This window comes from Leopardus geoffroyi, chromosome B4, assembly GCF_018350155.1.
Source record: "Leopardus geoffroyi isolate Oge1 chromosome B4, O.geoffroyi_Oge1_pat1.0, whole genome shotgun sequence".
Classification (NCBI taxonomy): Eukaryota; Metazoa; Chordata; class Mammalia; order Carnivora; family Felidae; genus Leopardus; species Leopardus geoffroyi.
The window spans coordinates 82,762,135-82,833,679 of record NC_059341.1 but is presented as its reverse complement, the minus strand read 5'-3'; the positions used below and the strand labels follow the sequence as shown (position 1 = coordinate 82,833,679).

Sequence of the window (71,545 nt, the reverse complement as noted above, 5' to 3'; positions counted from 1 at the left end):
AATAATCTACTACTGGGTATTTATCCAAAGAAAACAAAAACTCTAGTTCAAAAAGATATATGCACCCCTATGTTTATTCCACAATTATTTACAATAGCCAGGATGTAGAAGCAACTCAAGTGTCCATCCATAGATGAATAGATAAAGAAGATGTGGAATATACTTACAATGGAATATTACTCAGCCATAAAAAATGGGACCTTGCCATTTGCAACAACGTGGATGGACATAGGGTATAAATGCTAAATGAAATAAGTCAGTCAGAGAAAGACAAATACCATATGATTTCACTCATATGTGGAATTTAAGAAACAAAACAGGAGTGCCTGGCTGCCTCAATTAGTAGAGCATGTGACTCTTGATCTCAGGGTTGTGAATTTGAGCCTCTCGTTGGGTGTAGAGATCACTTAAAAATAAAATCTTGGGGCGCCCAGGTGGCTCAGTTGGTTAAGCATTCTGCTCTTGATCTCAGCTTGGGTCTTGATCTCAGCGTCGTGATTTCAAGCTACGTGTTGGGCTCCATGCTGGGTGTGAAGCCTACTTAAAAAAAAATATAGGGGCTCCTGGGTAGCTCAATCAGTTAAGTGTCAACTTTTGATTTTGGCTCAGGTCATGATCTCATGGTGGAATTGAGCTCCAAGTTGGGCTCTGTGCTGACAGCACAGAGCCTGCTTGGGATTCTCTCTCTCTCTCTCTCTCTCTCTCTTTCTGCCACTTCTCCACTTTCTCTCTCTCCCTCTCTCTCTCAAAATAAATAAACTTAAAAAAATCTTAAAAAATAATAAAAAAAGAAACAAATGAACAAAAGAAAAAAGAGGCAAACAAAAAAGCAGACTCTTAAATGTAGACAAAGGACTGATGATTGCCAGGGGGTAGATAGGTGGGGGGCAATGGGTGAAATAGATAAAGGAGATTAAGAGTACTCTTTCAAAGAATGAAATATGGCCTTTTGTAGCAACGTGGATGGAACTGGAGAGTGTGATGCTAGGTGAAATAAGCCATACAGAGAAAGACAGATACCATATGGTTTCACTCTTATGTGGATCTTGAGAAACTTAACAGAAACCCATGGGGGAGGGGAAGGAAAAAAAAAAAAAAGAGGTTAGAGTGGGAGAGAGCCAAAGCATAAGAGACTGTTAAAAACTGAGAACAAACTGAGGGTTGATGGGGGGTGGGAGGGAGGGGAGGGTGGGTGATGGGTATTGAGGAGGGCACCTTTTGGGATGAGCACTGGGTGTTGTATGGAAACCAATTTGACAGTAAATTTCATATATTGAAAAAAAAAAGCTGAAAAAAAAAAGAGTACTCTTTCCATGATGAACACTGAGTAGTGTATAGACTTGTTGAATCACTATATTGTACACCTGAAACTAATATAACATTGTATGTTAATCATACTGGAAATAAAAGAAAAAAATAAAAATGAAAAAGAAAAGGAGATATGATTTACAATTGTCCAGTAAAAGGACAATGAAAATGGAGCAAAAGTGGGGAACAGAGAGAAGATTTGTGTAAGAGGTGTTATTAAGGTAGCATTTTATTTTTCATTTATGAAATTTTGGTAAAATATCATAACATAAAAGTTACCATTTAAGTCAATTTTAAGTGTATAGTTCAGTGGCATTAATTTCATTCCCATTATTGTGCAGCCATTGCCACCATCCATCTCCAGAACTTTTTGACCTTTACAACTGAAACTCCATACCTATTAATAACTTCACATGAGCCCTTGGCAATCCCCAAACACTTATAATTCTGGTTTTTTTCTTTTCAAAATTAAAATTTTTTTTAATGTTTATTTATTTTTGAGAGAGAGAGAGAGAGAACGAGCAGGGGAGGGGCAGAGAAAGAGGGAGACACAGAATCTGAAGCAGGCTCCAGGCTCCAAGCTGTCAGCACAGAGCCAGACGCAGGGCTTGAAGTCATGAACTGTGAGATCACGACCTGAGCCAAAGTTGGACGCTTAACCGACTGAGCCACCCAGGTGCTTCTTTTCAAAATTTTATTTAAAATCTGGTAGGTTAACATACAGTGTAATATTGGTTTCAGGAGTAGAAAATTCAATGATTCATCACTTACATACAACACCCAGTGCTCATCATAACAAATGCCCTCCTTAATACCTATCACCCATCTAGCCCATCTTCCACCTCCCTCCCTCCATCAGCCCTCAGTTTGTTCTCTATAATTAAGAGTCTCTTATGGTTTGTTTCCCTCTTTTTTGTTTCCTTCTCCCATATGTTCTTCTATTTTGTTTCTTAAATTCCACATGAGTGAAATCATATGGTATTTGTCTTTCTCTGACTTATTTAGCTTGGCATAATACTCTCTAGCTCCATCCATGTCATTGCAAATGGCAAGATTTCATTCTTTTTTAAAAATATTTATTTATTTTTGAGAGAGAGAGAGAGAGAGCACATGAGCAGGGGAGGCACAGGGTGGGGAAGAGAGAGAGAGAGGGAGAGAGAGAGAATCCCAAGCAGGCTCTGCACTGTCAGTGAAGAGTCTGACACAGGGCTGGGTTCCACAAACCATGAGATCATGACCTGAGCCAAAATCAAGAGTTGGATGCTCAACAGACTGAGCCACTCAGGCATCCCAAGATTTCAGTCTTTTTTAAAAAAATGTTTGTTTATTTGTTTATTTATATATTCATTCACTTTTGGGAGAGACACAGAGCAGGAGTGGGGGAGAGGCAGAGAGAGAGTGAGACACAGAATCCGAAATAGACTCCAGGCTCTGAGCTGTCAGCACAGAGCCTGACACAGGGCTCAAACTCATGAGCCATGAGATCATGATCTGAGCCAAAGTTGAATGCTTAACTGATTGAGGTACCCAGGTGCCCCAGATTTCATTCTTTGTGATGGTTGAGTAATATCCCATTGTATATATATGCCACATCTTCTTTATCCATTCTTCAGTTCATGGGCATTTGGGCTCTTTCTGTAGTTTGGTTATTGTCAATAATGGTGCTATAAACATCGGGGTGCATGTAGCCTTTCTAATCTGTATTTTTGTGTCCTTTGGGTAGTAGTAGTGCAATTGCTGTGTCATAGGGTAATTCTATTTTTAACTTTTTGAGGAACCTCCATACTGTTTTCCAGAGTGGCTTCATCAGTTTGGATTCCCACCAACAGTGCTAGAGGGTTTCCTTTTCTCTGCATCCTTGCCAACACCTGTTGTTTCTTGTGTTGTTAATTTTAGCTATTCAGACAGATGTGAGGTAGTATCTCATCATGGTTTTTGATTTGTATTTCTCTGATGATGAGTGATGTTGAGCCTCTTTTCATGTGTGTTAGCCATTTGTATGTCTTCTTTGGAGAAATGTCTGTTAATGTCTTCTGCCCACTTCTTAACTGGATATTTGTTTTTTGGATGTTGGGTTTGATAAATTCTTTATAGATTTGGATATTAACCCTTTATCAGATACATCATTTGGCAATATCTTCTCCCATTTTCTAGGCTGCCTTTTAGTTTTATGGATTGTTTCCTTCACTGTGCAGAAACTTTTTATCTTGATGAAGTCCCAATAATTAATTTTTGCTTTTGCTTCCCTTGCCTTTGAGACATGTTTGGAAAGAAGTTGCTCTGGCTGAGGTCAAAGAGGTTGCTGCCTATGTTCTCCTCTAGGATTTTGATCATTTCCTGTCTCACATTTAGGTCTTTCATCCATTTTGAATTTATTTTTGTGTGTGGTGTAAGAAAGTGGTCCAGTTTCATTTTTTCTACATGTTGCTATCCAGTTTTCCCAGCACCATTTGTTGAAGAGACTATCTTTTTTTCCATTGGATATTTTTTCCTGCTTTGTTGAAGATGAATTGACCATATAGCTGTGGGTCCTTTTTTGGATTTTCTATTCTGCTCCATTGGTTTATGTGTCTGTTTTTGTGCCAGTACCATGATTACAGCTTGATGATTACAGCTTTGTAATATAGCTTGAAGTCTGGAATCATGATGCCTCCAGCTTTGCTTTTCTTTTTCAGGATTGCTTTGGCTATTTGGGGTCTTTTATGATTCCATACACATTTTAGGAGTGTTTATTCTAGCTCTGTGAAGAATGCTGGTGGTATTTTGATAGGGATTGCATTAAATGTGTAGACTGATTTGGGTAGTATGGATATTTTGACAATATTTGTTCTTCCAATCGATGAGCTTGGAATGTTTTTTCATTTCTTTGTGTCCTCTTCGATTTCTTTCATAAGTGTTCTATAGTTTTCAGCATACAGATCTTTCACCTCTGTCGTTAGGTTTATTCCTAGGTTTCTTATGGTTTTTTGTGCAATTGTAAATGGGATCGATGTTTATAATTTTTTACAGATTACTCTGAGACTTCTGACTCTGGTCGCTGGATGCAATTTACCAGCATAAGATTTTTTTTTTTTTTTTTTTAAAGATGGTGAATTTGGTGTGTGACTTGGAAGTGATATGTCCAGTGAGCCATTAACTATATGGATGTGGAATTTTGAAGAGCATTTTGGGCTAGAGATAAATATTTGAGACCCATTAGCATAGAGATTTGGTTTGGTCCAGAATTCCAATCCACCAACTCTTCCTCTCCTTTCTGATTTGGTTGAAATTTCTCCAAGGAAGCACCTGGGAACCATTCTTCATCCTCCTGTTCTCTCACCCCATCCCCATTCAATTCATCACTAACTTTTTTTTCCATTTTTTAAAAAAAATTTTCAGAGACAACACGAGGCAGGGAGGGGCAGAGAGAGGGGGACAGAGAATCCAAAGCAGGCTCTGTGCTGACAGCAGCAAGCTGGATGTAGTGCTCCAGCCCATGAACCAAGAGATCATGACCTAAGCCAAAGTCAGACGCTCAACCAACAGAGCCACCCATGCACCTGAATTCATCACTAAATCTTGCCATGTATTTCCAAATGCCTTCTAAACATATCTTGAATCTGTCTCCTCTTATCTCAACCACCAGTACTTTAAGTTCAGGCCCATATCATCTGGTTTCTAGACCATGAAAACAGCTTCTTAATGGGTCCCCCTGTTTCTAGTTTTGTCACCTTCAAATCCATTCTCCAATCACGGAACATGATTTACCTGAAAGACAAACATGACCATGCCATGCCCTTCTTTAAAAATCTGAATTGTTTCCTCATTGTCACTCATAGGATAAAGTCTACACTCCTTAATATGGTAGAGAGGCTCTCTGTGATCTACCCCTGATCAACACCTCAGCCTCTTCTCTGAAGCCTTCTCCTTTGGTAATGTGTTTCGATAACCTCAAGTGTGTGCAGCTCCTCTGCTTTCCAGGTGTTTCATATTGGAGTCTCTGCCAGATGGGTCCCCTATACCTCACTTGGTTTACTCCCTCTCTTGGTTAGATTCAACTCAGGCTCTTCTTTGCCCAGAATGCTTTCCTGATGACTCCCCAATTCTGATAATGTCATAGACCTCTTTTCCCTCACACTATATACAGATACTATTGTTGTTCTTACCATATTGTGCCCAAAATACCTGCTTATGTTTCTGTCTCCTTTATCTTTTTATTAAGAAATTTTTAATGTTTATTTATTTTTGAGAGAGAGAGGGGGAGAAAGAGAGAGAGAGAGAATGAGCAGGGGAGGGGCAGAGAGAAAGGGAGACACAGAATCCAAAGCAGTCTCCAGCCTTTGTGTCAGCACAGAGCCCAAAGTGGAGTTTGAACTCACGAACTGTGAGATCATGACCTGAGCTGAAGCTGGATGCTTAACTGACTGAACCGTCCAGGTGCCCCTGTATCTGTCTCCTTCAACGGCCTGTTGGCTTACCTAGCACAGAGATTATGTCTTATATATTCCTATAGCCCCTCAATATTGTTTGCAGAATGAATGAATGCTATAAAGGAATCTGACATATGAGTAGTAAACAAAACACACATATAGGAAAAATTTTAAAAAGTTTTTGTTTAGGGGTGTTTGGGTGGCTCAGTCAGTTAAGCGTCCGACTTCAGCTCAGGTCATAATCTCACAGTTTGTGGGTTTGAGCTCCGTGTTGGGCTCTGTGCTGACAGCTCAGAGCCTGGAGCCTGCTTCGGATTCTGCGTCTCCCTGTCTCTCTGCCTTTCCTCTGCTTGCTTTCTCTCTCTCGCTCTCAAAATAAATAAACATTAAAAAGTTAAAAAAAATTTTTAAGAAGTTTTTATTTAAATTCCCGTTAGTTAACATAAAGTATATTAGTTTCAGGTGTACAATATAGTGATTCAACACTTCCATACATCACCTGGTGCTTATCACAACACATAGGAAACTTTTAAGGGAAATTCAAAGCAGTATTGCATGTGATTGGTGCAAATATGCATGGGACAGACTCCAAATTCTGTGGGGTAGAGCAAACTGTGAAAAATTTTTCCTCTTCCCTTGGTGACATTAGGGCTGTTGTTAATGTGAAATATATATATATTTTTTTATTTTGCAATTAGTAATTAGTATTCTAGAAACTTGCTACTCAAAGTGTATTCCCTGGACTAACAATACTGGTTTCACCTGAGCATTTGTCAGAACTGCTGTCTCGGGCCTCACACCAGACATGCAGAATTGAAATCTGCATTTCATTTATTTATTTATTTAATTAAAAAATATTTTTTAATGTTTATTTTTGAGAGAGAGACAGAGTGTGAGCGGGGGAGGGATAGAGAGATAAGGAGACACAGAATTCGAAGCAGGCTCCAGGCTCTGTGCTGTCAGCACAGAGCCTGACAGAGGGTTCAAACTCACAAACTGTGAGACCATGACCTGAGTTGAAATTGGACGCCCAACCGACTGAGCCACGCTGGTGCCCCTGAAATCTGCATTTTCACAAGATCCCCAGGTCACTCCTATGTGCATTCAAGTTTGAGAAACACTGTCTTAAGAAACTACTTTAAGGGCTCCTGGGTGGCTCAGTCGGTTAAGTGTCCGACTTTGGCTTAGGTCATGATCTCATGATTCGCGGGTTTGAGCTACATGTGGGGCTCTGTGCTGACAGCTCACAGCCTGGAGCCTGCTTCCGTCTCTCTCTCTGCCCCTCCCCCACCTTCGAGTGTGCGCGCGCGCGCACGCGCGCTCTCTCTCTCTCTCTCAGAAATAAACATTAAAAAAAAACCCAAAAACAAACTATTAGTTGAAGAGGGGGATGAAGCTTGTGAGCTCAGGTCCTTAGTCCCTCTCACTCTTCCAGGAAGCAGTGCTGTTTAAGGCTTGGCTGGCTGGACATTCCAGAGCTTGACCTCAGGAAGGAGTGGTGGCAAAGGACTCAATCTAGCAGCTGTTCCAAGTCAAGTTTAGAGACTGAGCACCTTTCAGGTCAGGTTAAACAGGAACTGGGGCCTGAGACTGGGCTTGGCTAAATAGGCTCAAATGGAGTCCAGCTAGGATTAGGCAGGGAAGGGTGGCAGGAGGTGGACCTGGATGGAACTGAGAGGGGAGACAATCAGGGGCCTGGGCAGTGAGCATAGGTCAGGGCCAGAGGATCAGATGAGTCAATTCCTGGATGTGGGGCAGGGACTGGGGCTGGGTGTTCAGCTTCAGGAATGGGGCAAGGTGCAGGGTTGGAGTAAGGGTCAGAATGTTGAATGTAAACAACATTCTGTGTAATCCATAGCAATAATTTACCTTTTGAAGTGGTGGCTGTGCTAAAATGTCCTGCTTTATACTGCAGTTGGCAGACTTACACCTTAGGTCTCCTGTGGTCATAAGGACAACTCACAGGGAGCACAAGCTGGAGTGGCAGAAGAACTGGTGCCTTCCCAGCACCCCAGTGTGCTCTTCTTGTCATATGTATTTGTTGTGTGGCTCCTGCATGCACTGTCTTATGTTCAAATGTGCTATTCCAGTATTTCACAGCAAAAATAATGGAAGCCATCAGATATGTGTTAGAATGCAAACTGTGATATGTGTTAAGAAGTATCGATACCCGCCCTTTTCTTCTGTCAGGGAAGAGAATTTTGGATCAGAATTTGGAGCTTGCACCTGGCCTGGGAGGGCCTTGTGACCTATTAGAGATACTGCAGGCTCGGGAAGAAGGCAAGTACTCCTTAGCACAGTCCTGTTGGGGTTATTATTTTGCAAGGGATAGAGTCAAGATCTTAACATCACAGTAATATTTGTTGTCTTGATATGAAACTCGATTTTATTGATTTGGGAGAAAAATTAATCCTCACTGGGATGATATATGCTTGCTTTTTAGGTAACCTGTGAGGAAATTGGCTACAGCACACAATGTCTACTTCATTCATGAAATCAGAGACAATTTCTCCCCACTTTGGATCTGGTAAAATCCTGACAGTGGAAAGTTTCTTTTTTTTTTTTTTTTAATATGAAATTTATTGTCAGATTGGTTTCCATACAACACCCAGTGCTCATCCCAACAGGTGCCCTCCTCAATACCCATCACCCACTTTCCCCTCCCTCCCACCCCCCCATCAACCCTCAGTTTATTCTTAGTTTTTAAGAGTCTCTTATGGTTTGGCTCCCTCCCTCTCTAACCTTTTTTTCCCCTTCCCCTCCCCTATGGTCTTCTGTTAAGTTTCTCAGGATCCACATAAGAGTGAAAACATATGGTATTGGACAGCGGAAAGTTTCTATTAGCAGTTGGCTAACATCTGAAGTTGGAATATGGGTAGAGAGAGAGGAAGGGTCCACAGGAAATCCTTTTCTTCTGAAGATCTAGGTCCATAAGGACTCTTGCTTGTGTGATACAAGGGAATGGTTTCTTTAGATAAAACAACTCTTCTAGTCTTCTTCTGGACTGCTCTGTAGTAGTTCCCTATTACAGAGTAGTGTAGCTCTCCATGAAAACATAGGGAATGATTTTTTTTTTTCCCCTGGGGAAGAGGCAGGAAGGAGGACATGAGCAGGGGCTGAAATGTAGCCATGAGTTGGGGAGGATAAACTTCTTTTCACCTCCTTGTGTTTGTGAGGAGGGGCTACCACTTTGATCTACTGATCCTGTAGGTGGCTCTCCTTTCAAGAGAGAACCTGAAGTTGATTTATCTGAATTCTCACTCCCTTCCTCCCATCGGGAAGCAAAGAACTCCCCAGTAGCACAGAAAGGAGGGGTCTTATTACTAGGAAAGCTATAGGGTCTAGGCCTTGTATCCATGCAGGGCCTCAAGTATAGATTTTGCCTTATTGCCAAATAAGGTCCTATTGTCTATGTATTGATTTGTTGTATTAGAACTTTTGGTTGGTTAAAAATAAATATCTAAAATATATCAATATTTTAGTAACTCTGATCTGGCATTTCTTTGTTTTTCAATATACCCACTGCCTGGAAAATGAAGAGGACTAGTCTTCTCTCTGTCTCTGAGTGGCCTTGCCTGCCACAGGCTGGTGATAGAATGTGAAGTCAGTTATGACAGTTGTAGAAAGCTACTTGTGGTTTTGTATGTTCTGAAACACTGTGAAAATTGTATTTCCTCCTTTCAAGACAGTCACTAAGAACAATGGAAAACCATGAAATGGACCAACTTACTGATATCACAGAAGCTTGTGACTCACTCCAGTCACTGTGGCTCCAGTCCTGCCCGGCTCCTGAGGCAGTCTCTGTCAGGGTTGGCCTTGGTTTCCCAGCATGGCTATCATACCCCTGCAACCCTAAAACTGTGGTCCTGGGGAAACAGAGGGCTCATCCTGAGGGTTTACAGCTCTGGGATCTGGCAAAAGGCAGACTTGAAGTCCTTGAAATCTTTTTTGGTTGGGTTGTTTCTTCAGGACCCACTCCCTGCTGAGACCCCAGGGAACTATTAAGGGAGTGTGATTAAAACCTTGAGAGCTGGAGGAAGCACTTCTGGAATGGTGGAGTAAAGACCTCTGAAAACATGTTTTTCGATAACAGCAATAAGAACACTGACAAAAATCATAAAATCAAGTTTTCCAGAACTCTAGAAATTAATCAAAGTCTTGCAACCTGAGGAGCATTCTTCCCAAGAATAATGGCAGAATTTTGTTAAGAACAGTGAGTTTTGTGGTGTTTTAACTTGCCCTATTTTTATCCTCTTTCCCCAGCTCCGTGTAGCCTTGAAACCAGTGGCCTTGGAACCACAGTAACTGCAAAATCCAGAATCCTAGCAGCTACTGGAAGGGGTAGAATGGGCTTGAGCTCCTGAAAAGAGCTGTTTTCCAGAGAATTGTCACTATTTGACCTATGTGAAAGATCCCTGGAAAAGCCCCATTCATGGCATTTGTCTTTATTTGGTTGGTGAGGAAATCCCTACCCTTAGGGCATTGGTCAAATAATCAGTGGCCTGATATGGCATCTCTTGGTGCAAACAAGAGGCTACTAAAATCTTGAAAGGAAAATTTGGGGATATCAATAGGAGGCTTTGAAATCTCTTAATCTTAGGGGTTTAGAATGTACACGGCTGCACATCTCTCAGCTCTGGTTGACCTTGGGACTCTGTACAAGCAGGAAATGAAGACTAAGTGGGAGTCGTAAACTGCTGGAGAATTGAAGGCATGTCGCAATCCTCACACAATGAATGCCTCAGCAAAGTGGGGAGATTTAGTGGTCAAGGCATTTAAGGAAATCTGTTCGATTATTAGCTCACTGCTAAGCTGGCCAAGCAGGGATTTAGGTGGCCACACATAACAAAGAATGGACTTTATAGAATTAGGAAAGTCACTAAATAAATGATGATAACAAATAGCAACAACAAAAATCCCTGAGAAGTGGGAATCTGATTTTTAGAGCTACCACATAATATTATTTAAAATGTCCAGTTTTCAGAGCTCCTGGTGGCTCACGTGGTTAAGCATCTGACTCTTGATCTCAGCTCAGGTCTTGATCTCAGGGTCATGAGTTCAAGCCCTGCATTAGGCTCCTTGCTGGGTATGAAGCCTACTTAAAAAAAATGCACTGGGCGCCTGGGTGGCGCAGTCGGTTAAGCGTCCGACTTCGGCCAGGTCACGATCTCGCGGTCCGTGAGTTCGAGCCCTGCGTCAGGCTCTGGGCTGATGGCTCAGAGCCTGCAGCCTGTTTCCGATTCTGTGTCTCCCTCTCTCTCTGCCCCTCCCCGTTCATGCTCTGTCTCTCTCTGTCCCAAAAATAAATAAACGTTGAAAAAATTAAAAAAAAAAAATGCACAAATCAGGGCGCCTGAGTGGCTCAGTTGGTTAAGTGTCTGATTTTGGCTCAGGTCATGATCTCACAGTTTGGTTCGTGAGTTCAAGTTTCACATTGGGCTCTGTGCTGATACCTCAGAACCTGGAGCCTGCTACGGATTCTGTGTCTCCCTCTTTCTCTGACCCTCCCTCACTCGTGCTTTGTCTCTCATTCTCAAAAATAAATAAACATTAAAAAAATACATAAATACATAAAATGTCCTGTTTTCAACAAAAAATTATGAGACATGCAAAGAAACAGGAGATTATGGCCCATCCATAGGGGGAAAAAAGAGCAGTAAATAGTATCGCTAAGGAAAAACCAGATATTGGACTTACTAGACACATAGTATTCCCTTATAACTTAAAAATTTTGTTTTAATTTTATTTATTTTAGAGAGAGAGTGTGTGAATGAGGGAGGGGCAGAGGGAGAGAGGGAGAGAGAGAGAGAGAGAGAGAGAGAGAGAGAGAATTCCAAGCAGGCTCCATGCTCAGCACAGAGCCTGACTCCGGGCTCCATTCCATGACCCTGGGATCATGACTTGAGCCAAAATCACAAGTCCAATGCTCAACCAACTAAGACACCCCGGTGCCCCTTCCCTTATAATCTTTTTTGTTTTTGTAAGGTTAGTAGTGATGTCTCCCTCTTTCATTCCTGATTTTAATACCTTTATTCTCTTTGTTGGTAGTCTAGCTAAAAGTTTGTCAGTTTTGTTGATCCTTTCAAAGACTCAACTTTTGTTTTGTTGATTTTCGCTATTTTTTAAAATTCCTACATCACTTATTTCAGCTTAATTTTTATTATTTCCTGCACTATAGAGTGAATCTCCTATCACTATAAAATGTTCTTCTTTATCTCTAGTAATAACTTCTGTTTTAAACCCCTTTTTGCATGGTATTAGTAGAGCCACCTAACAACAAATACAGGAATCCAAATCTGGCAGAACAGAAATAGACAATTGGACAAGTACTATCTGGAGATCTTCTGGAGTACTATCTTCCAATAATGGAGAGAACAACTAGGAGGAAGATCAACTAGGAAATAGAAGGCTTGAACTACACACTATACACCAACTAACAAGTGCTGGAGGTGGAAAAATTAGAAGCATCATTTATTGCTGGTGGAATATAAAAGGGTGCAGTTATTTTTGGAAAACTGGCAACTCGTCAAAATATTAACCTTAGAGCTACCGTATAACCCAACAATTCCATTCTTAGGTATATGCCCAAGAGAATTAAAACCAAATGTCCACCTAAAAGTTTGTACATGAAAGTTCATAGCAGAATTATCAATAATAGCCCTGAAGTATGAACAACCCAATGTCTATAAACAGATGAATGGATAGACAGAATATGATATATCCACACAATGGAATATTATCTGGCAATAAAAGGGATAGAAGTACTGGTAATGGATAAAACTTGAAAAAATTATGCTGAATGAAAGAAACCAGGTGCAAAAAAACCCACACTTTGTATGATTCTATTATATAAAATGTCCGTAATAGGCAAATCCATAAGAGAGATACCAAATTACTTGCTTTCAGAGGCTGGGGGGAAAAGAAGAATAGGGAGTGGCTGCTATAAGGTATGGAGTTACTTAAAAAAATTTTTTTTTTTGGTTTACATTTATTTATTTTTGGGAGAAAGAGACAGAGCATGAGCAGGAGAGGGGCAGAGAGAGGGAGACAAGAATCAGAAGCAGGTTCCAGGCTCTGGGCTGTCAGCACAGAGCCTATCGCGGGGCTCGAACTCACGAATTGTGAGATCATGACCTGAGCTGAGGTCGGCCACTCAACCAACTGAACCACCCAGGCATGGCATGGAGTTACTTTTTGAAATGATGAAAAGGTTCTAAAATTAGGTGGTGGTGATGGTTATACAGCCCTGTGAATATATACTAACAAACAAACAAAAGCAACACTGAATTACATACTTTAAATGAGTGAATTTGTATGGTATATAAATTATACTTCAATAAAGCTACAAAAATAACAATAGTAAAACCGGTCCCTTCTTTGCCTCTTCACATTAAAAAGAAACTAGAAGCAATGATTTCTACTGTTGGATCTGTGGTTCTCAATGATTTTGTCCCTCAGGGGACATTTGCCTTTATCTGAAGACATTTTGTTTGTCACAGTTTTGGGGGAGGAAGCTTCTGGCATGTAGTGGGTAGATGCCAGGGATGCTGCTAAGAACCCTCCAGTGCATGCATAGTACATTCGCCAGCAACAAAGAATTATCGTGGTCCAATTGTCAGTACAGCCAAGGTTGAGAAACCTGCCCTGCATCAAGCTCCATCAAGACAGAGCTACCTCTTCCACAGTCACAGAGGTCCTGTGGTGTGATGGCCTCCCCTATGTTGAGGGCAGTTTTAAGACCCATCCTAGGTAATTCACTCTGAAGGCAATGGCAAGGATGTGAGCCACAGTCATCTCTCTAGGAGTGTCCTTGGGAGAAATTTCTGTCTGGTCCTGGCTCCTAGAATAATTGTGCTTCCCTGAGTAGCCTGTCTCTGTTTTATCTCACAGACACAGTGAACTCTAGAACCGATCAGACTTTCCTTTTTGGATTGGCTGCTAGGTAGGTTAGGCCAAACTTGTGGCCCACCCTTGGGAAGGGCATGGGTCTTACATTTGGATTTTTAGTTTCATTCCTCGTTCCATCATATGTCCCTACCTTTCTCTTTCTTTTTAAAACATTTCTTTTCTTTCTCTTTCTTTTCTTTGTTTCCACATTTAATTTTTGCCATCTTGTGGTGTTTGATAGGTCTTGGTAAGCTATTGATGCTATGCAACAAGAACCAAGACAGCAAGTTAACAAATGTAATTGTGAGCTTCTTTGTAGCTCTGGGATGGAAATGGGAGGCAGGAGGCAGATAATCAGGTGGATTATCTGGTGCATGTGGTAGTGTTACAGGGGCACAGTGAGGACTGGGAGCAGGGAGCAATGACCTCCCCAGAGTGCACTTGTCTGTGCTCCAGAAGCCTGGCTAAGTGGTGACGGTGTGAAGAAGTAGGGGACTCTCAGGGGAGGGCAGCTGTTTCTGGTTGCTCTGTGGGACACTGTGGCCTCTTGGTGTTGGAAGGAGCTGGGCTTTCAGAGGTCAAGTAACCGATGTGGGACAGAGATCGTGGGGCAGCACTAGGTGGTGCATTAGCGTGTCCTGGACCGAGTGACAGGGGTTTGGCTTCTAGGTTTCTAGTCCTGGTTGCACTCTTGTTGGACAAGTGACTTTGCAGTCACGTGGCTCCTCAATTTTCCCATTGCTAAAACAGGTTAGTGATACCTGTTAAGCTTATCTCTAGGGTCAATGTGAGAACCAAATGAGATACTGAAGGGAAATTGCTGAAGTGCTCTATTAATTGCCAGGGTGTAAACTTTTTCTTTCTTTTTTTTTAAATGTTGAGGGACACAAGTCATTGTGGAGTTATTGTGGTGTGATTACGATTGCTGATGTGCTGTGGAGACATGCTCATCTGGAGTAGGTAATTGCTGTGGCAGAGGCCCTGGGGACTGTGAAGCTGGGAAGCAGTGTTGAGGGAAACAGAGAGACATGGCTGACGTGTGGGAATTAATTAAAACTTACATAGTATCCATGGGGAGAAAGTATTTGTTAATCATTCTATACATGTACCCAGATGGATGCAAGCTACTGCCTAGACTTTTAGAGTAAAAAGTGTCCGAGGGGGTTTGAAAGGCCAGTCCCTCCCCCTCCCCCCCCCACCCCCTCTCTCTGTCTCTCTCTTTCTATCTCATGGGAGCTAACAAGCACCTATGAGATCTTCACTTAACAGTTTTTTCTACAAAGGGAAAGCTTGCCCTCAGGAGAGTCAAGGAGGTCCGGGGTTCAGGGTAAATGGATTTCCTAGACTTGTGTGTTCTTTCATGATCTCTAGGGGGAAGGCCTAGTTTCTTGGGTCTAATTGTGATGTCTTCAGCTGCCTCTTGAGGCCAGTTTTGTCTTCTGACGTTTGTGGGGTCAGCCAACAGCCTCCAGCCGCCTTCGATTTTCATAATATTTTTCATTTTCCTTCTCCTTGGCTCCCCTCATGTCCCCCTGTCAACACACACCCCAGATACCACAGCCAATCAATTTCTAAAAATGTTGTTCTGAGAAAAGTCATAGGGTGTGATCAAGAAAACCCTCTCCTTGCCCTCAAGGCTGTGAAGGGAGGGCCTTCTCTCCACTTAAAGTAATAACTTTCAAGACATTTTTCCTTTGATCCCATACTTTTTCCAGTCTTGGGTACCTTTTTAAAAATGGCTTTGAAATTTTGTTGTCTTCCCAGACCAGGGTGGAAATGGATACAGTAAACTCCCCTTCTCTATCTCCCCAATTCATGTGATATGATGCTGGTTTTTATTATACACCAGACATTGTGCTACACGCTTCTCAAACATGTTACTAAATTCTTGCAATAACCCTAAGAGGTACGAATTATCTTTGTTTTACAGATGAGAAAAACAAGTCTCTGAGAGGTTAAACAATGTGCCCAAGGTCACACAGCTCATAGGTGGTGAAGCCAAGAATCTAACCTGAAAAGTGAGCAGTGGCAGGCAGTTGAGGTAGAAAAGGCATGGGATTGGGTCAGAGCTTGGGTTTGAATCCTGGCTGGGTCACTGACTAATGGGACCTCAGGCAGGTCACACACATCACCTCTCTTAGCCTCAGCATGTTATCTGTAAAGAGGTAATAATAATGCCTGGCTCACTAGGTGGATGATGGGATATAACTGAAGTAATTACTCAGCCTAGTGCTTGGCTCAGGAGCTGCCCAGGTAATGCCACTGTACCAGCTGCACGTGGGGTAGCCACCCCTCAGCTGTCCCCCAGCGACCCTCACCTCCTGGTGCTTGAGCCTTCATGTAACCCCCTTCCCTTGAGTAAATGGAGATAGTCATCCCTTGCCATGTGGACCTCTCCACTGGGCAGCTCACAACATGGCAGATTTCCTGCCTCAGACTGAGAGAGCAAAAGAGAGAGAGAGAATGAGAAAAACTGAAGTCACGGTCTTTTTGTACCCTGGATCTTTTCAGGCTAGACTTAGTGACTCACTCCTAACTCACAGTGCACAGCAGAAGTGATGGGATGTCACTTTTGAGATTAGGCAACAAAAGACTGTGACTTTGGTCTTCCTCCCTTTCTCCCTCTCCCCTTTACTCCCTCACCTAGAGGGTAGGCAGCTGCCACAGAGTGAGCTGCCCTGTGAAGATGCCCACAAGCAAGGAATTGAGGTCCTCAGGCAGTAAGCACCTAAGGCTTGCCAACAGCCCTGTGGGTGAGTTTGGAAGCACACCCTCTCTCACTGGAGCCCTGAGATGAGGCAGCCCAGTTGAAGTCTTAATTGCAGTCTTGTGAGAGCCACAGACACCCAGCTAATTCACACCTGCACTCCTGACTCAGAAACCAGGAGATAATAAATATTTGTTGTTTCAAGTTACCAAGTTTTGAGATAATACTACACGGAAAGCTGTGGAGTGATGTGGTTTCTGAGGGAGAATCAGGAGAGACTTCTCGGAGGAGGTGGGTCTGTACTGGGCCGGGAGTGGTAGACAGGATATGAACTTGAGAAGTAGGTAGAGAAAGATTCTCCAGCAGAGGAACAACTAACAAGAGTTTTCCAGAAACATGAAATCTGGTTTGGTGGAAATCACCTCACCTACATATGTACCTGGAGGAAAACATCCTACCTGAGGCAGGAGTGGCTCTTCTGTGTCAGTGGTACATGTCTTCATAGGGCCTGTGGTCTTTGTCCTATACTGCTTCATATCTTGTCCTCGAGTGCTCTGGCACGGGCTCACTGGTGCTGGGGCATCTCCACCTCAGGGGCATCAGGGATGTTCCTCCCTTGGCTGTGGCCATGCTTTCTCCTCTCTGTCCAGTGCTACTTTTTCTACCATCTCTGCTGCTGTCTCAGTTTACCTGCTCCCCCTCCACAGGGTCTGTGTGGAGGCTCAGACCCTGAGTTCTGTGCTGAAGCAGGAGCATGGAGAAGGCTAAGCTTCTTGGTTGAAGTAAGTCCTATTTTGGTTCCCTGGGCTTCTTCTCCTGGGGGAACAAGGGGCTTATGGTTTGAGCTCTGCCTATTTATAGGATGTCTGACCCCCTAGTGGCCTCATGTGTCCTTTTGAGCCTTGTACACTGTACTTCAGAGAAGTACAGTTGACCCTCGAACAAGATGGGTTTGAACTTCATGGGTCCACTTATATGTAGATTTTTTTAAGTATGATACTATAAATGTGTTTTCCTTATGATTTTCTTTAATTTTAATCTTTAATTTTTTTTGAGACAGAGAGCACGAATGTGCATGTGTGTGTGCGAGTTGGGGAGGGGTAGAGGGAGAGGGAGAGAGAATCTCAAGCAGGCTCCATGCCCAGCATGGAGCCTTGTACAGGGCTCAATCCCACAACTGACTATGAGATCATGACCTGAGCTGAAGTCTGATGCTCAATCGACTGAGCCACCTAGACACCCCTCCCTTATGATTTTCTTAATAACATTTTCTCTTCTGTAGCTTATTTTATCGTGAGAATACAGTATATAATACATGTAACATACAGAATAGGTGTTAGTCAACTATTTATGTTACTGGTAAGGCTTCTGGTCAACAGTGGGCTATCAGTAATTAAGGTTTTTGGGAATCAAAAGTTATAAGTGAATTTTTGCCCGTGGGGTGGGGGTTGGCACTCCTAACCCCCAAATTGTTCAAGGATCAACTATATATACCTGAGTTATTGCACCACTGAAGCACCCTTAGTCCCCCTCAGGGCTCCATTTGTGGTGTCTTATGCCACTGATGAATCCTTTCTTCCTTTAAACTCTTAAGTCTTGACATTGACTTCAAGACTCTGCAAATGGGAAGGTGCTGATTTGAGAAGCTCCTGTTACTGGTGGGGATTACTCTGGGGTTTTCATGGTTACTCTTCCTATGAGTAGGGTGGTCCCTGCACGCAAACATGGAACACATGTGCACCCACACAGATACACACACACACACACACACACACACACACACACACACGCATGTACACAGAGTTGCAGTGGATTGGGAGGTAAAACAAAGGCTGAGAGAGAACATTTGATGAGAAACCTGGCCTCAGCCCTAGCTCTGTCCCTGGGTGACTGTGGAAGAATCCTATCTATCCCTTCTCTGTCTTTGTTTCCTCATTTGTAACAAGAAGAGATTAGAGCAGTTGTCTCCAAGGCATCTTCTTTTGTGATGTAGATGCAGACACTTTGCAAAGACAAGTGGGATAGGCTTTGGGTTAGACAGAGACTGGGTCTACAGTGTTCAGTTACACTGGCTTTGGAGGCAGATAGACTATGTTTGAATTCTGGCTCTGCTGCTATCAGGCTGTGTGACCTTGGACAAGACACTTCATCTCTCTCACCCATTCCTCAACTGTAGGGTGGGGTTAATGGAACCTCACTGTGTCAGGATTAAGAGAGGTGGTTTATGCAACGATGCCATTCCCTATAAATGACACATGGTATTACTGGTTTCAGCTCTGCCCTTAATTCACTGAGTGATCTTGGGTAAACCAAATGAGCTTTTCTAGATCCGTTGGAGAAGGTCATTGAAAAGACATGACCACCCGTTGACCAGTCAGCTGCACCTGGGTGATCACAGGCTTCTCACCCCTGCTCCTATTCTTGGCATGTGGGTTCCACTTGCCTTTCCCACTCCCAGAGACTGCTCCAAGGACATAGCCTTGAGATAGTGATGTGGTGTTGAGAACACCTGCACGGAATACGTGACTAAACCCAGTTAGGGCATCTTTATAAACTCTTAAGGCGCAGCGGGCAGGTGCAGGGATCCATTCGCTTTGCTGTCGCCCAAGACAAGCCTCATCTGTAAGTTCCCTTTGCTTATTAAAAATGCCACCTACCAGCTTAGAGTGGCTGTCTCTTTCTCTCAACTCTCCCTGCTCTCTTGAGTACAGGGACAGATTTCAGATTTCAACTGAGAAGCTCCCTAGGAGGTTACCAACTGAGAAGCTCTTCCATCCTGTGCAGACAGAACGTGGCTATTCTGAGATTCACCACATGGGGAGCGATGCAATCCCATTTTGAACAAACTCGGGAATTGTGCACTCTTCAGGAAAAAAAAAAAAAAAAATCTACCTTTTGGGGTCATTTTCCAGACTTCCCACGCCCCCTGCTGTTTTTATTTGTAACTCTTTTAAATTGGAAATTGTAGGAACATCATAAATCTGAAAACAACCTAAGTGTCCATCGCAGTGTTCCACTCACAGCTTTTGAAATATTCAGAAACACTCACTACCAATTCAAATTGCATAATCAAACTATTAATAAAAACATTTCCAAAGGTGTAAGTAGCCATCATTGGTTGAAAATAAATTAGACATTTAAAAATATCAAAATATGTTAGGGGCGCCTGGATAGCTCAGTCGGTTGAGTGTCGGACTTCTGCTCAGGTCATGATCTCACGGTTCGAGCCCCGCATGGGGCTCTGTGCTGACAGCCCAGAGCCTGGAGCCTGCTTGGATTCTGTGTCTCCCTCTCTCTATCCCTCCCCTGTTCATGCTCTGTCCCTCTTTGTCTCTCAAAAATAAACATTAAAAAAATTTTTTTAAATATCAAAATATGTTAAAACAAATTTCATCTTTTTCTTTTAATGTTTTAGAAATTATTTTTTCCTGCTGTATGATCATTGGATCAAAAATATATTAAAAAAGTAAACAACACACACACACACACACACACAAACTCCACGTCTTTTTCATTCAGAGCCTATCATTTACTACTTTGGTGTCCATCTGTCTATCTATCTGATATATATTTTATATTAAGAATTTATTGGTCTTTTAACCCTGCTTTTATCATGTAATAATATGTTGTAAACACCTTTCTCTGTCAATAAATTCACTTCTATTTAAAAAAAATTTTTAAATAAATTAACCTTTAAAAACAAACTTTTAAAAATAAACATTTTTGGGGTGCCTGTGTGGCTCAGTTGGTTAAGCATCCAACTTCAGCTCAAGTCATAATCTCATGGATTGTGAGTTCAAGCCCTGCATCATGCTCTGTGCTGACATCTGGGAGCCTGGAGCCTGCTTCAGAGTCTGTGTCTCCCTCTCTCTCTGCCCCTCCCCCACTCATGCTCTGTCTCTCTCTCTTTTTCAAAAATAAACATTAAATAATGAAATAAATATAAACATTTTTAAGAATAGACTTACAGAAAAATTACAAAGATAGTACACCTAGTTCCCAAGTATTCTGTGTCTGGGGCATCCGGGTGGCTCAGTTGGTTTAATGCCTGACTTGGGCTCCGGTCATGATCTCGCAGTTTCTGAGTTCGAGCCCCACATTAGGCTCTGTGCTGACAGCTCAGAGCCTGGACCCTGCTCTGGATTCTGTCTCCCTTTCTCTCTGCCCCTCCCCTGTTCACACTCTGTCTCTCTCTCAAAAATAAATAAAACATTAAAAAAAATACTCCGTGTCCAGTTTCCTTTATTAGTAACATCTTATATTAGTATGATACATTAGTCACAATTAGTGAACCAATACTGATATGTTATTATTAACTAAGATTCACGCTTTGTTCAGATTTCCTTAGTTTTGGCCCAATATTCTTTTTTTTTTTTTTTTTTTTTTCCCCTTTCAAGGATACTACATTTCATTTAGTTGTTATACTCTGTAGTTTCTCAGATGTTCCTTGTTTTGGATGACCTTCCTTGACAGTTTTGAGGAGTATTGGTCAGATATTTTGTAGCATGTGTCTCTATTAGAATTGTCTGACATTTTTCTTATGATTAGCCTGCAGTTATGGGTTTCTGGAGAAAGGCCACAGGAGTGACATGCCATTGTCATCACAAGAGATCAAAGGTACATACTATCAACATGATTTGACAAGCTGATTATCACTTGGTTGAGGTGGTGTTTGTCAGGTTGCTCCTCTGTAAAGTTACTCTTTTGTCACCTTCTTTCCAGAAAGTCACTATATGTAGCCCACACTTAAGGAGTGGGGAGTTATCCTTCCCCTCCTTGAAGGTGGGCTATTTACGTAAATTATTTGAAATTCTTAATAAACTTTTTGCAGCCTAGAAAAGACTCTAACACTCTCCTTAGCTTCCGTTGCCTATTTTCCCTCCCTATCCTCTGGGAATCTGGCTCTTGGGGGGGACAGAGCACCTGTTGATGTGCTGCCAAGGAAGGCATCCTGAGGGCTGTGGGGACTCATCTGTAGGTAAAAGCACCCTGTGCCTTCTCTCTTTAGCCTGTGATCCTGTGCCTTCTCTTTCTTTCTCTTGTTCCCACTCCAGTTCTTCCTCTGCCTCATGGTTGATCTATTTTTCTTCCAGTTTGCTGCTAGCTTTGTTTATTCTGTCTGCTCACCCATCTTTCTGCCCATTGTCACCACGACTTTCTCAAAGGGAGCTCTTTTACCTGTACCAGCTCTTTGCTCCTCGAACCCAGAACTCAGTGAATAGAATGACCACCCTGATGTCTTTCCAGTTCCCAGGCTTAAGGAAGGCCTGCCATTCTCCCTCTATTCCTCTGCTTTGTCTTCTTTCTGTTCTGAGGGATTTTCTGGGAGGGAATTGCTACCGGCTCAGGTGCTCACCCATCTCATTCCCGGTAACTGGAATGTTCCTGTAGACTATTTCATGCCTTTCCTGCTGCAGCAGGAGCCTTTGCCTTTGCCTGGCTGCCTTCTGGTGCTGCATGAGCCCCTGCCCGGCTCCTTCTTCCAGTCTGGACTTGAGGATATGGGTAGTGGCAATGGCACAGCAGTAACTGAGTTTGTTTTGCTGGGGTTCTCGGGTTTTGGTCCCCTTCGGGGTCCTCTGTTTTGGGGGGTGCTTTGCATCTACCTGGTCACCTTGCTGGGCAACTCCCTCATCATCCTCCTCACGCTGGCAGACCGTGCCCTGCACTTGCCCATGTATTTTTTCCTTCGCCACTTCTCCACGGTGGAAATCCTCTACACCACAACCGTCGTGCCTAGGATGCTGGCTGATCTCCTTGCCTCCTGCCCCACCATCTCACCTGCCAGCTGCTTCACCCAGCTGTATTTCTTTGCCCTCTTTGGCATTGCTGAATGCTGCTTGCTCACTGCCATGGCCTATGACCGCTACGCTGCCATCTGCCGGCCGCTGCATTATACCACTCTGATGAACCAGGAAGCTTGTGTGAGCATGGCAGGGGCCTCCTACCTCATGGGCATCATTACAGGGACCACTCACTCCCTCTCCATCTTCACTTTGCCTTTCCGTGGTGCCAACACAATCCACCACTTCCTCTGTGACATCCTGCCTGTGCTGAGGCTGGCTAGTGCCAGCACCTTCTGGGGCGAAGTGGGCAATCTTGCCCTCACAATAGCCTTTATCTTGACCCCCTTCTTACTGATCGTAGCCTCCTATGCCTGCATCCTTGCCACCCTCCTTGGGGTCACAACATCCCAGGGACGTCGAAAAGTCTTCTCTACCTGTTCCTCCCACCTGTTTGTGGTCATACTCTTTTTTGGGACTGGGACTGTTGCATATATGAGGCCTTGGGCAGGCTCCTCTCAGGACACGGACCAGATCCTTGCTCTCTTCTACACAGTTGTCATTCCTGTGTTCAACCCTTTTGTCTACACTCTGAGGAACAAGGAGGTCACAGGGGCAATGAGGCGGCTTGTGAAGAGATACCTTTGGAGCCCTTGATTCCTTCGAGTTATTGAAGATAAGGGCCTGATCCTTGGATGTTTTCAGAGGAGGGAGAAGCTAGGACCCTTGGTCCCCAGGGATCTGGCCTGCTCTGCATTGTGAGTGTGAGGTTCCCTGGCCTGCCCAGTTCGAGGGCCCAAGCCACTGACATGCTTCTCAGAGCTCTGCTTCTGGGGACTCCTCTTATGGCCTTGACCTGTCTTGTTTGTAGGTGCAGAGCTGCAAAAACATACACTGGAGGGAAGGTTGAGGAAAGAGGGCAGTTGTGCCCATCTTGTGCGATAATTGAGCAATTTCTGCTCTTTTCTGAGGTTCAAGGCACTGTGTGGGACCATGCTTCCTGGTGATAACTCTCTTCTCCCATACTCCTCATTGCAAGCCTTTCTCGTTCATATCAGTTGCCTTTCGTACAGCAGGAGCTCTTTCAGTCCAGGTGCAAGGTCTCATCTGTGTGACTGGGTTGGCAGGGAAGGAACAGAAGCAGGGCATAGCTTGTTTGGCTCAGAAGCTCAGGCACCAAGTCTTGCTTGGTGTTGCTTTAGGTCTGGAAGCATCTGCCTAGTACTTTGCTCATTTACAACTGTCATTCTGGGATCCCTGAGATGTTAATATTTTCTACTTAGCTTCCTTCTCACCTGCTGCCTGACTTGCTCTCTATTTTCTCTTCTGGTTCTAAGGTAAAAATGCACATATGATTTCTCTCCCCTGACCGATCAAAAGGTCCAGTCTGGCCCCTTGACTCCCAAGATGATGCCTTTGTTTCTTGTAAACTGTCCACTATTTCTACTTGGAGTCCACCTTAATATGCTGGATAGAGAGACCTGGCACCATTTTACTTTTCTTGGGAAGCCAGTTCTTGCTTGTTCGTTAACTTACTTTCAGCAATAAGCCACAGGAGGGGCCAGTATAAACAGGGAAATCATTCTCAAGACACAATAAATGGGGCCTTTAAAATAGCATTGATTTTCAGTTTACAAAATTAACACTATTAATTGCAGAAAATTTTACATTCTGAAGAAAAGAAAATAACTATTACCATTTTGACGTTAATGTTCTTGGGAAATTATTGTACTCTGGTTTCCCTCTATATATGTATATAAACATATTTTTAAAAACTAAAAATGGGATTTTATTGTCTAGGTTGTTCTATAATCTTTATTTTCCACTTTACTAAACTATATGGTAGCATTTTACCATATAAGTAGACTTCCAAAGCATGATTTTAATATCCTTATAGTATTGATATATGGATACATACTATAATATTAAGCAACTCCTACTATTGGAATTGATAATATTTTTAAAGTGTATTTATTTATTTATTTATTTATTTTTAAAAAGGACAGCTCCAGTTTCTTGGTGACAAACTGCAGACCAGAGATGTGTCTTTTTTTTTTTTTTTTGAAAGTTTATTTATTATCTTGAGAGAGAGAGAGAAAGACCATGAGTGGGGAAGGGGCAGAAAGAGAGGGAGAGGGAGGGGCATCTGGGTGGCTCAGTTGATTAAGCATCCGACTTCAGCTCAGGTCATGGTCTCACAGTTTGTAAGTTCAAGCCCCGTGTTGGGCTCTGTTCTAACAGCTCAGAGCTTGGAGCATGCTTTGGATTCTGTGTCTCCCTCTCTCTCTTCCCTCCCCTACTCACACTCTGTCTCTCTCTGTCTCTCAAAAATGAATAAATGTTAAAAAAAAAAAGAGAGGGAGAGACAGTATCCCATGCAGGACTTGATCCCATGAACTGTGAGATCATGATTTGAGCTGAAATCAAGGGTCAGAAGCTTAACCAAATGAACCACCCAGGCGCCCCTGGAATTAATCTTTGTTATAAATTTTGCTGAGATAGATATCATTGCACTTATGTCTTTGTATTGTTATCTTATGTTTTTTATGAGCACAAATTTCTAGAAATAGAATTGCTGGGTAAAAACTCATACAGTTTTAGAGCTTTTGAAACATATTGCCAAATTGCCTTCCAAGAGAATTCTTATTTTTTTGCAGCCCAGTTGAGGGCTGTCCAATGTTCAGGGCAAGGAAGTTGATGGATTAAGGATGAGGAGTGTGTTGGTGTTAGATGGCCTAGGGAAAAGAAATATGGAGAGGTGTGGATATTTAATATTCTTATAGTGCAGAAAAGATGTGATGAGGAAGACAAGAACCCACTTTCCCTCAGTCAGCCAAGGGCTGGCTGAGACAGAGGTGGACTGAGAGGGCAACATGGGGCATCACGGTCAAAACCAAGGATGACTTCCTGATAGAGTTGGTGTCTGAACAAGACAAGGGGAGACAATTCTTTCTCCATTGTTCTGAGCTGGGGTTGTGACAAGAAGAGGATATGATGAAATCAGACTGGCTCAGCCCAAGTTGGTTTCATGCTTTTCTCACTTGAGACGGTGACCATAATCTCAGGAAGCTGAGGTCCCCTATTTTCAGGGTTCCTGGTTAGAACTATCAGGAAAATACAGAGTGCTCTGTTAAATTTGAATTTCAGATAAACAACGAACAATATTATAGTATAAGTATGTCCCATAAAATATTTGGCCGCAGGGATTTAGCATTGTTTTATCTTTCTGGGGAAAGAAATATTTGGGGGATGCCTGGCTGGCTCAGTCAGTGGAGCATTCACCTCTTAATTTTGGCTTGGGTAATGATCTTGCAGTCATGAGATTAAGTCCTGAGTCTGGCTCCATGCTGGGTATGGGCCCTGTTTGGGATTCTTTCTCTCCCTCTCTCTCTGCCCCTCTTCCCCCCAAATAAATAAACAACAACAACAACAAAAATATTAAAAATTTTTTTTTAATGTTTTATTTATTTTTGAGACAGAGAGAGACAGAGCATAATCAGGGGAGGGGTAGAGGGAGAGCGAGACACAGAATCTGAAGCAGGCTCCAGGCTCTGAGCTGTCAGCACAGAGCCTGACATGGGGCTCAAACTCACAAACCACGGGATAATGACCCCAGCCGAAGTCGGACGCTCAACCGGCTGAGCCACCCAGGCGCCCCCCAAAAATCTTTTTTTAAAGGAAATATTAGGGACATAGTTACATAAAAAATTATTCACTCTGCGTCAGAAAGTCAAATTTAACTGGACATCTTGTATTTTTATTTGTTAAATCTGGCAACTCTAGTCCCACGTGTTATTTGAGCAGGACTGGAACTGCAGTTGGAGATGAGGAGTTAAGTAGAAAACTCTGATCACCTCCATTAAGGAAGAAGGAAGCCCTTTGGGAAATAGAGTAGTTTCCTATGATATGAGTCCTTTGTGTGACCAGAGACGCACTCTGAGTACTTGTGTGAATGTTGGCCCTCCTGTAAGTGCAAAGGAGGATATAGGATTCTGAAGATGGAGGAGCCCAAGTGAATCCTTGTGAATCGAGGACATTAAAGAGTAGAATGGGGTCCCTTATGTCACTGGAAAGTCAAGGAGAATACAGAACTAGCTAAGGAAGGTTGACCAGAAGGCTAGGTTTTAAATGGCACTATGGCATAATGCTTTAGAGTTTGGCTTTGGTATGGAGCAGGTCCAAGATCAAATCCTGACTGTCATTTACCATCTTTGAAACTTTGGAAGATTTCTTAACATGTTTATGCCTTAATTTCCTCAACTGTAGAATAATGATTACAAAAGTTTCTATGCTTCACAGGATTGTTGTAAGGATTAAATGTAGCCTCCTCCAGTCATTCTTTACTATATGACCACTTAGCATGATCTGAAATCAACTTGTTTATTTATTTGTGGTTTCTCTCCCTTCACTAAAATATATGTCCCGTAAAGGCAGTAATGTTGCCTGTCTTGTTCACCAGTGTATTCCTAGTGTCTGGCATATAGTGGATGTTCAGAAAACATTTGTTGACTGGGTCAATAAATATAAGAGAATTGCTTCGCACAGTGCATGGCAAATAGTGAAGTGTAAACTAATCTATTTTGATTACTACTATGATTGCTACTATTATAATTTGTTATTTCTTGAAAAAAAATTAAAATTTATTTTAGAGAGAGAGAGCAGGGGAGAGGGGCAGAGGGAGAGAGGGAATCCCACGTAGGCTCCATATTCAGTGTAGAGCCCAACTCAGGGCTTGATCCCACGACCCTGGGATCATGACTGATCTGAAATCAAGAGTTGGACACTCAACCAACTGAGCCACCCAGGTGCCCCTATGATGACTTTCATAGAGATTTTTTAAAAGTTTAGTTATTTATCGAGAGAGAGAGAGAGAGAGAGAGAGAGCGAGCGCACATGAGCAGGAGAAGGGCAGAGAGAGAGGGAGAGACAGAATCCCAAGCAGGCTCTGTGCTGCCAGCTCCTGATGTGGGGCTCCAATGCACAAAGTGTGAGATCATGACCTGAACTGAAACCAAGAGTCAGCAGGCCATTTAACAGACTGAGCCACCCAGGTACCCCACATAGAGGTTTTTAGATCTTAAAAATTGGGGACTTTCTCCGTTGAAAAGAATTCCTCTAGGGGCACCTAGGTGGCTCAGTGGGTTAAGCAGCCGACTTTGGCTTGGGTCGTGATCTCGTGGTTTGTGAGTTCGAGACAGCTGGGAGCCTGGAGCCTGTTTCAGATTCTGTGTCTCCCTCTCTCTCTGCTCCTCCCTTGCTTGCACTCTGTCTCTCTCTCTCTCTTTCTCAAAAATAAATAAACATTAAAAAAAATTCTTCTAAAGTTGCTGGAAAGTCTCAAATGTGTTACGCTGAGGGCCTGAATGCAGAGTGCATGCTTAGGGCAGAGCCCTGAGTCCAGCTGTGCACTGAGTGTGGAGCCTGCTTAAGATTCTTTCTCCCTCTTCCTTTGTCCCTTTTTCCTTCTCTAAAAAAATGTGTTATGTTGAAAAAGGTAAGGAGAAGTGGGGTGTGGGCTTTTGAAGAGAGGGGATTTGGAAATTAGGAAATCTTGATGCACACTGTGAGTAGAGATGGGCCATGGAGGAGAAGGAAAAGGGTAGCAAATGAGCAACTCTGGGGTGGACAAAAAAGAACTCTGGTGGCATACAGAGCTATAGGAATCCTGGAGAACCAGGCTTAGAAAATGATTAGGAACCAAGAGAAGTTTAGAGACCAGAGTTACAGCTAAGGTCACACCACAAGAGTGGTCTGATTAGGAGGCTGTTGGCACTGCCACCATTGGTTGTTGGTGACTCCTCTGGCACTGTGTGGCTCTGCTGATTATGGGCCCTGAATGGCACCGCTGCCATCACCAAAATGAGTTGTAAACTTTCCTCCACTCTTTGTATCACTCGCACTCAATTTAAAGTCTAGCACTAGGGCTAGCCAAGGTTATAGGCTTGTGTCTTGGCTGCCAGACTTTAGGGAAAGCCAATATTTTGGCCTTACTGTCTTTTGGACCAGGGTGGAGATTTGTCTCTCACAAAGCTCTTAACCACCAACTCAAAGTAAATGGCGAGTTGTTCTCAGCAGTGGTGGTAACTGGGTTAGCTTGGTAAAGGGAAGCCCCTTTTGTCAAGTTCATGCATAGCCTCCTTTCTTGCCATGACAGCCATTTTATTCACAGGTTCATTATGAATGAACTGGGCATGATTTTCTGGGGAAGGAGGTAGATGAAACTTTTTGTGTCTCCAGGATGTGCTTGGGCTCCATCTGAATTTAACATTACCACTTATTTTTTAAAAGTTTTAATTTAAATTCCAGTTAGTTAACATACAGTAACACTATCACTTATTGATGAAGTGCTATTGAGAATGCCTAGCTTTAGGCTGGGTGGATCATGTTATACCCAATGTACAGAGGGTGATACAATTCAACGGGCACAAGTGAGAGAGGGGCAGAGAGAGAGAGAGAGAGAAAGGGAGAGAAGTAGAGAGAGAAAGAGAAGCAGGGCTCATCCAAAGCGGGGCTTGTGTTTTTTTTGCCCAAAGTGGGGCTTGAGCTCACCTGAAGTGGGGCTTGAGCTCACCCAATGTGGGATTCAAACTCACGAACCGTGAGATCATGACCTAAGCTGAAGTCAGATGCTTAACGACTGAGCCATCCAGGTGCCCTCTTTTTCCATATTTTTTAAAGAAGTTTTTTTAATGCTTGTTTGTTTATTTATTTATTTATTGAGAGAGAGAGAGAGAGAGAGAGAGCTGAAGAGGGGCAGAGAGAGAGGGAGAGAGAATTCCAAGCAGGCTCCACCCTGTTAGGACAGAGCCATACATGGGGCTGGATCCCATGAACCGTGAGATCATGACCTGAGCTGAAACCAAGAGTTGGACCCTTAACCAACTGAACCATTCAGGCACTCCAATTTCTTCTCTCATCTTAAATAAACATTTGTGCCTAATTTTATATTAGTAGTTTTTTGTTTATTTTATTAAGTAGGGCCATCTCAAATTATATAAGCTTTAGGTCCCACAAAATCAAGATCCATCCCTTTGCCTACCGCATAGGGTTTTTATGGGAGTTAAATAAGACAATCACTAGTCAAGAGGGTATTATCATGTTATTATATGAGTACAGTATGTACTCAAATGATATTAGCTATTATTATTACCGTTTATTCTGGCTTAAATGCCTTTCTGTGCTTCTGGTTAGGCCCTAATCACTTCCTTTATGCCTCGAATTTCTACCAGGTCACTGCACTGTATACCCCTTCTTTTCAATGGAGAGTGTGCTGGAATCATCTGGATTCCAGTTACAGCAGTGGGATTTGTAAGTGGTAGACATTTGTCTTTTATTTTATTTATTTATTTTGGTCTTTTCGCTATCTTTCAAACACCCCTCTAATGTTTGGGAAGTTTCCTGCCTTGTAAGTCCCCTTTCTCCAAAGTAGTAGCCAGAAAACTTCTATTCCTAGCTACCTTTGTAGCTAGGGCACTGGCATGTGACTGTGGTTCTACTATAAGTCATACATTGGTTTGGAGTTGAGCAATGTGGCAGAGGGATGTAGAATTTATGGTCTGGAGAGCGTGTGGAGAAGGCATCTGGCTCATGGGGACAGCTGTGGCAGAACTCTGATGTCTGGGCCTGAGGGTCATCAGTATGCACTGGACAGTGTCTGGTGTCAGTGGTATGGATGCTGGAATGCCCTTGTGGAGTGTTGAGTTTCATCCCTGATGTGTGGCCGAGGACCTTGAGTCTCTGCTTCCCTTGGAGACTGCACTGCTAAGTCTTCTTTGATCAATTCCTCTCTGCTTCAGATGATCAGAGCAGAATCTGTGGTTTGCAGTGGGATGCCCTAAGAAACTGATTAGTGGTCTCTGGCTCTTTTTCTGCCACTGTTATCTATTCTTCACATCGCGACTAGAATGATCTTTTAAAAACTCAAATCCCGGGGCACCTGGGTGGTTCAGTTGGTTAGGTGTCTGACTTCAGCTCAGGGCATGATCTCATGGTTTGTGAGTTTGAGCCCTGTGTCAGGATCCCGGCTGTCAGCATGGAGCCCACTTGGATCCTCTGTCCCCCTCTGTCTCTGCCTCCCACCCCCCACTCTCATGTGCTCTCTCTCTCTCTCAAAAATGAATTTAACATTAAAAAAATTAAAAACCCCTCAAATCCCATCTTGTCACTCAGGATGAGTCCCCAAATTTGTAAGTGACCCCCAATACCCTTCATGATCTAGACTGTGTGGAGGTGGGAGCACATCTATTATCCCGTTCCTTAGATTTTCCACAAAATGAGGGGATTTTTAAATTCCTTTCAAAGAAGGGAACGAGGGTGGGGACATCTCCTGCCTTTCTGTCAAGACTTCACCGCTTCTTCTGGGGAGGAGGAGACCTTACTGCTGATACTGTAGAAAGCATATTGCCCATGCATGGCCTAAGCCCTCTTTGGCTTTCTTTCTCAGGCTGCCCTGCTTGAGGCTGCATACATTTTTTCCCCCTTCAGATGGTGAGCTCAGAGGTAGGCCTGTTTGGGTTGATTTGTAATTTGTACAGATTCTCCACTTGTACCTGGGGGGGGTGATGGTAAACGTGGGGAATAGGAAGCTCATTTTGACCTTGGGTTCAAGCCATATCCTCCAATTCAGTAATAAAGCTGATCTTTTGCTCCCTATCTATTACCAATATATTTTCTTAGTTAGGAGAGAACCCAAAATGGAGACAGATGCATGGTTAACTGAACCTCTTCACACCCCCACAATTTTGGTCATCCCTTATCTCTCCCTCTTGTCTTGTCACTTCCCCATTGCTTGCTATACTAGATTGTAAAGGATGCCTTATGGCTTATAGTGTGTGGGCCTTTTGGACATTTTCTTCCCTTTCTTCTTACTCTAGGTAACTTCTTGTTATTCAGAGTTATTATTCAGAAGTTAAAACATCTTGTTATTCAGATTTATTATTCAGAAGTTAATATATCCTCTCCTCCCTGAAGCCTTCTCCATCTTTCTCAGACTGGATTCAGGACCTCTTCTTTGCTCCTTATCATCTTGTCTTGCTGCTATCTTTGGTACACATCTATTGAAAATTATAAGTTTGTAACTGCTTATTAATTGGCCTGCTTACCCCATTAGTTTGTGTTTTATTCTCCTCTGCCCTGTATTCCTGGCACACAGTTTGACATAGTATTTTCTGAATGAAAACCTTGAACTTCCTAAAGGGTGCATTATCGCACACTGGAGGGCCACTCATATTGGAAGTGTTCTGTAAGAGAATGATCCCCTAAGCCCTTGGTTTCTGCATTTGTGGGGTCTCAGAATAGACACAGCTCCCAAGCCTATTGCATCTGGCCATAAACAGCCTTGCCTGGGACTCCTCAGGGGGAAGCCCAAAGGGAGTGGGGTTTGGTAACCCTGAGAAAGAAAAATGAGCCATAGCCATAGCTGTTCAGGGAAGCCCAGGAGGTGCTCTGCTATCTTCATGTCTACTCCAGCAGCCAGCTCCTGAGTGTCTGCTGCTCATTGTGGACAAGAGGCCCATGGAGCTGTTAAGGAGCTAGGCTTTCATGTGCTCATGGAGCACAGAGTGCAGCCCAAGATGTGGCCCTCATGGGTTGGAGGATGGGGAGTTTAGGGGGCCTCCTGAGAGGTCAGCTGTTCATAGTGGTCCTGAATACTTGTCTTCATGTATATCCAATACTTTTGTCTGTTACCTGCTGGCCCCACTGTGGTAGCTAAATTGGTCTCATGGTGGCTGCTGTAACAATGCGTGTGCATTCTGCACATTAGGGCTCCAATGGTACTGTATTGAAATACTTAACATGCAAAAGTATGATTGGATACAAAATACTCTTTCATTATTACAAAATTTCCTCTTCTTTTTTTAATTTACTATTTATTTTTGAGAAAGAGAAAGCGCGAGCACGGGAAGGGCAGAGTGAGAGGGAAAATCCTAAGCAGGCACTGTGCTGTCAGCACAGAGTCTCATGTGGCTCGAACTCATGAAATTGTGAGAGCATGACCTGAACCAAAATCAAGAGTAGGATGCTTAACTGACTGAGACAAAATTTTTCAAAATTACCATCTGTCAATGAAAGAAAAGGAAGAGCTAGTAAATATAAATATGTACTTGCATATAATTCTAATTACTGCAAAATTTTGAATGACTTTGAAAAGACTTTCCATTTTTTATCACCCACTTATGTGAGTAGTTTTCTTTGATGATGACCATCAGTTATTTTTAAGAAATCAGTACTTAAAGATCTTGATCAGGAGGCATTTAGTCATTTTCCTTATTTTTATTTTTTATTTTTTCAAGAGAAAGAGAAAAAGAGACAGTTTGTGCAAGTGGGAGGAGGAACAGAAGAGAGGGAGAGAGAATTTTAAGCAGGCTCCATGCCCAGAATGGAGCTGGACCAGGGCTCGATCTCTATGACCCACTGACCGTGAGATCCTGACCTGAGCTGAAATCAAGAGCTGGCCGCTTAATTCACTGAGCCACCAGGCGTCCCCATTCAGTCATTTTCAAGCACAAAATCTAATATAAAAATTATGTTGACAGAAACAAGCTCAATTTCTTATAAAAATATAAATATTTTATTTCGAAGTTTTATGTAAAACCAATATTTAAAAACTTCCGTATTACTGTATATTTTATTTGCCTTATAATTATATAGTAAAAAGACAGTGCAATGAATTTTTTTTCCATCAAGCCCTGATTGGAAACCCCTTCAGTTTATTCCAGCGTGCCATTCAAATATTAGCACTTTCTGTGTATGCCATTATGTGAGGAAGGTTGGAAGTATGGCAGTGGGCCACTTCTTCCAGGAAGACTTCCAGAAATACCCTCAAACTGTTATCAATCATTAACCTTCCAATGCACGATTATACATTTTTATAATGACTCTCATTATATGCCTCTGCTGGATTGTTTTCTCTCCACTCCATTCTCCTCATGACCACCCCCATTATATTAGGAGCCCCATGAGAGCAAGGACCTCATCAGGTCTTTTCTGAGTATCAGGAGTGCCATATAGCTGTGGGCTCCTTGATTCTGTAACTGTTTGCGGATGTTCTCTGACCCCAAGTTCCTTTTAGCTGGTCTTTGTTTCCTTTTTTTTTTTTTATGTTTTTATTTATTTTTGAGAGACAGACAGACAGAATTGGAGAGAAGCAGAGAGATGGAGACACAGAATCTGAAGCAGGCTCCAGGCTCTGAGCTGTCAGCATAGAGCCTGATGCGGGGCTTGAACACATGAACTGTGAGATCATGACCTGAGCCAAAGTTGGATGCTTAACCGACCGAGCCACCCAGGCGCCCTTCTTTTTTTTTTTTTTTTTTTTTTAACATTTATTCACTTCTGAGAGACAGAGAGTGAGTGGGGGGAGGAGCGAGAGAGAGGGAGACACAGAATCCAAAGCAGGCTCCAGGCTCTGAGCTGTCAGCACAGAGCCCGATGCGGGGCTTGAACTCATGGACTGGGAGATCATGACCTGAGCTGAAGTTGGACGCTCAACTGACTGAGTCACCCAGGCACCCTTTAGCTGGTCTTTCTAAACAGAGTCTAGACCATTTTATTCCAAGTACACCAGGGTTAAGGTTTTCCCTCTGATGCTTCCAGCCTCCAAAGGGATTGCATCAGTCAACGTTCTTGACAATGACAGAGCTACCTGGATAAGGAAGCAGAAGAATAATTGATTAATAAAATACAGAGAGATGGGGACCATCCCAGGGACTAAGCTTCTAGGAGTAACTTCCAAACATCACCTGATCAGCTGAGGAAAGCACTGGTGCGGCCACCAGGAACCAGATGCCACTTCTATGCCAGAAACTTGCTGCTGCAGCCTTTTTTGTTGTCCCCTGGGGGAGAGTGCTGCTCCTTGTCTCTTGTGAGCACCAGCTAGTTAGGCACAAGTGCAATGATTGGTGAAACTAGGTCATGTCCTGGAGGGCTGGGAAGCATTCTCAGCTGCACAGAAGGAAGTGGTTCCTCTGCCCACCAGACTTCTAAAGAGGAGAATTCTCCAAACATTGAGAGAGGGTCAAATGTTAGGTGACCACAATGAGTGTTAAACGTTTACTCTTTGGTCTTCTCCAGGATGGCCCCAGGGCTTCACCCAGTCTGAGGTGCTGGTGAAGGAGGTATGGGATCAAGCTGATGGTGCACGTTGGGAGGGGAACAGGGAATCCAGGGAGATCCTCTTGTCCAGATGGACACTGTATGGCCTATTGTGGATGATGTCAGAAATCAAGGGTGGGGAAAGGCAAGGAAAAATATTTATGCAGAATATTTCAAGGGGGAATAACTCCCTCTCTCTTCTTAAAGGCCTCAGAGCATAAGACTGCAGTGCGTTTCTGGGAGAAAACTAGATCGAAGGGCCAGGCAAACTCCTTCATGGGCTCTGGGTCAGTCACTTAGTTGGTGTCAGTTTTATAGAAATTTGCCTTCCTTACTGACACAGAATTCTATTTGTATAGACACAGCAATCACCTTGCTCAGGGATTCAGAACCATCTAGAAGATGCTGTTCCCTATAAATGTTCTTTTTCATGAACAGCATTGCCTTCTATTCTATCTTGTCCTAATTACCCATGCTCTGATAGTGAGTCTGGGGTATGGAATAGGAGGTAAGATATAGATTTATCTCTGTTTTAACTCCAACACTTTCTGCCAGGAATCCTTATTTCTTTGAGGTGCTGCATGGTTTCTGACAGCTGGGGTTTATATCTAACACCTGAAGGCTGGAAGGAAGAGTAGTCAGTGAGTGAACAGATATCCCCTGAGTTCTTTCAAGGTGAGGAGACCTGTCTCTTCAGCATGTGCCACAGGGCTCCTGCCACCTCCTTGTTTCGAAGGGTATAGATGATGGGGTTGAGCATGGGTGTGACAACTGTGTAGAAGAGGCTGAGGATGCGGTTCATGGTGACAGAGGAGCCTGCCTGGGGCCGGATGTAGGTGATGCTGGCTGTTCCAAAGAAGAGGAAGACCACAAGCAGGTGGGAGGAGCAGGTAGAGAAGACCTTGCGGCGGCTCTGGGTGGAGGCCATTGCCAGGATGGCACCCAGGATGTGGGCATAAGAGGCGACAATCAGAGAGAAGGGGACCATAATGAAGACCACGGTGGCTGTCACCACAGAGATTTCACTCCTGTGCCTCCCAGCACTTGCCAGCCTCAGTACTGGCAGGATATCACAGAGGAAGTGTGGGATGATTGGGTGGCTGGGGAAAGGCAGAGTGAAGATGAGGGAGGAATGGGTGGTGGCTGTGATGATGCCCATGAACCAGGAGATACCCACCATAGCTGTGCAGGCCTGCCAGCTCATGAGGGTGGAATAGTGCAGGGGCCGGCAGATGGCAGTGTAGCGGTCATAGGCCATGGCTGTGAGCAGGCAGCACTCTGTGATGCCCAGGACAATGAAGACATACATCTGGGTTGCACAGCTCTGGAATGAGATGGCCCGGGGGTGTGGGGAGGCCAGGTCAATCAAGGTCCTGGGCACGATGTCTGTGGTGTACAGGACCTCCACCACTGAAAGGTGGCGCAAGAAGAAGTACATGGGGGAGTGCAGGGCAGGGCTACCCTGTGTTAGGAGGATGATCACAGAGTTACCCAGCAAGGTGAGCAGGTAGACCAGAAGTACCACCCAGAACAGGGGGCCTTGCAGGGCCCTGAGATCAGAGAATCCTAGAAGGAGAAATTCAGGCAAAGTCTGATTTTCCTCAGTCATCACTTGAGGCCAGGACCTATGGCACAGCTAGGGAAGAGATGTTTATATAGAAATAATCAGCATTTCTGTAATTTAGTAAAGCACTTTCATACAGTCCCTCTGGAATCAACTGACAGAGTTAGGGTCTCCACTTTATGGATGAGGCCATGGGTCTTGGAGGGGTTAAATAATTTGCCTGAAATAATACCAAGGGAGTTGGAGGCCTGGGACTTGAATCTAGGTTTCTTGACTCCAAATTCCCTGTATTTTCTATGGTTCCCTGTGCTCGGAGTCCTGGTTCAGGGCTTGATTCCCATATTCCCATGGGTACAGACCCCAGCCCTGTACTTTGGATATGTCTTCAGAGTGGTGATGGCACAGTGCTATGTCCTAGGCCCCTTTGTTTCCCCTGGACTGAAACCCCAGCTTGAAAGAGACTATGTAGCACCCGCATTGGCACTCAGCCAGGGACTGTCCCAAGCTGGTATCTGGTGATCACCATGGTGGACTATGGATTTAGAATGCCATCCAATGGTGGGATTGTGATAATACAGCACAATTGTATCATGCTTTGGGATTCTATGAAATCCTTTTTTCACAGATTACTGGGTTCCAGTCTGTTCCATGAAGGGAGTGGGACAGGGACTGGCCATACTGTACTTTGCTCTCCTCTTATCCAGGTCCCTGTGATGAGCTACACCAGCTACTCTGTTTTAGCACACTCTGCTTTCCCAGGCCTTCTTGCATTTCCACAGAGTGCCCCCTGAAGAGAATGTTTCCATGCATTCTATTAAAATCCCACTCACCCTTCAAGCTCAATTCAAATTCCACCTCCCCCAAGGCAGCTTTTCTGTTCCTCATGGTCAGAAATGATTACCCGTGGCATTTTAGGATTAAATGTGACCACTGAAGTCATATATTTCAGCATGACTTGGGTCTTATCAACAACATTTTAGAGGGGTGCTGTGCCGTGTCTGTCTGCACATCTGCAGCAGTGGGGAACTCACCACCTAGTGAGATAGCCCCATTTAGCTTTGGTCTCCTCTGCTTGTAGGACGGGTCTTTCATTATATTTGTCTTGGCTAGATTCTTAGTGTTTTACAGAATGTCTCACCGCTCTTGTACCAGACAGCCCTTCAAGTATTTGAAGAAAGCACCTTTATCTGGTTATCATGAGTCATTAGTTGTGCCTGGGTCCCAGGACTTAAAATTTTTAAAAATATTTATAAATAAATATAAATAATATTTATAAACAAACAAACAAATATTTATTTATTTTTGAGAGACAGAGACAGAGACAGAGACAGAGAGAGAGAGAGAGGCAGAAAGAGAGGGAGAGAGAGAGTCCCAAGCAGGTTCCACACTGTCAGCACACAGCCTGATGCAGGACTCAAACTCATGAACTGTGAGATCATGACCCAACCAAGAGTCAGATGCTTAACCAGTTGAACTACCCACGTGCCCCAGGTCCTAGAACTTTTTAGTGTAGTCTCCACTGTAAGACCGTGCAGGACAGTTGGGGTGGTAGTGGGGGGCTGTCTGTTTTAACTGCTGCTGGTGCTTCCCAAGTGCCTGGTTCCTGCCAGGCACCATGCCAAAGGGCTTGACATTCTCCAAATCATTGGATCTTCACAGCCACAATATGACATAGAAATCTTTACTTTCTCCGTTTTACAGATGAGCAAATGAAAGCCCAGATAGTATTGATAACTTTCTTTTCTTTTTTCAACGTTTTTTATTTATTTTTGGGACAGAGAGAGACAGAGCATGAACGGGGGAGGGGCAGAGAGAGAGGGAGACACAGAATCGGAAACAGGCTCCAGGCTCTGAGCCATCAGCCCAGAGCCTGACGCGGGGCTCGAACTCACGGACCGTGAGATCGTGACCTGGCTGAAGTCGGACGCTTAACCGACTGCGCCACCCAGGCGCCCCTGATAACTTTCTTAAAGTCATACATCTAGTAGCTGAGGGTGTTTGGGCTTACATCCAGACCTAACACCAGAACCTGTGCTCTTAATCAGTTCTCAACTGTCTTAGAGGTGAGTTTTCATCACTGGGACAACTATTATGGGATCTTGCACATGTCAAGTGTTCAGCTGAATATGTATTAGGTAAATGAATGAATCCTGCTCATGAAGATAGGGGAACTGATGAATAAAAAGATGAAGTGATCTGCCTAGCATCAGGTAGCTAGTGAGACAAAGACAGGACACTGGGCCCAAGTTTTGTAGACGTCTTGGTTTCTAACATCTGCAGAGCTTTTATCACCTGCATTCGCCTCACACATGATATTAGCCCAGACATCTTCATCTGTAGGTAGGAGAGTCTCAAACTTTCTGCCTATTGCTCACAGACCTAATCTTTCTCCCACCCCCACTTTATCTCTTTACTATATTTTTTGGCCTTATGTCATTTACTCTATAGCTCACATTTAGAAATTGTCGTGTGCTGGGCATTGTGCACTATCTTGGGTGACTTCATAACAGCTCTAGTGCTAGCTGTTATTTCTTCACTGCAGATGAAGAACAAGAGGTCTGAGAGCTTAAATTACTGACCCAACATCACATGATTAGGGAGTGGCAGAACCAGAATAGTAACTTGGAGCCTGAGGTTTCAACCATCATGTCTACCGTGTCTCTCACAAGGCCAACAGGCTTACCCTACACTTCTGGGAGATAAACTCCATCCAGTGAGTTTGGATAGAAGAGGTATCTGAGTCCATTCATTGGTCCTCTTCACTCCTATGTATAACCCCGTCAGATGCTTACACCACTAATAACCTATGGGATAGGTCTTGTTACTTTGAAATTTAAAAAATATTATTTATGCAATTAAAATATTTAGGAGATATTTGGAGTAAAATCATCTATGATTTCCTCATTTTAGTTATTTTCTTTCTCGTATATTACCCTCAAGTCTTTGTCCCACCACCAACCTATTTACATGTTTGTAATCATAGTGTATATATAGTTTTGTCTTACCTTTTCCCCCCAAAAGTTTTATTTATTTAAGTAATCTCCACACCCAATGTAGGGCTCCAACTCTTGACCCCAAGACCAAGAGTTGCATTCTCTTCTGACTGAGATAGTCAGGCGCTTCTTTTTCCTTTCCTTTTTATTTTTTAATTAATTAATTAATTACATTAAAAAATTTGTGAGAGGGAGTGGGGCAGGGGCAGAGGAAGAGGGAGACAGAATCCATGCTGAGCGTGAAACTGACATAGGGCTTGTCGTGAGGCTCAGTCTCACGACTGTGAGATCATGACCTGAGCCAAATTAGATGCTTAATCAACTGAGACACACAGGTGCCCCTTTACTTTCCTTTTTAATGTTTGCTTGAAGCATTTTGCCATCAGATCACATAGTATTCTGAGTGATCTTATTCAAAGTTCTTGTAGTAGTCTGTTGAATTTCTCGACTACCATTTAACCAACACTTCTCATACTCTTGCAACTTAAATTCTTCCATTTACCGTATTTGTTATTTTAAATAATGGTGCAGACAATATCTGTGTATGTATCATTTTGTTTCTGTTAACTTATTCCCTCAGGAAAAATTTCCGGGAGTCAAGTAATTGGCTAAGGATATGGACATTTTTATGGGTCTTGTCATGTAATACGTATTTTTGGATTTCCTTTAACTGAACACAAGTGGCAATGCCAGCCTTCCTTCCCTGAGTAAATCTGGGATTCTTCTTCATCCTGTCTGTCCTCAGTAAGCCTCTCTCACCATTCCCACCTCATCTTTGCCACACCTTGAGGATTGACGTCAATCCTCTAATTACATTTTGCCCCAAGATATCATCTGTGAAGGGAGAGAGATGTTTTTCTTTCCTCAACTTATACTCTCTCTTCCCTTCTCTGTTCCCAGTTCCATCCTCCTTGTTTGCACTCTGCCTCTGTATATCTCCCTCTTAACTTCTCTTATCTCCCATACATCCTGACATAGTTGGGACAATCTTCTGAGAGACACTGTCCCTGAGGCCACTCTTATCTTTTTCAAAATCTCCCACAGAGGAACAGAGAGGGCAGACAGTCCTTCTGGGTTATAGACAGGGGCTGAGACATTTTGTTTTTAAACACATAACATAAAATTTACCATCTTAACTACTTTTTCATGTACGGTTCAGTAGTGTTAAGTATATTCACATTGTTATGCAACAAATCCCCAGAACTTTTTCGTCTTGCAAAACTAAAACTCTATACTCATCAATTTCCTGTTTTCCCTTCCCTGTGACTCTTCTGAATGCAGAACTTCTCACCCCTACCCCTTCAGTAAGTCTTAATGACATAGGAAGGCAGATAATTCAATCAGATAATTGGCATGTTGATGGAGCAACAGATAACTTGTGGATAACTGGCTAGATGGACCTAAGACGAATGGACAAAGGCACGGCTGGCTGACTGACTGATCAGCCTAGAGAGTCCTGAATGCAGGAGGTGAGACCCTCAAAAGGGTATAGGAATTAATATTATCCTTTAGGGGTAGATTTGTCATCTTTGGGGCAAAGGAGCTGGGATTCTGGAGCCCACTGGGGGATGTGGGAAATGGGGGGATGACCGCTCTTATTAAGTCAGGGAGGTCTTGGGGAGCACAGCCAGACAGCTTGTCTTTGTTCTTTCAGATTTTTTTTTTTGCCTAAAATATTAATAATGGGAGCTGCACATAGGTGTGTGTGTGTGTGTGTGTGTGTGTGTGTGTGTGTGTGTGCGCGCGCGCGTTTGTATTGGGGAGGGTATGGGACAGCAAAGGAGGATGCGAGCAGCTCCATCTGTGGGCTCTGAGATGGGGGCCATTGACAGGAACCTGAGGAAGAACGTCCCAAGTTTTCATCAGACATTGACCATAGGCAGTATGGAGACTATGAATGCCCACCCGATTTACATACTACTGTAACCCACCAGACCTGCACACTCAGCCGACTGCCTTACTTTCACCACTTTGCCACACACACCTCATCACACATTGGAAGGTTTGCATAGTCTGAGTATACACACACTTGCCTTGCTGTATTATATGCAATTTTTTTCTGGGAGAAATTGTCCAGGGCCCCCATCTCCTCATTTTTTCTCCCTGTCCAGCCAGCCTGGTGGCATCTGAGTCACACCTTTGCAAACACAATAGTAAAGATTTGGGAACCTTTACCTGGACTCTTTTCTCTTGTGACCAGGGATAGGTATTGGCTCCCAGCCCACAGAGAGAGGTTCTAAGACCTTCTGTTCCTTTTCTCTTTCTACCCTTGGCAGGTCTAGCCTTGCCAGGGAAGGGCCAAGGCTGCCCAGTACTATATGGGGCACTTACCTGGGGGAGACGGAAATGGCCACTCAGCCAGTGCAGGGGTTGCTGGGCATAGGCTTGGGCTCTGCTGTTCCCTCCCCTCTTGGAAATCTCAACCTTTGTTGTGTCCACAGTTATTATCCAGCTGCTCTTGTGTCTTCATACCCTTGGGACCCTGAGGCCCTGACTCTTGGCATTTCCCTAGGTGACTCTGAACTAAAATAGTGTCATGGGTCAGGTGATTCTGCCTGGGTCCCCAGTGCCTACTGTATTCTCTCATCTCTCCTTGGTCTCATTTTTCTTGGCCAACCTGTGTTCTTCTCCCTTTCCTCTCCATGTTCCCTCTCCTGCCTAACTTTTACCTTCTCACTTATTGTAGGGTCTCCTTGATCACAAATAGCATGAGATTTGAGGGTTTCCCTCCAATATGTCTAGAACCTTATAATAGGTAAATCATTCATCTGTGTAAATCTTGGCTCCCAGTTAAGTATAGATGCTTCTGGAAAATTTTAGAAGTTAACTACAGTGACATATAATTTAGTCCCATTGATCTCCACTCTTAGTTTGCTTTTGTGATGGAAAGTGTTCCGGTGAAGACAGTGCTTGTCTGGTTACCCAGGGGTTCATGGCAGCGAGGACAGAGTATCCATAAATCTCCAGGTCTCTCTTGTTACTGCAGATGTTCTTAGTAGGGTCATTAAATAGAGAGTAAGCCTTCTGAATGTTTTTAGTCTGGGAAGGGTGGTGAAGTTTGGGGGTATAATAGAAGTACTACCTGGGATAGCCTGGGCCTTTTCCTTAACTCCTGATGCCTTCTGGTTGATACTTGCTTCTTCTCCAGTTCTTATTTCCCATTTTCTCCATTTGTCCCTACAACTCCACTGAAACTCTCTTACCAAGGTCACCAACAACCCCATGTTGCCAAATCCAATGGGTAATTTTCAGTTTTTTAAAAAAATATTTATTCATTTTTGTGAGAGACAGAGTATGAGTAGGGGAGGGGCAGACAGAGAGGGAGACACAGAACTCGAAGCAGGAAGCAGGCTCCAGGCTCTGCACTGTCAGCACAGAGGCCAACACGGGGCTCGAACTCACGAACTATGACATCATGACCTGAGCCTAAGTTGGACACTTAACTGACTGAACCACCCAGACGCCCAGATTTTCAGTCTTCATCTTAATCTCTCATCAGTATTTGGTACCTTCTCCTTCTTAAAACCCTTAAAACCCTTAAAACCCTTCCTTTTTTAACTTCTGTGACTCCCAAACTCCCTGGCCTCTTGTATATACAACTGAGTATCTCATTTTAGAGTTTGATCATCTCAAACCTACTGCGTCTCAAATAGAACTCTTGATCATTTCCCAAGTTTCCTCATCCCAGCAAGGGAATTGTTCCCATCCAGTTGCTCAGATAAAAAATCTAGCCGTTCATTTTGATTCATTTAACACTACACATTCAACTTCTTGGCAACTCCTGTCAGTTCTGTCTCAAAAATGTAACCCCAACCATCTCATCATCTCTATGGCTAGGATCTTAGGCTAGCAAATTGTCCCTCACCAGGACTATCTTGTTCTCCATCTTGTCTTCACCCAGCCCATGTGATTTTCTCCAAGTGTAAGTCAGATGATATCACTCCTCTCCCTTCAACCCTCCAGTAATTCCATAGCTTCTCAGTTCAGGTAGAATAAACTGCAAACTCCTTCCCTTGATTTATAAGACCCTAATGATTTTGTCCCTGTTTATTAAGCAGGTCTTTTTATTCTGATGTTTTGACATCTGGAGCCTTACTGACCCTGGGTAGACTGCTCCTCTCAGGCTCAGCTAATTCCTAGAGACAACAAATTACAATTACAAATCCTAGAGACTGTAACACCATACCCTGATCATCCTATTTCACATTCTTTATTGCATGTATCTCAATCAGAACTATAATATTTGTTGTTTTATTTGTTTGGGTGTTTAGTGTCTCTCCCACTAGAAAGTATGATCCATGCAGACAGGGACTTTTATTCATAGCTTTTGCCTCAGAGCTTGGAAGAAGAGTTGGTTAGTAGCTTAGCAGAGATACATTGACAGGTATTACAGATGACACATTCAATTCCATTTCAACTCTTTCTTAGCATGACTTTCTGTCTCCTGGAGTTTAGAGAGCTGAAGATTACAGTTCCCTAACTCCCTCTCAGCTCTTGTTTATCTGAAAATTTCTTAGTTTCAATTTCATTTTTTAAAAATTTGAGTATAGTTGACATACAATGTTACGTTAATTTCAAGCGTACAACATAGTGATTCAACATCTTTATATGTTATAATGAGTGTAGCCACCATCTGTCACCATACAACATGATTACAATACTATTGAATGTATTCCCTATGCTGTACCTTTCATCCCTGTGACTTATTCATTCCGTGGCTGGAAGCCTGTACCTCCCACTCCCCTTCACCTATTTTTGCCCATGTCCCCCAGTGCTGCCACCTCTGGCCATCATGTATGGTATGCACAACCAGGGCAAGTTCCTAAAGCTGCCACCCTCCCTCTCCTCAAGGTCAGGTAGGAACATTCCATTTTCCACTGGTACTATTATTTGGCCACTGTCTTTGTCCTCCCTTCATTGGTCTGGAGGACAGCATAGCAGACACAGAAACCCTTACTAAATTCTCTCGTCAAGCCTTAAATGGTAGCCAGCAAAACATGTCTTTATTGAACACTGAAATGTCCTCCAAAGTAGAAAGAGCAAAGCTGTACTCCAAAGTAGAATGGCCTTGGATATTATTACTGCCTTGAAAAGAGGCACCTGTGCCATTATCCTGACAGAATGTGTTCATGAGTCTGCTGATGTATTATCTTTATTAAATCACATGAGGAGACAAGTAAATGCCCCAAGTGATCCAACCTCCAGCCTAGGGGACTTAATAAATCAATGGTTCATATCATGGGACTCTTGGTGAAAATGATTTTTCCTTATTTGGGAATCATGATGTTAATCTTGTGTTTTTTCTCGCTTGTCTCTAATGCAGCCAGGTAGCCACCAAAAGAGATACCTCTATGCCAGTAAAACTCTTTGCTGACTGCTCAGGGAGTATTATAGAGGAGGAAGAGGGGGGCATGTAAGATTGTAAGAGCTGGTCACAAGTGGTGGAGTGCAGGAGGAGGTCATTGAGAGGGTGTGACTGCTGGTTGACTCCAGAGCTGCAGCTGGGCAATTGGAGGCTCCTTATCCCCTCCGCTGTCCTTTGAGTATGTGTCCCTCTCACAGTGGGAACCATTTCAAGGATGTGACATTGAGAGAATAAGGTGTTGTTGAAACTTTCCGGATGGTGTACATTATTGTCTGTTGCAGTTGCTCAAGACAAGCCTTGTAAGTTTGCTCGCTTGTTAAACCTGCCACCTGCCAATCTGGAGGGGTTGCCTCTTTTTGCAGTTTCTCCTTGCCTCATGTACAGGCCTTGTCTATGAACCAACAGCTCAGAGGACCCTTGGCTGGGCCCAGAGACAAGCTCCCTGGTTCTAGGATGTGGTGACCCTGGGAGGATTTTGTCTGATGCACGCTGTTGTGCACTGGGCCCGAGAAACTGGGCCTGTTCTGGCTCCAGGGGTGGCATTCCTGACTCATTCACAGAGCAGCTCCCTAGAGAAGGGTTTGTAGTAAGGCTGTTTGTGGATCTTTAGACTATGCTGACAAGTCCAGGAGAGACAGATGGATGGACAAATTGGTTGATGGATAGATAGGCACATAAATGGATGGATAACTGGCCACATGGACAGAAGAGGGACAGGTGGAGGTGTGGCTAGCTGGCTGGATTACTGGATGGCTAGGTGACCTGTGAAGGCAGCAGGAGACACTCTTGGAGGAGGTATGAAGTAGAAAGAGGCTCCTGAGGGTAGATGGTTCCACTGAGGCAGAGAACCTCTAGCTTGATGTCAATAGGAACGTGTTTGGAATTTGGAACAAGAAAAGGCATTTTTTTCCTTAAAATTGGGACCTGAGAAAGAATGTCTAAGGTTACCATTTGTCACTGGCTCTGGAAACTGAGCCTGTAGTGTGTGGAGTGTCTATGCAGGGAGGGGGGTGTGGTCATGTAGTGGGTGTAGATGTGCCATGTCAGTCTGAGCGTGATGGACCTGTGGCTATTTATGATGTACCTGGGGTGTGATATGTGGAAGAGACTGTCTACAGATTCCCCTCTGGACTGTGTTTTCTTCAGTCTGATGAATGGCTTCCACTGGGGGATGGCTGGGAGTGCCTTTCACTTTCTTTTGAACCAGAGCTCCTGTGTTATGGTTCCAATGTCTCTTTCCTTCTTAGTTTACTCTTGTTTTGGTGGAGTACACTCTCCAGTAGCTCCAGGTGCTACTGGGTGGTGCATAGGAAATATAGTTTTTGGGACTTTGCAAATATGAAAATTCTTTATTCTAACCTTGTGCTTGATTGAGAATTGGCTGGGTATAGTAGTCTAGGTGTGATTAATTTTTTTGTTTTTAGAATTTTGAAGGTATTATTCCATTACCTTCAAGATATCAATGCTATTGTTGAGATATCTCAATCTTTACCCAGGCATCTCCTCTTTACAATAAATAATCCATTCATAAAAAACAGATGTTCTGGGTGAAAATGCTAGCTGGGAACCCATCTCCCATCATTTTAAATGGGAAAAAATGTTATGTGATAGTGTCAACCCTAAGCCTCCAATTTCCTAAGAAATAAATAAACACAGTAAAATGTTATCAACTTATAACAAACAACAACAGGGTATCATTTTAGGTTGTAAAATGCTTTAAAAAAATCACCCCTGACCATTAATTAGTATGGTTGTTAACAAATAGTTGCACTGTAAGTAACAGAAAGTCTCTTCTAGCCAGCAACATCCAGTAGGCACTTTCCTTGTTCCTTTTCACGATGCTCATTTCAAATCATGGTGTGTAACTCAAGACTTTTACTACAGTGTTTTGCTAAAGTGCTTGGAGATTTAGCAATGTAAATATAAAGTTTTCTTACGTACACACTAGCTGCGAATGGTGCAATGTTAAAATATTTTCAGTGCATTATTGTAAATTCTTTAAAGTTACTTAAAAACATATATTTTAAAGTTTATTTACGTGGGGAGAGATAACACAAGCAGGAGAGGGGCAGAAAGAGAGAGGGAGAGAGAGAATTCCAAGCAAGCCCCAAGCTGTCAGTGCAGAGCCTGATGCAGGGCTCAATCCCACGAACCATGAGATTATGACTTGAACCAAAATCATGAGTCAGATGCTCAACCAACTGAGCCACCCAGGGGCCCCCCAAAAAACATATTTTTTAATTTTAGAGAGAGAGCGAACATGAAAGAGGGACAGAGAGAGAATTTATTTTATTTGAGAGAGAGAGAGAGTGGGGGAAAGGACAGAGGGAAAGAGAATCTTGAACAGGCTCTATGCTTAGCGTGGAGCCTGATTCGAGACTGAATCCCATGACTCTGGGATCATGACCTGAGCTGAAATCAAGAGTCAGGTGCTCAACCAATTGAGCCACCCAGGAGCCCCTAAAATTACTTTTTAAAAGAGACAAACAGGAGTTTCTTGTCCCTTTCAGCTTAGAAGCTGCTGAAAATCTCTCTCCTCCCTCTCTCTCTTTCCACCCAATTGGTCTGTCCAGAGCACATTCATACATTAATCTTCTAAATAAAAGTTTCAAAAAAGTTTTTTCACATCTTGACAAATAAGATTTTATGCCTCTATAAGCATTTTAAAAGTTTATACTTGGAAGGAAATTTCCAAGTAGAAAGTAATTTTGGAGAATCCATGTTTTGAACACCTGCAAATGTGTTTGTAAATAGTAGTTTCAAGATCGGAGTTTCTTTGTCTCCTTTCTTTCTTCCTATTTCCCCCCATTTTCTTCCTTTCTTCTCTCTTATTTCCTCCTTTTCTTCCTCCCTCCCTTCCTCCAACCCCCCCCCCCCGCCCCGAAGGTGTTGTCTTGTCTAGGATAAACACAGAAGTGACCATGCACATATTTAAACAGAATGAAAAATTAGAACAGTTCAGATCTCCACCCTCTCCTTCCCCTCATAGAAAGACTTAGCACTTTGTTATTAGGAAGGGAAGAAGAAGGCCGCCTGGGGGGTTCAGTCGGTTAAGCATCTGACTCTTGATTTCAGCTCAGGTCATGATCTTAGGGTTGGGAGAGGGAACCCCACATGTGGTTCCATGTTAAGCATGGAGCCTGCTTGAGATTCTCACTCTCCCTCCCTCTCTCTTTGCCCTTCCCCCACATGTGCATTCTCTCTCTCACTCTCTCTCTGTCAAAAATAAATAAACATTAAAAAAAAGGGGGGAGGAAGAGAACACTTCAAGTCACTGTTTTTCCCTATTTGAGTCATGAGGTAAGAGCGGATGTATGGTCAATTCTGGCTATTTTCTTTAAGGATTTTACTTTGATCTTTTAATTTTTATTGAGAGTCCTTACATAGCTATTGGGAATTATATCTAAGCAGAGTTCCTGAATCTGTGAGTATGCCCCTTCAGTGTTCTAAACAAAAATATTTATATTCTCAGCCCTAGTAGGTTAGAAAGACTACTCAAACTCCTTAGAAAAATCTTTCTCACTAATACCAGCATGCTACTTAAATTCATAAAATTTTCATGGACAGGCATCTCCCTAGATCTGGTATTTTGTTTGATTAAAATTAAAATACAAATACATTTAACTAAGCCCTAAAATAAAAATCTCATCATTCTTGAGCCTGGATGGGTCAATCAGTTAAGCGTCTGACTCGATTTTGGATCAAGTCATGATCTCATGTTTTGTGGGATCAAGCCCTGTGTTGGGCTCTGCACTGACAGCTCGGAGCCTGCTTGGGATTCTTCCTCTCCCTCTCTCTCTCTGCCCCTCCTCTGCTTGTGCTCGTATGTGTGTGCTCTCTCTGTCTCTCTCAAAATAAATAAACATTAAAATAATCCCCATAACTCTTAACCTTAACAGACTAAAAAAACGACTCAACAATTAAAAAAAATCATCTAATACCAATACATCGCTTGAATTTATAAATTCTCTACAGGCAGATCTAGCAGATTTAACTTATTAATGGTTTAATAATTAAAGCAAGGCACTGAAAATGCCTAGATGAGTTTATTCACTCCATAAGTGCAGGTTTGAATTAATTTTTATTAAATTAATTTTTAATAAAATTACACATGAAAGTATCTGCATCCTAGTGAGACTGCCTTCCAAATCAACAGTGATTAGAAGGAGCAGACATTAAGAACAATAAAGAGTAGTCCATAATGCCTTACTTAACCTGATTACACCCATATGGAACATAGCAGGGAGAAAAATTAAGCCATAAATGAGAGTTTGACTAAGTTACATTCATTAGGGTTGGTCAATTTTGTGCCAGCCACCGTAGTTGACATTTTCTAAAACAAACAAAACAAAACAAAACAAAACACAAAACAACAAAAATCCTAACTAGAGAGAGGTGTTTGTTTAGATCATTCCTGGGACATTGATTCCATTGTTTGAGAATTTAAATCTTTTGAGCTTTTTAAACTGTGGCATGTATGTGACATTGTAAAAATAGAAAATCCCACTAGAGGGAGCCATTTCCCTGATTGTCTCTGGAATATTGGTTCCACGCCTTGAGAATCTGGTTTCATGGGCTTGTACACATTCTAAGTGGCGCCCTCGGTCTTCAATCTCTCTCCTCATTCCACAGTTCTGGTGGGGGGCCTCACAAAGGAATTATCCTAATAACTTTGAAGCAGAAGGTGGGATGAATTTATGAAGTCCTAGTACAGTATGCTGGTGCTTAAGATGAGAGCCCACTGTGAGCACACAAAGCATTTGTCTGCTTTGGACTTGGCTCATAAATTGTGTCTTTACTAGGTGTGGACAAGGGGAAGGGCTACATTCAGTTAAGACTGATACAGGCTGAGAAATGAGTGAATCAGCACATCTTTCTCCTGTCTGTTTTCTACAGCTACCCACACACTCAGCCTGGGTAGCTCCAGGTCTCTCTTGCAGACCATGGCCTTCATGTGAGAATTTTTATTCTCTGGGGACAGAGTCCCTGGAAAAGGGTGTCCCAGAAATGCTCCTGAAAAGAGTGTGGGGACTTGAGGCTCCACGTGGTTTCTGAGCTTTCTGGGAAACTTCATTAAAAATTTTTTTAGGGGCGCCTAGGTGGCTCAGTCGGTAGAGCATCCGACTTCGGCTCAGGTCATGATTTCACAGTTCGTGAGTTCTAGCCCCGTGTCAGGCTCTGTGCTGACAGCTCAGAGCCTGGAGCCCGCTTCCGATTCTGTGTCTCCCTCTCTCTCTGCCCCTCCCCTGTTAATGCTCTGTCTCTCTCTCTGTCTCAAAAATAAATAAATAAAAAAAAAATTAAAAAAATAAAAAAAAAAGAGAAAAAAGAAAAAAATTTTTTTTTAAATGTTTATTTATTTTTGAAAGAGATACACACAGAGTACCAGTGGGAGAGGGACAGAGAGAGAGGGAGATATAGAATCTGAAGCAGGCTCCAGACTAGGAGCTGTCAGCACAGAGCTTGACGTGGGGCTGGAACTCACAAACTGTGAGATCATGACCTGAGCCGAAGTCAGAAGCTTAACTGACTGAGCCACACAGGCACCCTTTCTGGGAAACTTTAAAATCTCATTTCACACAGATAATGTTCAAATCAGATTCCTTGGGATAAGATTTTCAAAGTCTACTGGGCCAACATTCCCATCCAAGTCTTACTTTAGGGGCCAGATTACCTGTGATGAGGACATGGAATGTCCCAGAAGAAAAGTAAATAATTTTGCCTCAGTATGTCTTCTGTTTAGGGCGTATTTCTGGGTAACTTTCTCTGGCCTATAGCCATGGATGAGAAGAGATGAAGTTCTCTTTCCTGACCTGACCAAGCCAACTTCAACTCACTTCTTAATCTTGGATCCTTAACCGGCACACAACATACGTTTACCATGTATGTTTACTTTTGGTTTGTGTACTGGTTAATTTTTGTTGAGTAATAAACCATTTGAACTCTTAGTGACTTAAAACAACCACATGTATTTAGTTCATGATTCTGTGGGTTGGCTGCTTGGGCTGGGCTCATTTGGGTGGTTCTTCTGTTGATCTTTGATGGGCTCATTCATGCATCCCCAGATAGCTGCTGGCCACTTGGCCACCTGTGCAGTGTGTGTGTGTGTGTGTGTGTGTGTGTGTGTGTGTGTGTGTATGTGATTAGTATCAGCAAAAGTGATGGTGGCAAAGAGGTCTTGGGTCTTTTATCATCTAGTAGGACAGCCCAGGCTTGCTCACATGGGAGTCAGAGGGTTTCAAAGGCTTTTGGAAGTTCTGCTTGCATTATGATTGCTAGTATCACAATGTCTGAAGCAAGCTACATGGCCAAACCCAGAGTCAATGTGGGAGGGTCTTACCAAAGAAAGTGGCTGTAGGAAAGCAAAGACTGTGAGACTATTTTTAGTAGTCTCTGATGGTCGTATTTGACATGTGGCCTATGTGCAGTGTGGAAATACAGGAGTAGAGTGAATCTGAGAACCATTTTGAGGGAGGAGACAGCAGGGGTGGGCGACAGGTTGCAGGGAAGGGTTAGTGATGGCTTCAAGATGTCTAGCCCAGGGCACCTGGGTGACTCAGTCAGCTGAGCATCCGACTTCGGCTCAGGTCGTGATCTCACTGTTTTTGAGTCTGAGCCCCACATCGGGCTCTCTGCTGTAAGCCTGTCAGTGCAGAGCCCACTTTGGATCATCTGTCTTCCTCTCTCTGTCCTCCCTCTCTTGTGCTCTCCCTAAAATAAATAAATATTAAAAAAAAGAGATGTCTAGCCTCAAAAGTGAAAGGATGGTGGTACTATGAATACAAATGGGAATGATTTGGAGCTAGTTTGGGGAAGCAACCCCTCTCAGAGGAGTAGGTATTTCTGCATACCTATTACCTCAAAAGAAGCAGCATGGTGGAGGCAAGTGAGCAAAAGCTGGTGAAGGACCAGCTGTGAGGGGCTGGGGAGGGAAAGAAAAGGGCTAGAAGCATCAAATATTTTCTATTGCAGACTATTTTTTAGAAGAGGGAACCCAGGCTCAAGGCCACATAAACTAGAAATCAGGAGAAGTAGGGTCTAAATAAAGGCCTGCTTAGCTTGAGAATTTGTGTTCTTTTTTGAAAAGAATGTTTATTTGTTTTGAAAGAGAGGTAGAGAGAGGGTGAACAGGGGAGGGGCAGAGAGAGAGGCAGAGAGAGAATCCCAAACAGCTCCATGTTGTCAGCACAGAGCCCGATGTGGGGCTCAATCTCATGAACCATGAGATCATTACCTGAGCCCAAATAAAGAGTTGGATGCTTAACCAGCTGAGCCACCCAGGTGCTCCTATGTTGTTTTTAATACCCCCGGCACCATGTTGCATCTTTTGAGGTAACAGAGATCCAGAGATCCCTTTCCTTTGAAAGAGGAGGCAAGGATGAGAAAGCAGATGCAGGGCCAGAGATACACTGAGGTGAAGGGAGTGAATTTTTCTGGGCTTAGGCTGCACAGCTTCATGCTTTTCTGAAAATTATGTAATGAGCTGACCAAGGAGAGAAAGAGTGGGAAAGGGAAGGGATCATGATTGAAGACAGAAATATTGTCCCCCAAGGACTTTTGTCAGGGATTTCAGAGGCGAGGAAAGAGATTCCTGAGCAGCCGTGAAGGCCAGGATTGAAGGGGGAGGCATGAAGCCAGAACAGGCCAGGTCTGGGGGTTTCCTGTTCCTTTAGGATAAAGCTATCTTGGGAGCAGAGAAAGAGGAGGCTGACAGTGGGGTGAATGTGGTGAACTTGGCATAAGGGATGTGGGGAAAGGTCAGGAGGGTGAGTGAGGCCTAAGCTCTGGAAGTCTAGCAGTGGTGCATATGATGGTGTAGCTGGAGTCTGAAGTCTGTGACTGTGTGTGCAACTCAAATTTTCCCTTGGTGTCTGGTTAATACCCTGTCTTCCTGGAGTTTCAGAGCTGCCTCTTCATACAGAGGGACATTTAGATTTGTCATTGGGGGACACTACTGTGTTTTTACTTAGATAATTTTTTTAATGTTTATTTATTTTTGAGAGAGAGAGAGAGAGAGACAGAAGACAAGCAGGGGAGGCAGAGAGACAGAGGGAGACACAGAATCTGAAACAGGCTCCAGGCTCTGAGCTGTAAGCACAGAGCCCGATGTGAGGCTCAAACCCGTGAACCGTGAGATCATGACCTGAGCTGAAGTTGGATGCTTAACTGACTGAGTCACCCAGGACTGCATAGCCCTGAAACTACTATGTTTTTGAGTGGTCCCTGTTCAGACTCTTGACCCAGTCTTACTTTTCTTTCTTTTTTCTTCACCTCCCTCCCTGGTCTATAGGGAGCATTGGTTTTGGTCTCACAGGGATATTTCTACTGACAACCAAGTGAGTGAACTTGGAAGCACATGCGCCCTCAATCGTGACTTTCGATGAGGCCACAGCCCTGGTTGACAGCCTGACTACAATCTCGTGAGTCGCCTTAAGCAGGAGTTACTGATCTAATCACCCAGGTTCTGGCCCACTGAAGCTATGAGATGACAAATGTTTGTTGTTTTACGCCACTAGGTTTTGTGTGTAAGTCATTAAGGGGCAATAGGTAATTAATACATATTTTGGTACCTGGAAGTGGGGTGCTGACATAACAAATACCTAAAATACGGGTGTGGCTTTGGGACCAGGGAATGGATGGAAGCTGGAAAAGCTTTGAGGATTTTGAAGAAAGTATTCATGAAAGCTTAACCTTGAAAATACTTTTTTGTAGAATTCTTGGACTCTGGGGAGGAGAGTCCTATTTCCCTGGAAGGTGACTTGTAGGGCTGTCATTTATTTTGGAGCCATGCCATTTTCCTGATCAGGTCTTTCACTACTTGCTTAACTTGCTGGTTCCTGAGAGTGTAGATAAAGGGATTCAAGAGGGGGGCAATAATTGTATTGATTAGGGACACTCCTTTGTTGAAATCAACCCCCTTGCCAGGAGAGGGCTTCACATACATGAAGAAGCAGCTGCCATAGCACAGGGTGACCACAATGATATGGGAGGAACAGGTGGAGAAAGCTTTCTTTCTCTCTTGGACCGAGGGGATCCTGACAATTGTCCGGATGATCTGGACATAGGATATGGTGATCAGCACTAGAGTGCTGACCAGTGCCACCACAGCCAGGGTAAAAGCCACCAACTCTAACACCTGTGGCCCACTGCACACCACCTCCATTAGAGGCGTATAGTCGCAGAAGAAGTGGTTGATGTGGGTGTCACAGAATGGAAGCTGACTGGTCAGGATGACAGGCACTATGATGAAGAAGAATCCTGCCAGCCAGCAGGTGAGGATAAGCTGTGTGCAGACTCTGTTGCTCATGAGGATGGGGTAGTGGAGGGGCTGGCAGATGGCAATATACCGGTCATAGGCCATGGCTGTGAGGAGGAGGAACTCTGTAGCCCCCAGGAAGATGTGGAAAAAGTCCTGAGTAATGCAGCCAGCAAAACTGATGGTCTTGGTCCCTGTGGCAATGTTGAGCAACATCTTGGGCACGATGACGGTTTGGAACCAAATTTCTAGGCAGGACAGATTCCGGAGGAAGAAGTACATAGGGGTTTGCAGGCGTGTGTCCAGCAAGGTCAGGCTGATGACAACCAGGTTTCCAGAGACAGTCACAAGGTAGGCAAGCAGCAGGAGCAGGAAAACTGCCACCTGAAGCTCTTTGGTGTCTGTCAGGCCTTGGAGGAAGAACTCAGTCACTATGGTCTGATTGGCCATTGTGGGCCTCAGCCCTTTCCAGAAATGTGCAACCTGGGCAGATAGGAGCATCAGAAATTAGGATGAAGAAGATGAAAATTTCTCCTAAAGTGCATCATTCTTTTACCTGTCCACTGTCTCCCTATAGATTCAGGGAAGCGGAGCAGAAGCTTCCAGAGATTCTTCCCTAGTCAGAAATCAGCCTAGATCTTTCAGAATCTTTGAGGTATTATTGAATGTCAGTGACTTTTCCCTCTCCTCTCCTTATTTCTTTCCTCTTTTATTTCTTTTATTTCCTCTGAAAAAGACTACAAAGAATTCTCTGCTCTTCCCCCAGTTCTCTTTAGAACTGGCAAACACCTATTCATCCTTCAAGATCCAGTCTAAGTGTGACCTCTTACATGAGGCCTTTCCTGTAGGCCTGCTGATTCTTCTGCTTTCTCCCAGCTCTGGTAACACATAATTTGTGCCTCTGTTATATTTCTGTAGAGTCAGTGATGTAGGATAGAACCTCTCTTCCCTGCCAGGCCACAAACATCTTGAGCCTAGGAACTGCTTTTTGTTCATCTGCTCAGCACTTACCTTTCCCTTATCAGTAGATGCACTGGTCTTCTCAGATCTGTATTCACAACAAAAATTTTTTTTTCTTCAAATTTTTTATTTAAGTTCTAGTTAGTTAATATACAGTGTATTATTGTTTTCAGGGGTAGAGTTTAGTGAATCATCACTTGCATATAACACCCAGTGCTCAACACAAGTGCCCTCCTTTTTTTTTTTAAATTTTTAAATGTTTATTTATTTTTGAGAGACAGAGTGAGACAGAGAACAAGTCGGGGAGGGGCAGAGACAGAGGGAGACACAGAATCCTAAGCAGGCTCCAGGCTCTGAGCTGTCAGCACAGAGCCTGATGCAGGGCTTGAACCCACAAACTGTGAGATCATGACTTGAGCTGAAGTTAGATGCTTAACTGACTTAGCCACCCAGGTGCCCTGACAAGTGCTCTCCTTAATACCCATCACCCATTTAGCCCATCTCCCACTCACTACTCTCCGTTTCACAACAAAATTTTCTACTTCTTAAAGCATTGCTTGCATATGTAGCATGTATTTTGGAATAAGAAGCATTTTTCACTTACCTTGCTGTTTGCTTATATTCAACCCTTATTAAAAGTTGTCTGACATTTGCATCTGGATTGTAAATTACTGGAAGAGAGGGGGTGTCTTATTTTTACTCAGACTCCCTTCCCTCCCCCCACCCCCAGATATATCGAGGTATAATTTATAAATAAAATTGTAAGATATTTAAAGTATACATTATGATGATTTGATATATGTATACATCGTGAAAGGACCCCACAGTTAATTAGCACATCCATCACCTCACATATTAAGCATTTTTTTTGTTTTTTTTTTGTTTTTGGTGAGAACATTTAAGTTCTATTCCCTTAAGAAATTTCAATTACACAATACAGTATTATCCACTATAGTCTATGGTCTTTTTTTTTTTTTTTTTTTTTAAATAAAATCTGCTTTTACTTCTCTCCTGCCACCCTTTCACATATATGCTGTCTACCTGAATTCCTGATTCAGGAAAACATGAATGTTGTACACCAGTGTGCAAACCCAAATGAATATAGGAGCCAAACAGGTCATGTAAATGAGGGGAAAATGCCAGATGGAGAGGGCCAGCTTTACCAGAGACACGGACAGACAATGACAAGTGCCAGCTGACATTGGACAGGAGCGGATATGGAGTGGTGGGCATGCCGAACAGCTGTCTGTCAGCTCAGGTCAAGTTGCCAAACCTTTGAAGAGGCCAGAAACCTATGTGCAAAAGAAATATCTTTTTAAATCTTAACGAGTAATTTGTAACATTTTAAAATGCTGGTTGGGCCCAAAATAATGTTTAAAAGGTTGCTGCAAGCCAGATTCAGTACATGGCCACCAGTTTTCAATTCCTGCACTAAAAGGACAATGGATAAAACAAAGTTCTTTTCTACTTCAGTCCTCTTGTCTAAGCTGAGAAACAGCTTTTCCGTCCCCACAGGGGTTGTCTTGTGAAGGTGCTTACCTCACGTCTTAACTCGGCAAAGGGGGATTCTAGAGTCTGGGACAGTTGGGAGCAAGGTGTCAGCAGATCCAGCGTGTGAAGGCCTAAGGTAAGATGGTCCTCATCCCCCAGGTCCACCTCTTGCCCAGAGTTCTGTGACTTCCCTGGAGCCGCCACAGAGGTTCAGGCCCCTGAGCCCAGCCTGGGCCTCAGGCAACGTCTAGATCTCCACCCTTGGGCTTGCAACCTTTGAGACCATCACCCACACTCCTGGTATATTTCTGGGTAGTGTTGGAAGCCCACAGGTGGGTCCAGGTCCCCGTGGCCAGGGGCCAGGGGCACTGGCAACCCACTGGCACCCTGGCCTCTGTGTCTCCCGGCACCAGGCCTATGGGCCCACTGGTGCTTGGCCACGGCTGACTTCTGGCCAAAGCGCCTGCCACGTTGAGGACAGAGGTAGGGGTGGTCCGCTGTGGGTCCACCGATGCGCTGCCATTTCTGAGCTCTGAAGAAGCAGCGCCCGCAGTCTGGTCATGGGTAGAGCTGGTCTCCGGTGTGCGTGCGCACGTGACGCCGAAGGTCTGACGCATGGGCAGTGGCGCGGCCACAGTCCTCGCACTGGAAGGGAGTCTCACTACCGTGAACCCGCTGGTGCTTGGAGCTGGCAGAGCTCCGGCTAAAGCAGAGGCCACAGTCATCACGGCGGCAGGGCTTCTGGTCTGCATGGACCCGTAGGTGAGTGGTGAGGGCTGAGCGCTGGGGGAAGCCCGGCCACGGTCCAGGCAGCGGTAGGACGGCTCTCGCCATAGCTGGCCCGGTGCTTGCTCGGAGAGGAGAAAGGGCCAAAACCCTTGCCACAGTCAGGGCTACAGAAAGGCTTCTCGCCCGTGTGGGTGCACAGGTGCGCCACCAGGGCCGAGCGCCAGGCAAAACTCCTTCCGCTCATGTAGCAACCGTGACGCTGGCCTGCTCTGGGGACGGGGTGGGCACAGAGTGGGGGGTGAGCTCGGCGGGTTGCCTTGGATGGTCGCTCCAAGCTCTAAGGGAGCCCAGCAGAAGGGTGTTTCAGAGCCTTCAGCCCAGGAGGCTGAGCTTCCACAGAAAGGATCTTCTCCGGTGCCTCAGTCCTTTCTCTTTGTCCTTTCCCGTCCTTTTCTGGAATCTGAGTCTGTTCTGTCAGACACTCTTCCACCTCCGGACCCCAGGCATCAGGGCCCCACAGGTCGGGCCCTTCCTCCACCCAGATGAGGGCTGGCTTAGTGCCTCGGAACCCTGGGAGAACGCAAACGCCACGCGGAGGCCGCCCCCTGCTGTCCGGACTTCCTGACCTGGGGCCTCTCACTGCGGGTACCAGCCCGAGTGTGGGCGGGGTGGGCTGGGAGGTGGCGCAGGCGAGTAGGCGGGACTTCACCGAGTGCGCCCAGATGACTGTAGGTCTCCGGCACCACGTCCAGCTACAGGCCCTCTGAGCAGGCCGCAGACACCCCTACTCCTACAGCGAGAAGTACACGGCCACGTCTGCTAAGCCTACGGCGCCTGGGCTTGTCTGCTCCCAGAGGCCCCTTCCAGTTCCCACTCAGGGAGCTGGGCCAGAGCCGGCGCTTTGGCAAGTGCAGCCCGGTTCCGGGAGCCTCCTGTACCAGAGGATGCCTCTCCCCCCCCCCCCCCCCCCCCGGGGCCTGGGCCGGGTTCGCAAGGCCAGGAGCGAGGCAGCCGGCCCCTCCAGGAACCACCAGGATGGCCAAAAGACCAAGAGCTGCTAGCAGAAGGGACACGGACAGTCACTATGTTATACATTAGGTCTTCAGACCTTATTCATCTTATAACTGCAAGCTTGTACACTTCTACCAACCTCTCCCTATTTACCCCCACCCAGCCCATGGTAACCACCATTCTACTCTGTTTCCTTGAGTTTGACTTTTTATTTAGATCCTACATATAAAAGATACCATACAGTATTTGTCTTTGTCTGGCTCATTTCACATAGTATAACGGCCTCCAAGTTCATCTATGTCATTGCAAGTGGCAGGACTGCCTTCTTTTTTGAGGCCGAATAATAGTCCATTATATATATTCCATTTTCTTTATCCATTCATCCATTGATGGCCAACTAGGTTGTTTCCATACCTTGAATACTGTGAATAATGTTGTAATGAACATGGGAGTACAGGGATCTCTTTGAGATAATGATTTTGTTTCCCTTGGATATATACCCAGAAGTGGGATTGCTGGATCATATGGTAGTTCTATTTTTAATTTCTTGAGGAACCTCTACACTGTTTTCCATAGTGGCTGTGCAAGTTTACATTTCTGTCAACAGTGCACAATGGTTCTCTTTTCTCCACATTCTCACCAGTACTTGTTACCTCTTGTCTTTTTGATAGTAGACATCCTGACAGGTGTGAGATGACATATCATTGTGGTTTTGATTTACATTTACTTGATGATTAGTGATGTTGGCATCTTTTCATGTATTTGTTTGGCATATGTATGTCTTCTTTGAAAAAATCAGGTGCTCAGACCCCTTTCTCATACTGATCCCTGGGGTATGATAGTTACCTATAGAGGTTTCTAGGGCAGTTCTGGCAAGAAATGAAATACTGTGAGGCTTATTGCACCCAGTTTTTGATAAGAAAGATAAACTTCACAGATACTAACTATTGGCCTAGGGCCATGGTGAGAACCTAAAAAATAAGTGGAAACTTCTTGAATGTTTCCTTGCCTTGATCAGATTCTCTGAGGCTCTTAGGTGTGTTGTTTTATTGAGTAGGTTTTATTGAGGAGGTTTTTCTTTGGAGAAATCTATAGAATTCTTATGAGGGATTTTCTCTCCTTTTAATTGGAGACCAATGACCCAAGACCCCCCCCCCCCCTTGGTCCCTTTCACTGCTCTTTAAATATGGGGAATACCTACATTGTGGGGTGTGTCAGATGATTCACTGCAGTAGATATGAGAGCCTTCTAGTTATACCATTTCATAAAATCTAAGGTGCAATTTAGTGTGAGACACACTATTATTTTATGTGCCATTAAGAAGGAAAGATGCTACCCCAACTAGACAATGACCCCATGCTAAAATGCCATTGATCATGAGATGCTTTCTAGTTTTAGAGATGTTGAAAAGTATATCTTAAAGTTGCTAAACTATGGAATTTATTTTTAGCTCATTAAAAAAGTCTGTTTCTCCAGAAAAACGTTGTAAGACCAATGTCTAAGAGGTTACCACCTATGTTTTCTTTTAGGAGTTTTATGGTTTCAGGTCTTACTCGAGACTAATATAACATTGCCAGGCAACTATACTTCATGAAAAAAAAAAAGTTCTGTCTATGTTTTAAAACATAAACTATACACTTATGTATCTGTATATGTAAAGAATTTAAAAATTAATTAACATACACATATATTGGTGATACTTCCTCAACTTCATTTAAAAGTTTTCACTGATGGGATATATGATTAGAAAAGTTTAGAAAATTTTTGCCTAGGGACCTGTTGCCTATCTCCTCTCCCACAGGCAGCCAGTGTTTGCAAAGAGGCTCATTTTCTTTCTGGAGAGGACTATCCTCTAGCTTTATTTTTTTAATTTTTTTTAGTTTTTTTTAATTTTTAAGTTTCTTAACCTGTTGTTTTCTGAGAATGAGCACAAGAAAGCTCATAGGAGCCGTAGCCAATTTGCCTAGTAATTCAGAAACCTTGGTCTGGGGTCATTTCGGGGCTCTGACAAGGGAGACTATGCTCTGTGGCTCCCTCCTTTTCTGCACAGTGACTGGTTATCTGAGAAGTGGTCTCAGGAACTCACCAGCCCAGGGACAACCCAAGCTTGTCAGGTCTCTGAGGATCCCCCAAAGAGGGAGCAGGGAGTGTACAGTCTGGCAAGTCCTCTGTGGTTTCATGAAAAGAGCTCAGACTTGCAGCGAAATGTGGAGGCAACTCTGCACAAATAGTCACAGGATTACATTTCCATAGAAATCTTTTCTTGACCCATTCTTCTTTTTTATCTAGCCTTTTCTTCCCTTACGGCAGCAACAATCCTAAAAAATAGCTATCCAAAGACAAAATTCTGTTACTTAGTCAACATCCAAATCATGCAGCAGAAGGGTCAGGGAAAGTCTGAGGTGGGGCTGGAAGCTTCCCCCTTGTGCTATCATCCATGGTTCCTTCTGGAATCGACGATTCTGAAGTTTTAGGTCATGTGAGAGGCTCTGAACAGGTTCCATTCAATGAAAAGAGACATTTGCTTTATAGACTCTTCTATTGCAGACTCAGGGGATCAGTGCTGGGAAAAAACCAAGTGGTACTCAGGGGAATTTGTAATCAGAATTCACTAATTTACTCAGGATATAGTTGTTCTGGCCACAAATTGTAAGCAGGACAATTTGTCAAAAATCCCCCGAGAAGATGAAAAAATACTTACCTAAGAGCTTGCTTCCTAATGAATGTGTGTCCCTATCAGTTGTTGATAATGTAGTTGGTAATAACTGTTAGTAGTTTTTTTTAATTTAGCTTAAAATTTTAATTCCAGTATAGTTAACATACAGTGTTATATTCATTTCAGGTGTTCAATATAGTGATTCAACAGTCCTGTACAGTTTTCCATGCTTATCATTATAAGTGTACTTTTAATTCCCATCGGCTATTTCACCATCTCCCCCCACCCCCCCGGTAACCCTCTGTTCTCTATAGTTAAGAGTCTGTTTTCTCTGTTCATAAATACTTTTGAGAACTGATAAGTAGGTCAAAAGGTATCAGACAACTTTGTCACCCTTATAATTTTGGCTAGCCCTGAAGCATAGCCATATATGTCCAGCCTGATCACAATATTCAAATATTATGCTCAGACATGGCGTTAAATAAGGGTACTTTTTCATGATGTGGACATGGTATGCCTCTGTATCAGACATCAGAAGACTTTGAGTCTAGTCTAGTTCTGTTATTAACACTGAGACCTTGGACAGTTCTTTTCCTCCTGAAATCTTAGTTTTTCAGTTTTTTTTTTACTGAATTTTTATTTGTGAGGATTTATTTTATTATTATTTTTAAATATAAGTTATTGTCAAGTTAGCTAACATACAATGTATATATACATACATTGTATATATACATACATAACATACAATGTATATATATGGTTTTGAGGGTAGATGCCCATGATTTATTGCTTACATACAATACCCAGTGCTCATCCCAACAAGTGCCCTTCTCCATGCCCATCACCCATTTCCCCCTTCCCTTGCCTCCCACCCCCCATCAACCCTCAGTTTGTTCTCTGTATTTAAGAGTCTTTTATGGTTTGCCTCCCTCTCTATTTGAAACTATTTTTTCTCCTTCCCTTCTCCCATGGTCTTCTGTTAAGTTTCTCAAGTTCCACCTATGAGTGAAAACATATGATATCTGTCTTTCTCTGACTGACTTATTTCACTTAGCATAATACACTCCAGTGCCATCCACGTTGTTGCAAATGGCAGGATTTCATTCTTTCTCATTGCCAAGTAGTATTCCATTGTATGTAAAACCACATCTTCTTTATCCATTCATCAGTTGATGGACATTTGGTCTCTTTCCATAATTTGGCTGTCGTTGAAAGTGCTGCTATAAACATTGGGGTACAAGTGCTCTTATGAATCAGCACTCTTGTGTCCTTGGAATAAATTCCTAGAAGTGCAGTTGCTCAGTTGTAGGATAATTTTATTTTTAATTTTTTGAGAAACCTTCATACTGTTTTCCAGAGTGGCTGCACCAATTTGCATTTTCACCAACAGTGCAAGAGGGTTCCTGTTTCTCCACATCCTCACCAGCATCTGTTGTTTCCTGAATTGTTAATTTTAGCCACTCTGACTGGTGTAAAGTGGTATCTCAGTGTGGTTTTGATTTGTATTTCCCTGATGATGAGTCATGTTGAGCAGCTTTTTATTTGTCTGTTGGCCACCTGGATGTCTTCTTTGGAAAAGTGTCTATTCATGTCCTCTGCCCATTTCTTGTGTTTTGGGTGTTGAGTTTGGTAAGTTCTTTATAGATTTTGGGTTTAGTTTTTCAGTTTTTACCAACAATTTCTAGCTGTTAAGATCATGAATATGTGTCTATATATTAGATGTCTTTTGAGTTGTCTTAATTTCGTTGTTTTCAAGCTTTGAGAAGCTTCCCTATATTTCTCATATTCTAGAATATTGTGAACAGGTTTCTGTTCACCTTTTCTATACCCTTCATGATTCCATCTGAAATTCCAGTTTCCTTTTTGCCTGCTCACCCTGAAGCTGTGTCTAGCTTCTAGGGAACTAATGGAAGTGCCTCAAGGAAGGCATGGGAATTCATTAATAAGTCTCTGTAGCTACAAAAAGGGAGATGGCTGCCTTAGGGAGATGGCTTCAGGGATCTTTGTTTTGGGGGTTAGCTAGATGTCTTCTTGGTTCATACAGAAAGAAGCCAGAGAGGCCTAGATCAAACCTTGGGTAGTTTCATTATACACATTTGCTGATTAGTACTCAGTGATGACTCAAGGGAACCGTATGCAGATCTCCAGAGAACTTACACAGCTGTCTTGTCTCTGGTACTCTTTCTTGTAAACTCCAGTAATTGCTCATTGTTAATATATAGAAATATAGTTGATTTTTGTATGTTTACTTGCACTTTGTGATCTTGCTAAATTCACTTATTAGTTCCAGTAGCCTTTGTAGAATCTTTGGAATTTTGTGTTGATGATCATGCAGTCTACAAATAAGACAGTTTTATTTCTTTCTTTCCAATATTTTTTCATGTCTTATTCCACTTTTATAAGTGGACTTCTATAACAGTGTTGAATATGAGTGGTGACAGTGGACATTGCCTTGTTCCCAATCTTAGGTGAAAGACATTCAGTTTTTCCCATTAAGATTAATGTTGTTGTTTTTTTCATGGAGGCCTTATATTAAGTTGAAAAATTTACTTCTCTTTCTAATTTTCTAGGAGTTAAAAAAATCATGAATGTATGTTGAATTTTAATTATGCATTTTCTGCATATACTGAGATAATAATATATTTTAAACATTTTTTTGTTGATATAGTAAGTTGTATTGATGGATTATGTTTATTTCATTTTAAAATTATTTAATCCTTCCATGAAATTTAAATTTTCATTTAATTTGAAGCTTAAAAAAGCCTTATTGAAGTACAGTTGTTAAAAAAATTACACACATTTCTAGAAAGAAGTTGTTATGGCCTATGTCAAAGAAATTACTGCTGTGTTTTCTTCTAGAATTTTTATGGTTTCAGGTTTCACATTTAGGTCTTTAATCCATTTTGAAATTATTATTATTTTAAAAAAAATTTTTTTTTTCAACGTTTATTTATTTTTGGGACAGAGAGAGACAGAGTATGAACGGGGGAGGGGCAGAGAGAGAGGGAGACACAGAATCAGAAACAGGCTCCAGGCTCTGAGCCATCAGCCCAGAGCCTGACGCGGGGCTTGAACTCACGGACCGCGAGATCGTGACCTGGCTGAAGTCGGACGCTTAACCGACTGCGCCACCCAGGCGCCCCTGAAATTATTTTTGTGTATGGTGTAAGAAAGTGGTCCATTTTAATTTTTTTTCCTGTTGCTGTCCAGTTTTCCCAATACCATTTGTTGAAGAGACATTTTCCCCCATTGGATATTCTTTCCTGCTTTGTCAAAGATTAATTGACCATAGAGTTGTGGGTTTATTTCTGGGTTTTCTATTCTGTTGTATTGATCTATTGTTCCTATTTTGTACCAGTGCCATACTGTTTTGATTATGACAGCTTTGTTTCATTCTTTTTATTTTTAAAGTTTATTTATTTTTGAGAAAGATTGTGCATGCGGGTGTGGGAGGGTCAGAGAGAGAGATCAGGAGACAGAGAATCCCAAGCAGGCTCCACACTGTCAGCACAGAGCCCAACGTGGGGCCCAAACCCATGAACTGTGAGATCATGACCTGAGCTGAAATCAAGAGTCAGACACTTAACTGACTGAGCCATCCAGGTACCCCAATTATGATAGGTTTGTAATATAACTTGAAGTCCAGAATGTTATGCCTCCATCTCTGTTTTTCTAAGTGTGGTTTGGCTCTTTGGGGTCTTTTGTGGTTCCATACAAATTTTAAGATTGTTTGTTCTACCTCTGAGAAAAATACTTCTGGTATTTTTATAGGGATTGCATTATTAAATGTATAGATTGCTTTGGGTAGTATAGACATTTTAACAATATTTGTTCTTCCAATCCATGAGCATGGAATGTCTTTCCATTTCTTTGTGTCATCTTCAATCTTTCATCCATGTTTTATAGTTTTCAGAGTACAGGTCTTTAACCTCTTTCATTAGGTTTATTCCTAGGTATCTTATTTTTGTTGCAATTGTAAGTGGGATTGATACCTTGATTTCTTGTTCTGCCGCTTTATTATTGGTGTATAAAATTGCAACAGATTTCTGTATGTTGATTTTGTATCTTATGACTTTGCCCAATTCATTTATGAGTTCCAGCAGTTTTTTGGTAGATTCTTTAGGGTTTTCTATAGATAGTATCATGTTATCTGCCAATACTTCTTCTTTGCTGATTTGGATACCTTTATTAGTTTTTGTTGTCTTATTGCTATGGCTGTGGCTTCCAGTACTATGTTGGATACAAGTGTTGAGAGTGGACATTCTTGTCTTGTTCCTGACCTTAGGAGAAAAGCTCTCAGTTTTTCCACATTTAGGATGATGTTGACTGTGTGTTTTTCCTATACGGTCTTTATTATTTTGAGGTATGTTTCCTCTAAATCCTACTTTGTTGAGGGTTTTTTTAATCATGAATGGATGTTGTACTTTGTCAAATGCTTTTTCTGAATCTATTGAGAGGATCATATGATTCTCAACCTTTCTTATACTAATGTGATGTATCACATTGATAGATTTACAAATGTTTTTATTTTTTATTTTTTTTAATTTATTTTTATTTTTTTAGCATGTGAAAAGTATTTTATCTTTTTATTTTTTTTCAATATGTGAAGTTTATTGTCAAATTGGTTTCCATTCAACACCCAGTGCTCATCCCAAAAGGTGCCCTCCTCAATACCCATCACCCACCCTCCCCACCCTCCCACCCGCCATCAACACTCAGTTTGTTCTCAGTTTTTTTTTTTTTTTCAACGTTTATTTATTTTTGGGACAGAGAGAGAGCATGAACGGGGGAGGGGCAGAGAGAGAGGGAGACACAGAATAGGAAACAGGCTCCAGGCTCTGAGCCATCAGCCCAGAGCCCGACGCGGGGCTCGAACTCACGGACCGCGAGATCGTGACCTGGCTGAAGTCGGACGCTTAACCGACTGCGCCACCCAGGCGCCCCTTGTTCTCAGTTTTCAACAGTCTCTTATGCTTTGGTTCTCTTCCACTCTAACCGCTTTTTTTTTTTTCCTTCCCCTCTCCCATGGGTTTCTGTTAAGTTTCTCAGGATCCGCATAAGAGTGAAAACATATGGTATCTGTCTTTCTCTGTATGGCTTATTTCACTTAGCATCACATTCTTCAGTTCCATCCACGTTGCTACAAAGGGCCATATTTCATTCTTTCTCATTGCTACATAGTACTCCATTGTGTATATAAACCACAATTTCTTTATGCATTCATCAGTTGATGGACATTTAGGCTCTTTTCATAATTTGGCTATTGTTGAGAGTGCTGCTATAAACATTGGGGTACAAGTGCCCCTATGCATCAGTACTCCTGTATCCCTTGGGTAAATTCCTAGCAGTGCTATTGCTGGGTCATAGGGTAGGTCTATTTTTAATTTTTTGAGGAACCTCCACACTGTTTTCCAGAGTGGCTGCACCAATTTGCATTCCCACCAACAGTGCAAGAGGGTTCCCGTTTCTCCACATCCTCTCCAGCATCTATAGTCTCCTGATTTGTTCATTTTGGCCACTCTGACTGGCATGAGGTGATATCTGAGTGTGGTTTTGATTTGTATTTCCCTAATGAGGAGCGACGTTGAGCATCTTTTCATGTGCCTGTTGGCCATCCGGATGGCTTCTTTAGAGAAGTGTGTATTCATGTTTTCTGCCCATTTCTTCACTGGGTTATTTGTTTTTCGGGTGTGGAGTTTGGTGAGCTCTTTATAGATTTTGGATACTAGCCCTTTGTCCGGTATGTCATTTGCAAATATCTTTTCCCATTCCATTGGTTGCCTTTTAGTTTTGTTGGTTGTTTCCTTTGCTGTGCAGAAGCTTTTTATCTTCATAAAGACCCAGTAGTTCATTTTTGCTTTTAATTCCCTTGCCTTTGGGGATGTGTCAAGTAAGAAATTGCTACGGCTGAGGTCAGAGAGGTCTTTTCCTGCTTTCTTCTCTAGGGTTTTGATGGTTTCCTGTCTCACATTCGGGTCCTTTATCCATTTTGAGTTTATTTTTGTGAATGGTGTGAGAAAGTGGTCTAGTTTCAATCTTCTGCATGTTGCTGTCCAGTTCTCCCAGCACCATTTGTTAAAGAGACTGTCTTTTTTCCATTGGATGTTCTTTCCTGCTTTGTCAAAGATGAGTTGGCCATACGTTTGTGGGTCTAGTTCTGGGGTTTCTATTCTATTCCATTGGTCTATGTGTCTGTTTTTGTGCCATACAAATGTTTTTAAAAAAAATTAAAAAAAAATTTTTAATGTTTATTTATTTTTGAGACAGAGAGAGACAGAGCATGAAGGGGGAGGGGCAGAGAGAGAGGGAGACACAGAATCCAAAACAGGCTCCAGGCTCCGAGCTGTCAGCACAGAGCCTGACGTGGGGCTTGAACTCATGGACTGTGAGATCATGACCTGAGCCGAAGTCGGATGCTTAACCGACTGAGCCACCCAGGCGCCCCTAAAATTTTTTTTTAGTGTTTATTTTTGAAGGAGAGAGAGACAGAGAGCGAGTAGGGGAAGGGCAGAAAGAGAGGGAGAGACAGAATCCAAAGAAGGCTCCAGGCTTTTGAGCTGTCAGAACAGAGCCTGATGCAGGACTTGAACTCATGAGCTGTAAGATCATGACCTGAGCTGAAGTCATATGCTTAACTGACTGAGCCACCCAGGAATCCCTGATTGACAAGTATTGAACCACATGTGCAACCCAGGAATAAATCCCACTTGATTGTAGTGAATGATTTTTTTTAAAAAAATTATTTAAAAATATTTTCATGTTTATTTATTTATTTTGAGAGAGGGAGAGAGAGAGAGAGAGAGGGAAAGAAAGAGAAATAGTGCACACATGTGTGAGCATGGGAGAGGAATAGAGAGAGGGGGAGAGAGAATCCCAAGTAGGCTTTGCTGTGTCAGCACAGAGCCAGATGTGGGGCTTGATCTCACAAATCATGAGATCATGACCTGAACTGAAAACAAGAGTCAGACATTCAACTGATCGAGCCCCTCAGGCGCCCTGAATAATATATTTAATGTATTGTTGCATTAGGTTTGCTAGTATTTTGTTGAGGATTTTTTGCATCTGTGTTTATCAGAGATATTGTCCTGTAGTTTTCCTTTCTTGTGGTGTCTTTATCAGGTTTTGGAATCAGGGTAATGCTGGCCTCATAGAATGATTTTGAAACTTTTCCTTCCTCTTGCATTTTTTGGAATAGTTTGAGAAGAATAGGTATTAACTTTTCTTTAAATGTTTGGTAGAATTCACCAGTGAAACCATCTGGCCTTGGACTTTTGTTTGTCAGGTTTTTTTTTATTACTGATTCAATTTCTTTCCTGGTTATTGGTCTGTTCAAATTTTCTGTTTCTTCCCTTTTCAGCTTTTTTTTATATGGTTCTAGGAATTTGTCCATTTTTTCCAGGTTGTTCAATTTGTTAACATATAGTTTTTCGTAATATTGTCTTATAATTGTTTGTATTTCTGTGTTGTTGGTTGTGATTTCTTCTGTCTCATTTGTGATTTTATTTATTTGGGTCTTTTCTCTATTCTTTTAGATGAGTCTGGCTAGAGTTTTGTCAGTTTTATTATTTTTTTCAAAGAACCAGGTCCTGGTTTCATTGATCTGTTCTATTGTTCTTTAGTTTCTATATAATTTATTTCTGCTCTAATTTTGAATATTTCCATCTTTCTGCTGGCTTAAGGCTTAATTTGTTCATTTTCTGCCTCCTTTAGGTGTAAGGTTAGGTTGTGTATTTGAGATTTTTCTTGCTTCTTGAAGTAGGACTGTATTGTTATATACTTCCCTCTAAGGATCACTTTTGCTGCATCCCAAAGGTTTGGACTATTGTGTTTTCATTTTCATATGTTTCCATGTATTCTTTTTATTTCCTCTTTGATTTCCTGGTTGATCCATTTATAGTTTAGTAGCATGTTTTATTTATTCATTTAAAATTTATTTATTTATTTATTTTGAGAGAGGTGAGGGGAAGGGCAGAGAGAGAGGCAGAGAGAGAGTCCCAAGCAGGCTCTACGCTGTCATCCGAGAGCCTGATGCAGGACTCAGTCTCACAGACCATGAGATCATGACCTGAGCTGAAATAAAGAATTGGATGCTCAACTGACTTACCCACCTAGGTGCCCTGACACCCGCTCTCTTTTGATTGGAGCATTTAGTCCATTACATTCAAAGTAATAAATACAAAGTATGTATTTATTGCTATTTTATTACTTGTTTTTCCATTGTTTCTGGAGATTTTCTCTGATCCTTTCTTGTCTTTGTTGCTTTTGGTCTCTCCTTTGCACTCAAAAAGTACCCTTTACTATTGCAGGGCTGGTTTAGTGGTCATGAAGTCCTTTAGTTTTTGTTTGTCTGGGAAACTATCTCTCCTTCTATTCTGAATGATAGCCTTGCTTGATTGCATATTCTTGGCTGCAGATTTTTCTCATTCAGCACTTTGAATATATCATGCCACTCCCTTCTAGCTTGCCAAGTTTCTGTTGAGAAATCTCCAACTAGCCTTACGGATTTTCCCTGATAAGTTAATGACTTCTTCTGTCTTGCTGCTTTTAAGATTTTTTTCTTTATCACTATATTTTGCAAATGTAATTACAGTATTTCTTGATGTTGGCCTACTTTGTTGATTTTGATGGGAGTTCTCTGTGCCTCCTGGATCTGGATGTCTGCTTCCTCCCCCAGTTTAGGGGAGTTTTCTGCTGTTATTTCTTCAAATAAATTTTCTGTCCCCTTTTCTCTCCTTTCTTCTGGGACTATAATACTGATGTTATTACGTTTGATGGAGTCAGTGAGTTCCCTAATTCTATTCTTGTGTTGCATAATTCTTCTTTCTGTCTTTGATTCAGCTTCCTTGTATTCCATTATTTTGTCTTCTAGGTCACTAGTTCATTCCTCTCCTTCTTCCAGTCTGTTGTTCATTGCATCAAGCCTATTTCCAATCTCATAGATTGCATTCTTCTTCTCTGATTCTTTTTTTACCTCTTTTATGTCACTGATGTCTTCTATTCTTTTCTCAAGCTTGGTGAGTATCCTTATGATAATTGCTTTAAGTTGTCCATCAACCTTCTGGCCATGGCCTTATCTTGTTCTTTGACCTAGGATAATTTCCTCCATCTTGGAATTTTGTCTAAGACTCTGCCTTCTTTTGTATGTGAGAAAAGCCAATTAGGTCTCCTGCTCCTGAAAGTAATGGCTTTATGAAGAAGAGTTAATGTAGTGCTCAGGGTCTGGTGCTTTAGGGAGTATCTCCAGTGTGTGGTGCATCGCTCTGCTGTTGTGTTTGGCTGCTCTATCCTTCAGGCTGGTTATCTACAGAGGCTCTCCATGCCTGCTATGGGCAGTGTTTGGTCCCTGGCCTGAATGTGGTGAGTTCTAACTAGGTGTATTCTGCTCTTCTTGTGTAATGAGAACTGACACCAACTGTACCAGAACTGAGGCCCTGCAGAACTCTCTGGTTGCGAAACATGGCATGTGCAGGGATATGTGCTGGTCTTTTGGGAGAGAGCCCTCTGTACTAGGGCTGAGGCAAGATTGAGTGAGAAGGGCAGTCCCACCAGAGTACAGGCGGTGGAGCTTGGTGTAAGCAAGTTAGGTAGCCAGTGTCCAGGCTGAGCTGCTTCCCTCAGGTGACTCTATGTTTATGCTAAAGGGTGGGGGAGGGAAATGGTGCCAGCCAATCCTTTGTCCTTAGAGAGGCATCTCCATAAACCTGCCTCTCAGGGACATGCTCCAAGAAGAGTGAATAATGCTCCCTACCCGCGCCCCCCCCCCCCCCGGCTGTATGCCCCAGGCATTTGTCAGATCACTATTTCTATGCTGTCTGCTCCCAGGTTGTTTGCCTGCCTTCTCTCCAGGAGTAGGGTAGTGCCTTCCTGGCTCTATCCCAGGCAAGCCCACAGACCTTTAAAACTCCAGTGTTTGAGTCCTGGTGGTTGCAAGAACTCGCAATTCAACCCCTCGTTTTCTAAGCCAGTGACTTTGGGGAAAAGTTCTTGTTTTCCTCTGTGTGCTCCTCTCTCTCTGTCTCACCCTTCTCCGCGACCATGGCTCCCTCTCCTCCACAGCACCCACAATCCATTTCTCCCCTAAACCATGTCTCTGGACCTCCTATCTTCTTTGACGTGGCCTCTTCTTTCCCTTCAGTTGTGGAGTTTGTTCTGTCAGTCTTCAAGTGGATTTCTGGGGGATTTAGGATGATTTGATAGTTATGTAGTTGTCTAGGTCCTCTTACTCTTCCATCATCTTGAAAATCCTGAGTCAGCCTTTCTCTCTTTCTTTCTTTTTTTTTTTTTTTGTTGTTTCTGAGTATTTATTTTAAAAGTGTTTTCAAATTTGTTCTTAGTGTGGCAGTTTGAGGTATTCTTTTATTTTACCATCACATTTAAATGTCTGATTTCTTAAGGTATAGATTTTCCTTATCGATCCCATTTCATCATACTTAGAAATATCCATCCTTTTGTATTATAGGAAATACATTATTATTTCCTGTTCTCCCCACCCCTTCTCTTTACCAGTAACTCTTATTATATAGATTTATCTGGGCAGCTGCACTTGTCTTTTGGTGCCTGTATATCTAACCACCTATCTTTCTAATATCTTCACTGTTTTCTGTTATCTATCTAATGTCTTTATTGTTTTTTGTTGCCTAATGGGAGACCTTATCAGATCTGATCTAGGTCACTATTTTTATTTTGATTTTATCTCCAAGTATAAGCTTCATTAAAAAATGTTTATTTATTTTGAGAGAGAGTCTGATTGGGGTAGAGGCAGAGATTGGGAGAGAGAACTTCAAGCAGGCTGTGTGCTGACAGCAGTGCAGGGTTCAATCCCACATGAGATCATGACTTGAGCCAAAATCAAATGTTGGATGCTTAACTGACTGAGCCACCCTGGTGCCCAGCCTCATTGTTTTATTTGTTATTTCTTTTTTTTTTAATTTAAATTTTATTTTTTAAATTTATATCCAAATTAGTTAGCATATAGTGCAACAATGATTTCAGGAGTGGATTCCTTAATGCCCCTTACCCATTTAGCCCATCTGCCATCCCACAGGGCCTCCAGTAACCCTCTGTTCTCCATATTTAAGAGTCTCTTATGTTTTGTCTCCCTCCCCGTTTTTTAAAATTTTTTTTTTTCAACGTTTATTTATTTTTGGGACAGAGAGAGAGACAGAGCATGAACGGGGGAGGGGCAGAGAGAGAGGGAGACACAGAATCGGAAACAGGCTCCAGGCTCTGAGCCATCAGCCCAGAGCCTGACGCGGGGCTCGAACTCACGGACCGCGAGATCGTGACCTGGCTGAAGTCAGACGCTTAACCGACTGCGCCACCCAGGCGCCCCT

General features: G+C 42.9%; 3 protein-coding genes and 1 pseudogene across 3 annotated transcripts; 1 reads left to right on the top strand and 3 right to left on the bottom strand.

Annotated features, from left to right (window-relative positions):
* The first annotated feature begins 21,127 nt into the window (after window positions 1–21,127).
* Window positions 21,128–22,751, top strand: LOC123590785 (olfactory receptor 9-like). Its single transcript, XM_045464264.1, has one exon. The coding sequence runs from the start codon at window positions 21,711–21,713 to the stop codon at window positions 22,749–22,751; it is 1,041 nt and encodes a 346-aa protein (XP_045320220.1). The 5' UTR covers window positions 21,128–21,710.
* A 12,106-nt stretch (window positions 22,752–34,857) lies between these two features.
* LOC123592231 (olfactory receptor 10P1) lies at window positions 34,858–35,796 on the bottom strand. Its single transcript, XM_045467304.1, has one exon. It carries the CDS (start codon window positions 35,794–35,796, stop codon window positions 34,858–34,860), a length of 939 nt encoding a protein of 312 aa, XP_045323260.1.
* A 17,083-nt stretch (window positions 35,797–52,879) lies between these two features.
* Window positions 52,880–53,815, bottom strand: LOC123591856 (olfactory receptor 2AP1-like). Its single transcript, XM_045466494.1, has one exon. The coding sequence runs from the start codon at window positions 53,813–53,815 to the stop codon at window positions 52,880–52,882; it is 936 nt and encodes a 311-aa protein (XP_045322450.1).
* Window positions 53,816–56,101: 2,286 nt separating this feature from the next.
* Window positions 56,102–57,662, bottom strand: LOC123591855 (annotated as a pseudogene).
* Between the last annotated feature and the right edge of the window lie 13,883 nt (window positions 57,663–71,545).

Excerpts from the sequence above, each read along its gene's own strand:
- LOC123592231 (XM_045467304.1), bottom strand. The coding sequence starts at position 35,796 with ATGACTGAGGAAAATCAGACTTTGCCTGAATTTCTCCTTCTAGGATTC.
- LOC123591856 (XM_045466494.1), bottom strand. The coding sequence starts at position 53,815 with ATGGCCAATCAGACCATAGTGACTGAGTTCTTCCTCCAAGGCCTGACA.
- LOC123590785 (XM_045464264.1), top strand. The coding sequence starts at position 21,711 with ATGCCTTTCCTGCTGCAGCAGGAGCCTTTGCCTTTGCCTGGCTGCCTT.